The 72089-nt window shown below is 28.3% G+C and overlaps 1 protein-coding gene and 1 long non-coding RNA gene across 3 annotated transcripts; both read left to right on the top strand.

Moving 5' to 3' along the window:
• Positions 1-3386: 3386 nt before the first annotated feature.
• On the top strand, positions 3387-7502 carry LOC147816068 (uncharacterized). Of its 2 annotated transcripts, XR_015431652.1 has the most exons (4): positions 3387-3793; positions 4062-4267; positions 5684-6139; positions 6544-7502. It is a non-coding gene; the product is annotated as an uncharacterized LOC147816068 (long non-coding RNA). The 2 variants fall into 2 exon arrangements; XR_015431651.1 differs by lacking the exon at positions 5684-6139 and having other exon boundaries at positions 3389-3793.
• A 9220-nt stretch (positions 7503-16722) lies between these two features.
• Positions 16723-52490, top strand: LOC107445794 (uncharacterized). The gene is made up of 9 exons (XM_087156704.1): positions 16723-16921; positions 17610-17704; positions 20052-20099; positions 22558-22699; positions 26728-26780; positions 28946-28999; positions 39261-39321; positions 42651-42792; positions 47130-52490. The coding sequence occupies exons 1-8, from the start codon at positions 16723-16725 to the stop codon at positions 42653-42655; spliced, it is 657 nt and encodes a 218-aa protein (XP_087012830.1). The 3' UTR covers positions 42656-42792; positions 47130-52490.
• The last annotated feature ends 19599 nt before the right edge of the window (positions 52491-72089 follow it).

Raw genomic sequence — 72089 nt, 5'->3', positions numbered from 1 at the left:
TTTATTTTGCTTATTTTAAATTATATCATTTTTTTATGTGTTTTTCGATATTCAGGAGGTTCCTGCATGTATGAAAAAAAAATTTTGTTGGGAAAATGGGAAAAAACTGGAAAAATCCAGGAAAATCAGTTTATTTGCTCTTTTTCGACTTCTATTGTAACATTTTGGATATTCTATCATGCATGGGGTGTTTTCTGCGTGTGAAGTCCTGCAAAGAAAGCGCAATGGAATAATAAAAAAAAAGAATAAAAAAATGAAATGGCTTGAGATAGGTTCAAATTTCAAGACCCCCTAGCTCCCTTTAATATCAAGGAATAATTTTCAAACTCGGACAATAAATAGGGGTCTATGGTCCAAACAAGGCTGCTGAAGATAATTTTTATAGGCCAATTAGGGGGTTCAAACTCGGACCCTAAGGTCTATTGCATAGCTGATAGTGAGAGGTCTTTTGAAGCGAAATTGTGGCTGGCTTCTCGTGTTCGGGCGGTCTGGTGGTAAAGACACTGGATTAGTAACTCACGCCTGGAGCGAGGATGAGCAGGTTCGAATCCCAGATGCGTCAGTTTCTGAAAAAAAATTCTTTTTTTTTCTTTCACTTATTTTGCATTACATTATTTTTTAATGCTTTTTCCGTAATTTATAGGGTCCTACATATAGGAAATAATTTCTTTTATTCGTAAAATGGCGAATATAGGGTAAAATCTGGAAAAGTCCAGGAAAATTGGTTTATTTACATTGTTTTATATTATTTTTACAATATATTTGACAGTTTATCATGAGTTAGTGGTTCTATGTGCAAAATCGAGCCTCTTTCTGTGGAAAAGAACGCATAATGGAATAATAATAAATAAATAAAAAAAATGGTGGGGTGGGGTTGGAATTTTGAAGACGTCTAACTCACTTTAATATTAAGATATAATTTTTAAACTCGGACCCTAAATAGTGGTCCATGGTCCAAACATGACTGCTGGAGGATATTTTTATAGATGAATTAGGGGAGCACGGTCGGCCTCCTAAGATCTATTGCATAGCTGATCGTGAGAGGGCTTTTGAAGCGAAATTGTGGTAGGCTTCTCGTGTTCGGGCGGTCTGGTGGTAAAGATACCGAACTAGTAACTCACGCCTTAAGCGAGGAGTCACAGGTTCGAATCCCAGCTGTGACAATTTTTGAAAAATTTTACTTTCTTTTTTTCTTTCGCTGACATTGCATTATATTATATTTTTAATGCTTTTTTCCATATTTTTGAGAGTCTTACATGTAGGAAATAATTTTTTTTTTTCTGGAAATGGCGAATAATGGGTAAAAACTGGAAAAGTCCTGGAAAATTGGTTTATTTACATTGTTTTATATTATTTTCAAAATGGAATAATTAGAAATAAATCAAAATAAATAAAAAAATTCGACGGTTCGGGTTTGAATTTTGAAGCCGTCTAACTCCCTTTAATATTAAGTTATAATTTTTAAACTTGGAAACCAAGTAGTGGTCCATGGTCCAAACATGACTGCTGGAAGATATTATTATAGGTCAATTCGGGGGAGTCACGGTGGTCCCCCATAGGTCTATTGCGTGAGAGGGCTTTTGAAGCGGAACTGTGGCAGACTTCTGGTGTTCGGCCGGTCTAGAGGTCAACACTCCGAACTTGTAACTCACTGCTGGAGCGAGGGACGCAGGTTCGAATCACGGCTGTGTCAATTTTTCGAAAATTTTTCCTCATAACATCAAGGAAAAAAGTATGATGATTCGCCCTGATGTATTAAAACTCGACTATAATGATGGACGCAAGTTCAGACACTGGTGAAGCATTAAATTTTAAAATATTTAATTTTCAAAGAAATAACAACTTTACTACGTCTAATGTAAAAAAAAAAAATTAAGTCAGTGTTTATGGATAGATATTTAATCTTAAATATCGAATATGTATAACAGTAAGTTTATTGAAATGTTAAATTTTATCGAGAATCACAAAACTTTTTGGTGCAAATTTATGATTATTCCAAATAACACCAGTAAAAATTACGTACCATTATTTTTATGCAGAAGAACTGAATCAGACTCACAATACTGAATCCAATTTTAAACTATTGCGTCCGATTGTCGTTAACAATCACTTCTAGCGACACCCATGATGGGAGTATGGCAGCAGACTATCCCACATTTTATTTAGGACACGCTAACTTAAGGCAGAATTAAATGTTCAGAATTAAGTGTTCCGAATTAAGTGTTTATAATTAAGTGTTCAGAATTAAGTGTTCAGAATTCAGTGTTCAAACTTAAATGTTCAAAATTCAGTGTTCAGAATTCAGTGTTCAGAATTAAAAGAATTAAATGTTCTCCTGAAACGGAGACACCCACAATACACCGTAATACATTCGAACTAGTTTCTCACGATTGTTCTTTTTAGGGGAAAATAGATATTAAAAAAAAATGACTAAGCAACGTGTAGTTAGAAAGTGCCTTACAATGTGAAAAGAAATTTTATGAATATTATCTTTGTAAATTAGTGTTTTACTAGAAAAGAATCTGCATTTACATAGACGAAGTTTCAAATTAAATGAAACCTCATGGTTAAGGGACTGCAGGAGGGAAATTAAACTATAGTAATCAGCCTATAGATAAGAATGACTTTTCAACTCGAACGGAGGTTACAGAAGTTGTTTAAGGGCTCTGAACTGAGCCAGCTATACGATAGAAATAAAAGCGCAAGCTAATCTTAACTCTTAGATCATTATAAAATTAAAATGGAGTTGCAATCTGAGATGTTCATTTAAAGGGTTAAAACAATGCAGCACTAAGAGTGAGGACTAAAAAAAAATAAAAAGAATCTCTATTGTATCTATACTACAAATTGCGGGGGCACTACGTTCTATACTAAAATCTGCACGAGTGATACGAAAAGTCCCGAAACGACTAAACGAGTGTAGAGTCCGACGAGGGAACAAAACGGCTGTCTACCACTTCCACGTCAGACTTCATACTCGCATGGACGTGCCGGAACTTCTCGTTCCAAACCTACACACTTTAGTTAACAACTCAACTCACAAAAATACACCTTACAGCAAGGGGGATAAAAGCGAGTAGCAGAGATCCCCCCCCACATCATCATCAACAGTCAACAGTCACTTTAGTTATAAGGCAAAGTCGAGAACTTGTTGATCCGGATTCGATCATTAGAACAAAAATTATTTAGTGTAGTCCATTTTCTTTTTCTTTTTTTTCTTTTCTTTTCGGGCGTACTACAAAAGCATGGAACCGGCCATCTCCCCAGACGGCGTATTCGAGCGTTGTGATCACCTATTGAGGATGGATCTTTAGTGAAGCAAAACTCAAATAAAAACTTGTGCAATGTTTGCCTTGCTCGCGACCGTGTTTGAAGTGCTTCATGTTTGTAAACATTCCAATCACGTTTATTTTTACGGAGTGTCTATTGCACCGATTATCGGCGCAGTAAAATTCATTTTGCTATCTTACCGATCAAATTTTTAACCAATCATAGAGCGTATCTGTCCACGTGACTCTCCGATTTTTTTTTCAAAAATAATTTAGCTCTGTTTATCGTAGTCAAGGCAGCTACAATTTTTGTATCATCTTGATTTTCTTCATATGAAGAATAACAAATAGCCATTCATGAATTTGAAAAAGAAAAAAAGACGATCTTCTGGAAGAGAGAAGCGAAAACTTTACAAAATGCTTCAAAGAAATTTAAAAAATTTGATAAGGCTCCGCTGGAATTGAAATACACATGGTGGAAGAATTCATTAAAAAAAATGTACAGATAACAGTCGCCAATCCAAGTAAGTAAATTTTGTATTGTTTAATTAATTTTTAAAATGTGTTATTTAAAATGAATTATTTAAAATGTGTTAATTGATTAGCAACATCGTTCCTGATGTCACTATGTCAATAGTCACTATACACCTTGTAAAGAACAATTTAACACTCTTGTTTTATATGTTCTCTGACCTGCTATCTAATATTTTATATTGTGTCTGCAAGCCCTTATAGAGTTTAGTTTATACATTTTTTATACGTAGTTTGTTTAAAAAAAATTTTATTTTCCAGAACCTTTACTCAAAATTGTCCAGCTGCTGTCTCCAGATAAACAATTTTTGCAGATAAAGTCAATGAATGAGGATCATGACCATGTCCTCTCCGAATCTTTGTTCCGTTCTTCGCCTAAAGAAAGCCTGATACCTGTTGAGCACCAAGAGAAAGTTCTCAAATATGTGAATCTCCAAGTATCTATATTTCTGTTCCATTTCATATAGGTAAAAATTTTTCCTACATTTACTCTAATTATCTCCATTTTCTATCATAATATTGTTTGTATAGTTAAGAAATTATTTTGTTACTCAGAGTGATATACACTGACTTACGTGTGAATATTATAATATCTATTTGAACTTATTGTTGTTGCTCAAACTGTTGTTAATGGAGATTTCTGTATCGTGATCTGCGGCAGAGTAATCGCAAAGTCCAGGAAACTTCCGGGCAGTGACCCGCGAGAAACTAAAAGAAATGTCATAGAAAGGGACTGACTCGTAATGTATAACTTGTAGTTACCCCTAGGCAATTATCTACATATATTTTTTAAAAAATTTGCAAGTTTAAAATCTGTTTGGCACCTTGGCAATTGTAGTTGCTTCGCCAGATCACAATACGAAATATCCCCTGTTTTTTTACCTTGCCATAATGTCAAATGTATTTTAGTTATATATAAGAGCATAGTAAATTTTCATATGCAGTCCTTGCTTTAAATTTTATGTATCCATAAATTATGGTTAGAAGCAAAGACACATAGAAAATTCAAATTCTGAATTTGTTTTTGGCCAAGTAAAATAAGTTTTGAGGCAAATTTAATGTTTGTGTTCTAAAAATGAATTCAATGAAGTAAAGCAAGTACATTGACTTTAGTTATGCAAACTGTTATAACAATATAATTTTTTTAATAATTTAATGCATGACCCTTATAATAGTATTATATTAGTAAACAATTTGTTTCCGATTGAGGAAGAATATATTCGGAGTGTTATTATTATGAATAGTGATTTTGTGCTGACATTTAATATAATTCATATCTCTTTAAATATCTTTATTCACTTTAAATTATGACATAGTATTTTTTATGATAATGATCTTTTTTTTATAAGTTTTACTGTGTAAATATTTTTATTTAAATAGTATTGTAAAAGCTTAAAAATAGAAATAAATCCAAAAAGTTAATATAAAATGCATATAACAAAATTAAAAGGAGTTTAAATAACGCATCATCACCAACTCACTAATACATATACAGTGATACCTCGAGATACGAGTTTAATTCATTCCCTAACCTTGCTCGTATCTCAAAGCAATTTTGCCCATTGAAATGCCATTAATCCGTTCCGTCCCCAAAAATGCTATTGTATGTAAAATTGTTTTTGTTGTGTGTTTTTGAATAAGAAAAATGTATTTATAAATGACAAGTACTATATCAAAACATAATAAAAGAGAATGTAAAGCAGAAAAAACTGCTTTTATAAAGTGTACATGCATATTTGTATTTTGATTACTTAAATGCAACTTACACACAACTTAAATGCTACTATATGCTTAATTTTAGTCACTGCTTTTCTCTTCACTGGTCTTTGCTTTTTTAGCCAGATTTAAAAACTGTCCAAGGAGGCTTGTTTCTTCCTTTTCAGAATGCTGGAGAAATGAGTTAGGCAAGTCTCATTAAATAGCTCCGATGTACTACCAGTTTCAACTTTTTCAGGGTGTTTCTTTTCCACGAACTGTGAAATTCTCTTCCACATTCCCAAGAATTCTTTTATCTCATTTGTAGAGATAACCTCCTCCACCTCTGGTTCTTCCTCGAATCCAATTTCTTGCAGTACGCCCGAATGCTCACCCATCACCAGGTCCATGGATTTTCTCAGAGGCACAATCTCCTCCTCCGCTGGCACTTCGAGTTCGAATCCTTCAAAGCTACTTTGAAGGATTCGAATCGAGCTGTCGGCACCTTAGCCGACAGCACAATTTTCGGCTATAGACTTCGAGACTCGGTGGGTGAACGGGAGCATTGTCGAGGACGAGAAGGGCTTGCAAGGCCATTCCTCGTATCTCAAATAACTCGTATGTAAGGGCATTCGTATCTCAAGGTACCACTGTATTTGAATCTTTTTTATTGTTAAAGACACAATTTTTAACTCTAACATTATAAAATATAAATGCAACAATAATGTGAAAGGAACAAGTATATTAATCTTGCATTAAAACAATTTCAATTTGGTCAGATTTATTATTTTCCCTTCCTTAGCTTTTCTAACTGCACAATTTAGCAAATGAGATTACAATACACAATTTAGCAATTCTTTCTAAAATTAAAAAAAAATTTCCTTTTTGTTTTGTTTTGCATATTTAAAAAAAAATCACTCATTAAATGGCCCAAAAATTAATTCTATTATTTATGCCGGGTTCCCATCGTCCTTAAAAACTACTTTATTTTTATTTTAGCAACTTTTATCTAGCTTTTTTTTTTTCTTAAAATATTTTATATTTTTAGGTTTAACGACAAAAGTTGTTGGTTTGAAGAGGAAGAAAGGTAATAGGCCCACTCCTTTTACAAGAAAAGCAGTTTTGGAGGGAAAAAAATATGCTTATGAACTGCTTTGTAGATGAGACATTATCGAAGACCATAAATAAAGGCATTTTGAAGAAGCTGCTATAGAATGTGGTATAGAGAAGGTTTCTTCTTGTATGGAATCATGTGTTGAAATTAATGAAGTGAAGCTGTTCTTTACTTCTGATGGGTGGCTATTGGTTAAAAATGTGATTTTACAAAATCGAGAATGATGACATGGGAATGTTATTCATGCAAACAAGATTGCGGTATGGTGATACTATTTTGTGCGACTCTTATTCGCAGTGGTATCACTATTCCTGTGTCGGCCCTCTGCAGCCTCCAGAGCAAAAGTATTGTTCAAAATCTAAACTTTTTAGACTTTTTTTTTAGCTTATTTTAATTTTCTTCCTGTGAGATATATTTTGAATAGATATTTGTCATGTGTAAGCCAATTTTGAATAAATATTTGTCATGTGTAAGCCAACTTTATATTTTTTTTAATTCTGAAACAAACTTTATTTCTTAATTAGTAATTTTTATTGCTTTTTTTTAAAAAAAAAATATTTGTTTAACCATTGTCAAATTTCAAGTGAATGTCCACATAAAAACTCATCATTTACCTTTCATTATTAATTTCTGATGGACTTCAATGACATAAATTTTCCCACCAAGTTGTTAAATAATTAAGTTTCTAGGTATATGTGTTACCTATTTTGATAGAATAGTACTTTACTTTCAATAAATTTGCATTCAGTATGTTCCTTTTAACTGTAATTTATGTAGTATATGTTTCTTTCAACTTTGTGATTGCTTGCTTCTAATCCTAATTGTATAAATTTATATTTAGTTTTTTAAATCTGCTACATTTTTGTCCAATAAAAGTTTAGTTTCTTCCTGCATTTGTGTTTGATGAAATTTTGATAATATACAAGGTTTTGTATTTATAGAAATGTTTCGAGAATAAATTTTTAAAAAATCTACTCCTTTCTTTCCTACACTTAATCTTTAAATATTGATTATAAAATTCCTATTTATCAACTTCCTCTGTTTTATAAAGATTTTACTTTGAAAATTATCTTTTATATTTGATTCTTAATTTAAATAAGTGGAACTTAAAAAATTTTAACCTCCACAACATATGTATAATATCAAACATATATAGTACCAAACATGGTATTACTTTGATACAGGCACTGAAAAAATTAAATCGTATTTAATTAATTTTAAATCTTAAATGACAATACAAATAAATCTGAGTTACTTAAGATTCCAGCAGTTTATCTTCACACAATTTTATTTTTTAACTTATTTTTGTGTCTACTCCAGGTTAGTGAAAGGACATTTTATACTATGTCCCAGGTTCAAAAAACAAGTGCTTTAAATTTCTCAAGAAATACTTAAAGGATTATTTTGTAACTTTGAAGATGTTTAGTTTTTTGCGCATCAGACACAGATCTATAGCAATTCAGTTGAAATTTGAGACTTCTACCCGTAAGGCAGAAAAAATTCTAAGTTTATTTACAATAATTCTCTTAAGTGGTAAAGTGACAAATTTAGCTTTCAGTGGTCCAAAAGTAATCGTAACTTGTTTTGTCAATAGGCAGGGCTGATTACGCTCTGGAAAAATCCCGAATTTTTCGCTAACAGTGATCCTAAGATCGAAGGTTCAGACGTTTCAAAAAATCATTGATCACAGAAGTTTCTGGAAATCAAATTTTCAAAGGCGAAACTTAAAAACACAGTTTATTTTATTTGTTTGTAAGGGAGAGCCAGATACTTTATAAGCTTATATTCCTGATAAATATTTATTTTTATTAGTAAATGGTTATTATAATCATAAACTCAAGAAAAACATACAGTAAAACCTTTTTTTGTGCGTTGGATAGGGACCGCATAAAAGAAATCATACAAAAAAAATTATAAGTTATTACGTATAACACACAACTTTGTACGATATAGTACCTAAAAAAAAAAAAATTATGCGGTGCTTAGGGACCGCATAAAAAAAGTTGGACTTAAAAAAAATACATCAATGATTTATGAGAGAATGCTTTCAATTAAATTAGACCTAAAGAAATTTTAAAAATAATTAATTCTTCATTGTCCATGTACATGGAGAAGTTTTCAAATTATGCGTTAAATAGTTTGCTGCTACTCTCGTCGTAAGCAAAACGCGCATCTTCTGAAATGGTTAACAATAGCTTGAAGATAGGATTTCAATTGATTTGTTTCTTAGTACCATAAAATCGGTGATCAGTTTTATGACGACGGTTGACTGGTCAATTGCTTGTAAACCTCATGAAGTGTAACTTTAAACACCAAATTGTATCTCAAAAATTTCAGAGTGACCCTCGTATGTACGTAACTGACTCTGCCTTATCAAGAGATTGTTTAAAATAAATGAACAGAGCATCGCGAAGTCCAGATACATCGTTGTCAAGGAGAGACCACGTAATCAGAGTTCGTCCACAACATGTATATGTACATTGATAGGAAAAATTAAACTGGCGCTAACGCCGCTAAGATTCATATACCGCATAAAAATAAATCGCACAAAACCAAAATCGCATAAATAAGGACCGCACAGAAACAGGATTTACTGTATTTGTAAATTTTAATTACTTCTCCTGGTCATCATAGGTATGTATAAAATTTTAAATATATTCTAAGTAAGCTAAGAAATATTGAAAAAAAAGGAAAAATCTGAAATAGACTAAAATTAAGGAAAAAAAAACTTAACGCTTTTTTTTTTTTTTTTTGCATCCTGACTGAATTAGGAAGTAATATGACCCTTCATCCATTAGTTACATATGTAGTTTTAGTTTAACACAAAAGAGAAATTCTTGGAAATTGATCATGATCCGATCTAACTGTACAAACAAGTACGCTTTTAAAACATTGCCCCTGTCCCTGAAACTGATATGCCTTCAACCATCAAGATTAGAAGCAAAGCTATTTTAAACTGAAAATATTTTGCCATAGTAAAAACGAATTGACTATCCTTTAATGGCAGAAAGGGATGTTTGTCCTGAAATGTATCGTAACATACATTCCATTCGTTTTTCAGCCTGGAATGTACAATGCGCAACAAAAGGAAAAAAACAACGAACTGGACCACCCTGAATAACTTCTGATTTGATGATAAGATGTCTAGGACTTGCAAGTCTGTACTAAAATTAGGACATTTGAGGTCACCATGGTGACCTCAAATGTGCTAATTTTAGTACAGACGATATTTTAAGTGCCAGAATTAAATAGAAATTGCACTTTCTTCCAATAAGCATACCATTTTTGACGGATTTGGATTTCTAGACCCCAAAATATACGGGTAGCAGCAGTCCATGAAATATGGCGGTCAAGAAAGTGCTCCAAAGTTTGGACCTCTTAATGTTAATTTTACTTTACGCATTGTGTTACATCAAAATTTTTTAAGCGAATCGAAGAAAATTTTCACACACTTATAAAATTCATTTATCCAAAAATAATTTTTAGTAAACTTTCATTATTTTTTATTATTTTATTCAATTTTGGTAAAAAAAACTTCTGAAAAGTTATCAAGTTTTTTTGCATCAGTTTTTAAATAATATAATTTTACATGGCAAAATACAAAATTTGAGCGAAATCAGTCGAATAGTCTCTTAGAAATTGAATTTCAAAAGGGCTAGATATTTAAACTTCGATCTCTCAGGAACTATTCGATTGATTTCGCTCAAATTTTGTCTTGTAAAATTATAATTTTTAAAATGGGTGCAAAGAATTGTATACCTACTTTTAAAAAGTTTTTCAACCATTATTGAATAAAATAATGAAAGTTCACTAAAAATTAATTTTTTGCATAGAATTATCTAATTTGCTTTAAAAGTTCTCGAAATGTAGCGAAATACACAAAATAGTAAGATTTACATTAACTTCTCCTGGCTATAAATTGTTGCCGCTTCCACCTATATTTAGGGGGTTCGTAAATCTGTCTTTAGCCTTCCAAAAATGGTATATGTTTATTCAGAGAAAGTACTTTTTTTTTGTCTGACTTCTTCGTAACTTAAAATATCGTCGACTCTTATTAATTAGCATATTTGTGGTCACCCATCTCTTGAACCATTAAGATTGAGCCCTAAGCGTGAAGGTCTCTGATCATTAGATCAAAAGTTATTTAGAGTGCCCTTAAGGATAAATTGAGGTATTTTTCAAAGGTAAAAATGAAATTAATATTTAAATATGTCATTAGGTTGAAAAGGGTTCAAATGAATATCTCAAAATTTACCTCAAATATACCTCCAGAGGTATATGTAACAACCTGAGGTGTTTCATCTTACATTTGAGGAGAGGTAGATATTTACTACTTTAAGGTGTTTCTTTTTCAACCTTAGGTTATTACTTATCAACCTGAAATATAATTCTTTACACCTAGCTATGGAACTATTTGTTCAACAACCTTAGGTGCTTCATTTTAACACTTCAAGTTATTCTGGAGCTGCCTAAAGTGTATTTTTTGACAATTGTAAAGGTAATATTTCATTAACGTGAAGTGTTCGCTGCTCTACTCATTACAGATATATAACAAGAAAACTGACTAGAGCCTAAAATAGCTATTTTTAACGCAAGTAAGTAAGAATGTTGGGCCCAAGCATTATAAATGTGAATGCACACTTTAAATATTGCCAATGATTTCCCCATCATTTTAAATTTAAAAACATTAATCTGAAGACAAAATGTTGAGTGTAGATATTGATTCCTAAAACACGGTTTCAAAGTATCTGTCTTTGGATGGAGCTCCCACTCTGCATTTTTGCATTATAAAACCAAGTGAGAGGTTTTCTTGGACGATGGGTTGGATTTTGTCATTGGAATCCGTCATTCACTAAGAATTTTGGAATTAAATGACTAAGCAAAATTAATTACTTTTGATAGTTAAATAAGAGAAAAATTAAATTTTTTTGCCATTAAATCCTCGTTATTGGATACATAATTTATTGAAAAAAGTTATTTAATCTTCATTTAATTTATAAGTCAACCACCGAAAATAAATTACATAAAATATATTTGATCAATATGAAGTTAATAACATTAATAATTTATAAGGCAAAATGTTTTCTCTCGCAGTCCCAACAATTCTCTACAAAAATAAATAACTATTAATATTAATATATTATGTTCAAATGCTAGATGTATTATAAAAAGCTGTATCGCAAAACATATTTTCATATATTTTAATGGTATACCATTAATTCCTCTGTCACTTTATGTAGTGTATAATTATTATTATAAAAACAGTTGAATTTAAATTATAATTATGAAATATTATTATTAAAAAATATTTTTCAACCAGACAATTAAGTTTAATATAATTTATTTAAATAACCGTAATAGCTATCGCCCCTAAAACTGTCTCAAAAAATTTATAAATTAAAAGAAAAATGATAATTTCGAAAATTTTGGTACCCTTTGAAATAAATGATAAATAAAAAATAGATATACTTCACCAGAAAAAAAAGTAGGAAAAGACACTTTTATTTGTACTTTAGTAAAAACTTTATTTAAATTATTAATTAAAATATAAATGAGTCAAAAGAAACAATTAATATATTTAAATAAATCCAATATAATGTTAATAAATAATTTAGTTTTTAAAAATTTTATGAAAAATTTTATACGCTTTAAGGAAAAAAGAAATAATGTTCTTTTATTTTTAAATTTTTTGTTGTTGGTGAAACAATGACAACCCATCAAACAATGACAACCCATTACCAATTTCACATACACAGGTAGAAAAGCATAACTTATAGCTATTGTACCGATGAATTAGTTTCTGTAAAGTGGCGCTGTTGTCAACGTCGGCGCGATAGCTCTGAGGCTATCTTACCGATAGTCGGTGTAATAGACACTGCCTTATTTTTATTTATTTTGGTGGGCCTTAAAGAATTATTATCAATAAATTTTATCGAATATATTAATTTAAGGCAATATTTTTAAGTTTTATGTTATTATAAAGTATATCAACTGTTCCATTTTCTGCAATATTGATATTTTTCTTTCATTTTAGATAAGTCTCGAATAGTTGTAAAAAATTTACGTAAAGATATAAGTTATCAATTTATTTTATGTCGATTGAATTTTTCTCTTCTTCTTCTTCACAATATATTTATTTATTTTATTTTCTAATTGGTTTAGCTCTGTGAAGGTGCACTGTATTAAGTTTAAAATTTCTTCTATATAAATCTAAAATATGAAGTGCACATGAATTTAAATTAAAATAATCTTATTTTTTGACTAAATAGTATGGAAACTTAATTCTATTTCAACATAAAACATGTTATAATTATTTAAGAATATTCCTTTATGAGCTATAATATCTAGTTTTTGATAGATCTAACTCTTTAAAAAATAATTATAAAACTTTTAATCTATTTAAAAAATTTACTAGATATGATTTTTTTGTTACTAGTTTTATAAAAATAATTTTAAGGTTATTTTTAATTCATTCCTTCATTGATTCATTCCCTAAAGTATTATAAAGTTTTTTTTTTTTTTGGTCATTTCCTAGAAAAAGTTATACATAAAGTTTATAATAAATTTATTTTGTTACTTAAATATGTATTTCTTTCTTAAAAAATTAGATTACTGCCAAGAAATTAGAAGAGGTTTTTTCGGGAAAAGGTGAAATTACAGACTTACAATTAAAGTATAACAAGCAAGGAATTTTTCGTCAGTTTGCCTTCATTGGATATAAAACTGAAAAGGAATGCGAAGAAAATCTTTCATAATACTTTTTTTCATGCTTCTAAAATCCAGGTATTTATCCTATTATATTTATTTTCTTTCTTTTTTATTGTAGTGATTATCAAATTTAAAGTTTAACTCCCCATGATTTTAAAATAATGTGTTATATTAACTCAATTGAAAGCATAGTAAATTGTAATTATAAACAGATTTGGCAAGGTTTAGGACAGAAAGGATTAATCCACAGTTTAAACCATCCAGACCAAAACTGTCCAAAACCCTTTTGTTCAAATTATGTCACAAGTTTGTAAAAAATAATATGCAAATTAAACTAAGGTCTCTCTAGGTTTTTCTGAGAGGTACCTTTTTTGTAAAAATTTAAACGTAATTCGGAAAGATTGTATTACCAAATCAACATAAAAATATGGATTTATCGTTTCGTACGGGACTCAAAAATAAAATTTTAACAAGGAGTATTTTGTGAAACTATTGTTTTCCTCAAGATAAATTTGTTAAGGTACTGCTAAATGGTGGTAAATTTGGCCTGGACAGACCCCTGTAAAAAGTTAATTTTTGAACAAGTAACGAAATGAAGACAAGTTTTTGTTTTATTAAAAAAGTTTATTATTATTTCTAATATTGCTTTATGTATCCTTATGCTGAAACATAATTTATTTGTATCAAAAGCATATTTAATGGATAATGTATTCACTTTTATTATTCAATGAATTGTGCAGTTTCAAATGTTATTAATCTTTTCCTATTGCATATTATTTTCCTTTAATAATTTAAATTGTATGAAAAGTATCACACATTTATTAATAAATGTAAATATTATGTATACAACGGCCAGTGGCAGAATCGCAGCAGCACGGTGACATTGTCGCAGAAAGTTACAGAGTCAGAAAGATTTTTCTTTTGAAAATTGAAAAATATATGTATACTTTTCTTTTCTATAGAAATTTACACATAGTATTTTAATCATGCATTTGGATAATCACATTTTGGTGCTCTCAATTTTCGCGGATAGTATGGCACATCAATATAATGTTTTGGTTGTATTTGCGAAAATTATTGATATTGATTTTCATGTGATTTTTAAATATCCCGATATATTTTAAGCAATATGGAAAATTCGAATCGTGCATTTGAGTATATACTTTTTAGGGCAACAATTTTATAGAATTTTTGGCAGTTATTTCTATTGATTTCTCCATAGTTTCCAAATGCGATATTTTTTATACAATAATATTACAACCTAATCTCGAAACGAAGCACACATTTGAGGAGTTTGAATCGCGAGATTTCTTCGGCGATCTTTTTTCGGCAATTACTACTACACAGATTACATGATCTTTAATTACTTTTTTATTGTGATGATTATTTACAAATTGCAAAGAAAATAATTCGGGCGTTCCCCCTCCCTCAACAAAATCCGAGAATATCGCCCATAATATTAGAATAAAAAATTACTACATGTTCAATTAAAAAGGATTATATAGTTGTTGTTTTTTTTTGTAAACCAGCGCTTTTGTTATTTTAAATTAATAACATTTATGTTTATTATTAAAAGTATTTTGCAGAAAGATATTTATTCCTAGAGAGTTTTGTCACAGATAGCTCGAAAAAATTCTGCCTTAAGGGTACAATGGTTACATATATAAGATTTTTATCTCTTAACAATGTTCAAGGTTTTGGACAGTTTAAGGCAGTTTAGTACAGTTTATGTCCTGTCCAAAACCCCTACCTTGATTATAAACTTTTTTATGCACCAAAATGAATGAAAACCTGAATAGGCTTAGATCTGAATTCTAATTTGACAGAGTGAATAGTTACATTCGCCAAAATATATATTCTTCTTCTTGGGCACTACAGCCTATGACAGGCCAAGGCTGTCCCAATAAGTTTTTGCCATCTTGATCTATTAGAATATACATTACTAAAATTAATTAGACTATATTAATGAGTAAAATAAGTAGAGATTAGCCTGTATCCATGTTTATGATGTTCTGTATTTTGTATTTGAAAACAGGGGTGCTAAAAATTCTCAGGGCCTATTATTTTTTTTAGACTCAACTTTTTTTTATTTGATATATACTGGTAAAATCCAGTAAAGTTGGCAGCTATGTCTAATAGCTGCCAACTCTACTGAATTTTACCAGTTTCTCCTGGTCTGCTGGTTTAATAAAAATTCCTCTGGTTATTGTACATTTTAGAAAATTCCCTAAAACTGAGTAAGTTTCCTTTAAAAAATCCCCATTGAAATAGAATTTTTGAAGATTATTGCTTGTTTAAATATTTAAATAAGTGTCACTATTACACAATAAAGCAAGCCTCATTTATAAAATTCAGTTGAATGCCTATCTAAAATCTTTGATGAAATGAATGCCTATTACTATTCAAAATTATGAATAAACATAATACATAACATTTCAAGATCATTTAATGTAAAATCATGACTGAAAAATATTGCAGTTTTTCTATTTTGATAACTTCAAAAATCCTTAAAATTCAGTATATGTAAAATATTTAGTATATTTTGCAACAATTATCTTGAAATTTATATTATTTCGTAAAATCTACTGGATTTTTTCCTTTCCGTGTTGGCAGCTATGCTTAAAATGATAGTGTTTTTTTTTTTACAATAGTTTTTTTTTGCAAATTTTTCAAAATACTTTTAGAAAGCAAAGCTTATGTTGTTAATTGATTTTTCTTTAACAAGGGAATAAAAATTCATTTGACTTTACACAATTTTAGAATAAACTAGAATATGTGTTAAAAATAATGGAACTATTAAATAAACAAATTGACATAGTTATTTGTATTATACTTAACATTACAAAAAATATGTGTTAAAGTACCTGGTACTTGACTGTGTGTTAAAGTACCTGGTACTTAAAATCAATGAATACATTTTATATCAATGATTACATTTTACATCAATAAAGAAACATTGACATAAATAAAGTCCAACTTAGAAATGGTCAAATTTTGGCCATCAAGAGATTTATTAATACTTCGATATATTTCAGAAATATTTGTTCTCTATATTGGATCATTTATATATCGGATGGGTGATCACTTAGATCAGCCTCCAAACAGATTGAGGGTGGTCGATATTGGTCCTCGTTAAACCGTTTTACTGTCTCGGGATGGTGGGGTGAGAAAGCAAAGGATCATTCCCTTCCACAGAGGATCGAAACTAGGATGGTATGTCTTCGGACCATGCTCGAGGATATTTCCCAGTTCTTCTCCAATAGTTAGAACTCATTGGAGGACAGAGTAGAAATCTATTGTGTTTTCTGATAAAAGTTAGTTCTGCCTTGGTGCTAGTGATAGCTGTATATAGATTAGAAGGAGGCCAGGTGAGTTTCTAGACACTTTGGGCCTATATCTGGAATTATGGTCTGGGGAGCAATTTGCTATGACAACAGGAGCACTCTCACGCTTATTCCATGCACCTTGACTGCAAATTTGTACGTCCGTCTGGTGATTCTACCTGTTTTGTCACCATTCATGAGCGGCATTCAAGGTAGTATTTTCCAACAGGATAATGCTCATCCTCATACTGCTGTTGTAACCCAACATGCTCTTACAGAATGTTAACACGTTGCCTTGGCCTTCTAGATCACCAGATCTTGCACCAATCGGACACATATGGGACACGACATCCACAATTAACATTAACTATCTCTGTATTAAGTATTAACTGACTAAATGCAACAGGGATGGTGCACCATTCCACAAAATGACGTAGGGCATCTGCATGACACAATGCATGCTTGCATTCAAAATTCTGGTGGTTACACCAGTTATTAATATACCAGTATTTCACATTTGAAATGGTTTTTCTCTTAATTGCATTAATCTTGAAATTTTAATAAATTAAATATGTTACTGAAACAAAGGCATTGCCGAAATTTCATTACTCCACAATAAATTTTTCTTGGTGTTGGGATTTTCTTTTCCTGAATGTATTTTACTCAACATAAATTAAATACTTTTATCTTTGGTTAAATAACTAACCTTGATCTACATATGTTTTAAAAATTCTTTAATTGAAGAAAATTTTCTTTAATAAGTTCACACCTTGAATTAGTATATCTACATTTAGTAATCTTGATGTTATAATTTCAATGCTTATTGATGTTAGTCATGTGGAAAGTATTATGTTAGTTATGTGGTTTTTTAAAATTATTTTATTATTATTTAAGATTATTTATTAAAATTATTGTAAATTATTTTTTATCACAAATTTACAGTTGTAATTAATATTTTTTTCTTCACAGGTGGAGATTTGTTCAAATTTGGGGACACAAATAAGCCAAAGTCCTGGAAAAAATCTTTAGAATTCAAGAAATCAAAGGAAAAAGAGCAGACAAAAGTAAAAAATTAAAAAAAAATTATTAAACTTCTTTGCAATTGGTTGAAATTATTTATTTGAGGGCTGACCAGTAGCTTACTTTTTAAGTTAGTCCCTAAAAAAAAATCCACATTATCACTTAGAGATATGTCCCCTTTTCTCTAACTCTTCATGACATAAATTAAACTTTTTCTCAAATTTTATAGGTAAATGATTTAGATTTGCTAGCAGCATGGCTTGTTTGTTCAAAACTTTCTCAATTGACATAGGATTCAACAAAACTTGAATACCATTCTGATGATAAAATACATGTAACTCTAATAAATTAAACTTCCAGTTTTTTTTTTTAATACAATTCCAATGAACAAGCAATAAATTTGCTCTCCAAGTAATATCTCCAAACTTGGGGCATCTGAGGAGCCCTTAAATGTTTCTAGTTAAATTTTCTTTATATAGAACCAAACTTAGCTTATGTAGAACCAAACAAGTTAAGAAAGGAGTAGAATGGAATTAAGTTCTAAAGAAGGCCTTAGCTCCCAAAGAGCTTTGAATCAATAAAGGAAAAGAAAAACGATTTTCCTGCAGCATAATTCCTAATATTAAAAGCAAAACACACCAATTTTGCTCAGATTTGATGCTCTCTTCAAATATTAATATTTAAATTAATAAACAGTTGTGTTTTACCAGTCTCTGCCTACAATACTGTTAGCTTTGGTTAGACTTCATATGAATTGTCAAAGAAAATATGAAGCACTGTTATTCTATAAAATGCTTGAAGTTTTTTTGACAAAGTATGAAATTTGAGAATTATTATATACTTTCCCTAGGCATTCTATAAAATGACAAATGTAAGGTATACAAAAAGGTCCTGATAAGGCTGTTATATAAATGATGTGCATTCCTTAAAAATACAAATGTTATACTGAAGAATTAATTAGAGGGCCACTAAAAAAATTGAAATAAAAATATATAAACTAAAATTAAAGTTTTACGAAACAAAATTTATACCTTCCTTATAAAGGGAAATAAAATTTTCAAATCAAAAAACGAAATTTAAAAACAGTGTTTCAACATGGTAGGCTTGAAGGAAATTTTGAATTACATTACATTTACATATGAATTACATTTGAAACGAATTTAATACATTACCAGATTTTCACTTGGCATTCCACAAAATTCCCTAGGAAATGTTTGAAATATGATTCGTATCATGCATTGTCAGCTAGTTCTTGGCATTATATACAATGCCTAGGCATTCTTTGCTGGTAAATTATTAAATTTAAGTTACGGAAAGTAACATAACTGGACACCTTAAGAGTTTTATTTGGTACAAACAGTTCTCCTTCAGATTTGATTCCAACTATTATTATATTTATTGTTTTTTTTTTTTTAAGGAAACCATACCACTATTTAAAATTTTCCTATTTGTCTCTAACAATATTTTCAATAAAAAATTTACCATATTTCTATTCATTGATTTATTCTGTTTATATTAAAATGGTTTTAAACCATTCATTATTATATGCATTCTGTAGTAAAGCTGTAGGTTTTTTTTTTTATTATTGTTTATTATTTATTTTATTTTTTGTTTGGGTTATGTATGGATTTCAAAATCTTTAGTTTTTATTGTTTTATTTTTATATGAAACATTTAAATTATTATAATTTTCCCATTTTTCTCAAAAAAGTTTTATGTGGAAAAAAATTTACCACAATTAATTATTAAAATTGATTACAACTACATTAAAATGCTTCCATCTGCAACTAAATGGTTCAAGTGCCGCTCATTACACCATTACAATTTTCTGTAAGAACAATTTTGTAGATTAATGATTTTAGTATTCATTTAGTTTTTTTTAAGCATATATTGGATTTTTATTTATTTGATTTATTTATTTTTAGAAAACTTGCTAGAGTTTCTTCATTTTTCAGTTACTGAAATAATATTTTCAATTAAAAATTTTGCCATGTCTAAATATAAAAATACTACTTACTGTGTACATCAAAATGGTTTATATAGTTTATTACTCATCTTTGTACATTTGTTATTAATTTGTCATAAGGTTTCAAATCAACCTCATCAATTAATCTTTCCATTTTATTTGCAGGATGTGAATGTTAAGTCATTGAAAAAAAAAATGATTTTGTACCTGATGAAGTAAGACTGAGTTATATCCTAAATTACTTTTTCAATTCCTACTATTAGTTCACACTCTTTTGATATCTTGACACTGGATGTTAATACAGTTTTTTCAAGTATTAATTCATTAATTAAATAGGGATGAGGGAAAAACGAAATTTCTGATTGGTTAATTTGTCATAAGGTTTCAAATCAACCTCATCAATTAATCTTTACATTTTATTTGCAGGATGTGAATGTTCAGTCATTGAAAAAAAATGATTTTGTACCTGATGAAGTAAGACTGAGTTATATCCTAAATTACTTTTTCAATTCCTACTATTAGTTCACACTCTTTCGATATCTTGACACTGGATGTTAATACAGTTTTTTCAAGTATTAATTCATTAATTAAATAAGGATGAGGGAAAAACGAAATTTCTGATTGGTTAATTTGTCATAAGGTTTCAAATCAACCTCATCAATTAATCTTTACATTTTATTTGCAGGATGTGAATGTTAAGTCATTGAAAAAAAAATGATTTTGTACCTGATGAGGTAAGACTGAGTTATATCCTAAATTACTTTTTCAATTCCTACTATTAGTTCACACTCTTTCGATATCTTGACACTGGATGTTAATACAGTTTTTTCAAGTATTAATTCATTAATTAAATAGGGATGAGGGAAAAACGAAATTTCTGATTGGTTAATTTGTCATAAGGTTTCAAATCAACCTCATCATTTAATCTTTACATTTTATTTGCAGGATGTGAATGTTCAGTCATTGAAAAAAAATGATTTTGTACCTGATGAAGTAAGACTGAGTTATATCCTAAATTACTTTTTCAATTCCTACTATTAGTTCACACTCTTTCGATATCTTGACACTGGATGTTAATACAGTTTTTTCAAGTATTAATTCATTAATTAAATAGGGATGAGGGAAAAACGAAATTTCTGATTGGTTAATTTGTCATAAGGTTTCAAATCAACCTCATCAATTAATCTTTACATTTTATTTGCAGGATGTGAATGTTAAGTCATTGAAAAAAAAATGATTTTGTACCTGATGAGGTAAGACTGAGTTATATCCTAAATTACTTTTTCAATTCCTACTATTAGTTCACACTCTTTCGATATCTTGACACTGGATGTTAATACAGTTTTTTCAAGTATTAATTCATTAATTAAATAGGGATGAGGGAAAAACGAAATTTCTGATTGGTTAATTTGTCATAAGGTTTCAAATCAACCTCATCATTTAATCTTTACATTTTATTTGCAGGATGTGAATGTTCAGTCATTGAAAAAAAATGATTTTGTACCTGATGAAGTAAGACTGAGTTATATCCTAAATTACTTTTTCAATTCCTACTATTAGTTCACACTCTTTCGATATCTTGACACTGGATGTTAATACAGTTTTTTCAAGTATTAATTCATTAATTAAATAGGGATGAGGGAAAAACGAAATTTCTGATTGGTTAAGCGTCAGTCATCATTTTACATTTTAATATAAGCCATTCAGTTTTTCACATATTTTAAAAATAACATCAGTGATTATTTCTGATTTATAGCACTATTTGAACAAAAGAATAGTTTACTGTGCACACTTAAATATTTAATTATTTAATATTCTTTGTGTCCGATAAATTTAATAAAGAACATTAAGTGGTAGCACGTGTGTTCTACGTCACCCAATGTATACTTTTATGGTTATCTGATACCATGTACCTTTTTTTCCCAATTCCTTCTATTAGTTCACACTCTTCCCATATTTTGTTCGAATTTTCTATCCTTAACAAAATAGTTTTTATTGATCCATTTAAGTTCAAATACATTTTTTAAAACTTTATGTTAATACAGTTTTTTTTTCAAATATTATTTCATTAATTAAATTTAACTTATTAATTTTTGTTATGTGTGACAGAAAAAAATTCTAATTATTTAATAAAAAGTAACTAAAATAAATTTTTTCTTTGTTAGCCTAAGTAGGAAATATTTACATTTTTCTTTTTATATTACTTGTTTATTGTAATGTTTGCTATCATATATTGGGTATTTTTTGTGTAACTCAACCCAAAAAATAAAAAGCATAATTTATTTTTAAAAAGAGTATCTTTAATGTGAGAAAAATACGAAATCTTCATGAAAAAACATGTAAAAAAATTCTTTCATTAATAATTCATTTGATATGTTATATCATTTAGTATTTTATATTTTCTGACACGAAGATATGCATAACATACGCAGACACAGTTTGTGTAAATTTTGCTAGCATCACGGAAATTTTTTTAGTTTAACTCATTATAAAGAGAGAAAAAACTCTATATTTTCTCTATTTTACCCTGAATTTAGTATAATATAATGTTTTAAACATATCACTCTTTTTCTTAGATGGCAACATTAAATTTTGTAATTTGAGTCAAGCTTGCATCTTTCAATGATAAAATATGTTGAAACAATTCATTTTTAATGCTCTTTTTTTGTACAGTTATATTGTAAAGTGAGAAGTGCAAGAGTAGAAGAACTGAAAAGTGGTTCTTATAAAAATATTTATTAAATGTTAGCATCGAAATATTTCTGAGTCGTTTATAATAATTAACATCAGGGTTTAAACTAGTTACATGGGTCAAGAGTTAAAACTAGTTACATGGGTCAGTAAATTGATTGTGCTGAAATTATGATTTTGAGTTCCCTTTTTATTTTATCTATGTCTGCTGATACAGTTTTAAAATTATTATTTTTTTCAGCTTAAAAATGATCCCCAATTCAAGGAATATCTTGGAATTAATCAAGATAGAAAATCTAAACCTGTGTGGGGAGAAGACGTTGATTTAAATAGTTCTGATTCAGAGTCTAGTCAAGAAGACTCTGAAGAAGAAGACAATACTGGTAAGTATTATTTAAGTATCGATAATGCATACCTGCCAAGTTTCCTGTATCTTTTTTAACAAAGACTCCTGTGTTTTACGACTATCTCCTGTTTACCTGTATATTTGGTGCTTTTCATCTCCATGTAAAGCAAATGTGGGTTAGTTCCATCAAAATGTCTTCCACGATTGCAATTTTTTCCTAATACTTGATTTATACTTATTTCCTAATACATGATACTTATTTCCTAATACATGATGTATCAAAACTTTACTCTTAGCCCAAAAATTGTCACTAGAATGTCGCCAAAAAATCTCCCTTATTTTATTTCTCGAATGTTGGCAGGTATGTTATTAGATTTAAAATAAATAATTACTTAAAAATTTATTAAACAAAATAAATGTAACAAATACAAGACTTAGAATTAGGTTAATTATATGAAATATGCAAAATTACCTTCCTGTAAATTGAAATTTCATCATTGTTTTAATAAAACAATTCATTGTGGTCTATGATTTTAAAGAATTCAAAATAGCGGACCTTCGTTACTTTTTGAATCTAGAGCTTAATTTTCATAGATAAAGAGCATTTCCACATTGATATATGAGGCAGATTAGGCTGCCAAAACAACCGCTTTCCGACTTGCTAGAGAACACAAATATCCGAAAAAACTCTTAAGTCTTATGACTATGCAGATTTCATTTGCCTTCTGACCGTTATGAGCAGAGTTTATTTCTTGATCAGCATTGAACAGCCAACCCTTATTTAGGGTGTATGACTATCACTGTTCATCTCACAATACTGAACTAAACCCAGAAGACAAAGGAACTCTTGGACAAACTAATTTTCATGAATGACTTTTATTTTTTCATGCATTTGCAATGTTCATGGAACAGAGAATCTAGCCCGACCTATGATCCTTTTACCACTGAGAATATTTTACGCCAGTACTAATGAAAGGTTTGAGCGCTGGGACCGGCTGTTACTGAGAGTCAAACCTGGGTTCACCTCGTTCAGAGTTGGGTGTTTTTTCAAATAATTCCACTGTGACTGACATAACATTTTGATAAATTTTCTTCTTTTTGAACTTTTTTTCACTGATAAATATTTAATAATTGTGTAAAATTATGTGTAACGTTTTTCAATAGCCTAATATTATTATGCTTGTATGAAAAGGGGAAAAAAATGATATAATTATTTAGAATATAAAATGTGACTGGGGTACTTAAAAGGACATGGAGTAAAACATTATGTCTTTATTTTGAAATTCTCCTTTTAAGGACTTTTATATACTTATTTAAGGAGGTCAGAGCATTCACCTTTCAATAGGGTAAACCGAGTTCAAATCCCAGCGATAGCTGGTCAATACAAATTCTGCATCTAGTTTGCACCGACCACTGTGCTGACATAAAATATCCTCTGGGGTAGACAGCTGTTTGGCGCAGCATGTCCTTATTTGAACTTTGTGCCATTAAACCCTACATTCAATCAATCAATCAACTGGGGTAGACAGATCACGGGTTAGAATCCCCTTGCCGGGAGGCTAACTATGGGAAGTTGTCATGGTTTTCCTCACCATGTGACACAAACGCCTGTTTGTTCCATCAAAAAGTCCTCCACAAAGGCAAATATCTCCCAAAATTTGCTCCAGGAGTTTCCTTGTCTTCTGGATTGGGTTCAAAATTGCAAGGCCACGAAGTTGAACATTAGTAGTCGTAAACCCAAAAATTAGATCGGTCGTCGAATGACGGTTATAAAAAAAAACTTATTTTAAAAAACTTCAAATTAACAATAAACACATGAAATGACAAGTAGAAAGTGGCAAGTAGAAGAAAAGCTTCCCTGAATGATGTTACAATTTTTATGTGACTGATGTTACAAATACGAACTATATTCACATTTTAATATTTTTTTTATTATTATTATCACAAAATACTTCAAAACTACTATGTTTCATTTATATCTTATAAGTAGTTAATAAAAACTAATAAATTTGTTAATAGGGGATGCTATTAACTGTTTACTTTTTGTTATGCTGTCCTTTGTATCAAGCAATTTCCTTTCCTTCAAACTGTAAGCGCATTTTGTTAAATTTTGATTAACTAGAGTACTTAAATTTCCACTGGTACTCATTGCCTGAGGACAATACAAGTTTCTTCATCTCTCCAAGCAGAACAGGGTTGCCATTCTACTGGGAAAACCTGGTAGGTACAGGGAAATTAGAAATCACCTAAAATAACAAGGAATTTTGATTTTTTATTTTACAAACTGGGAAAATACAGGGAATTTTGTCTCTTATTTTTGTCTTTTAAACAGGGTTCCCACGGGTCTGAGAGAACAGGGAAAAATATTTCCTGTCAGGGAATTTTATTTTAACTCCAAAAATCAGGGAATAGTCAGGGGAAGTTGCAATTTTTTTTACAAAAACCTGGAATGCTTCTATATTATACCTGGAAAATAGCCAGTCTTAAATTTGTCAGTAACAGTAATCGGTTATTGATATTCTAGTTAAATAATTCTTACATCGATTACAATTATTTGTTGTAAAAATTTCACATTTTAGTCAAAATGAAATGTTCCCATCCTCATTTAATAATATTTTGTGTGATGAAAGTATAGTCTCAATTTTCATTGAAGTTTACCTGGTATACCTAGAAAAGTCAGGGAAATTTTTTTTTTGCAAATTGAGTGGGAACCCTGCTTAAAAAATGGTGACTACCCATCTATGGGATATTTAAGGATGATATTCCAACTATACTAAACTATTTTGTTTACTATAGCATTACTGTTTAGCTGTTCCTTTCTTTCCCTGTGTTTTTCCAGCAATTAAAACTAGTATAGTTAGCCTAATATAGCTCACACAAGAGTGCAGTAATTGTGTTTCCTCTCAATATATGTACAGGGAAATTTTTTTATAGCTTTGAGTGGCAACCCAGCAAAATTTATTGCCAAAAATAGCTTATTGTCCATTGAAATTTCTACCAGTTTTGACTTGCTCACTACTGTAAGCAGTATTTATGTCTCACCCTTATTCTCAATGCTATTGTACTGTCAGCCTTATTATCAATCAAAATTTCATCTACTTTTGCAATAGCTTAAGTGCTCTAATTGCTTTTGAATCTGATGCCAATTCAAGCTTGTTAACCAAATTTTTATGGAAAACTTTTGTTGTTCAGTTCATATATCAAAATTCCAACCACTTCAACTTGCTCAAAATTAATATATCTGTTAACCTGGAAATGCTCAGAATATTTAAAGTAATAATAACAACTTAATAATAACAATTAACGATTCTGAACAACAATTTACAGAGTTGCACTACACAGGAAAAACCTGGAAAGCACAGGGAATTTAAAAATCCCCTAAAATGCAGGGTATTTCGAGTTTTTATTTAGAAACTGGGAGTTTTGTTTATTATTTTTTGTCTTTTAAAAAAGGGTTACCACTCGGAGTGCAGTCTTTGGAATGTTTAAAGATGATATTCAGGTATACCTAACTAATTCATTTACTATAGCATCATTTAAGTATGTTCCTATTTTTCTCTACGTTTTTTCCAGCAATTGAAAAGAGTTCTTTGTCAGAAACTAGTTATTTTAGAATGATCATGTAAAGTCTTTAAAATAATTTTGCATTTTGTTAATGTATATAGTGCTTAAAAATATTTTTTGAGTGCTTAAAAAGTACTACTTTAATTGTGCTTGTTTTTTTTTTTTTTTTTGTTGTTCAAAGAGAGAGAGAGAGAGAGATTTGGCTACGCATGTATGTAACTGAACTCAACACTCTATGTAACTGAAATACAATCTTATACAAACCTGATCACAAAATAATTTGTTTTTAGAAAACGAATGTTTTAGAAAGAAGTATAACAGTTTAGAGACTTCTTATTTGTTTTAATAAGTTCCCCATACTTTTCAATAAGAAAAAAAAATGAAACTTAAGGTCATGTTATATGAACTTTTCTTTGCCTTAAATTTATAATTTGGTTTAATCTATAATTTATTATTTATAATTCATTTTATTGTTTTTTTCTTTTTTCATTTGCATTTTAGATCTTTCAAATGCAGATAAAAAACAAAGTCAAGCGGAACAACGAAGTATTTCTGTAAGTTTTTTTTTTCATTAATTTATTATTATTATTTTTATCACATGTCTATAAAACCTTTATCCAGTTTGAATTTGCACTGTAAGAAGTGCACTGTAATTTTAAATTACCTTGAATAAAAATTCCGTTTTTATGTCAACCCATTGATGACGCACCATTTCAATAAATATTTATTAACACTGTGACCTATATTTTTCACTAATTTTATTTTTATGCTATAGTTAAGAGTTCTAAAGACATTCATAAATTGGTAATAATTCAATTGGAGTAACCAATTAAACCATTCAAGATTTTTTTAAAACTTAAAGCGGTTATTGACAAATGAATCTTTTTAAAAATGTATAATTAGCCCTTTTGAGATTTATCATATGTTTTAATGATAGATTAAAGATGCAAGTCAGTAAATTATAAAAAAGAATGAAACAAATTGCATAAAAAAACTAATGATCAACTAAATGGTTAGTTCATTGATTGCCTATACGGGCCACATTATTTCTTAAATATAATTTTTTTGTGTTTTGATGAGTGTAATGTAAGCATATTTCAATAAAAACAATTCTATAAAACTATGCTTTTCCTAAAATGAGTTAAAGTGAGAGAGAGAGCAATTCATTCATTATAAGAAAAGCATACATAACTTGATCATAAAACATCAGAATGGTAATTTTAGTTGCTTTAATTTAAAAAACTTTCTATAATTTTTAAACAAATAATTTTTCAAATTAAATTTTTTGTTTTGTTAAAGTGGTTTGGTTTTATAGAAATAAATGGCATTTATTCTATAAATTATTAGTAAGAGTACAATATATTAAAAAAGAATGAATTTTGTAAAAGTTATATTTGTCGTCTTTAAAGCAAAGCATCTTGACCAACAGCATCATGGTCATCATTGTGTCCATCAATCTAAATGGGCCACCAGGTATAGTGTCCTGCACAAAAGCTTTTGGTAAGCCATTCTTCGAGGCTTTTAGTGCATAGATTGTTAGATAAAAAATGTGTTTCCTGTGTCCAGGGTAGCAGTAAAAATACTACTGGAAAACCTGGAATTCTTAGGGTTAATTCGTTATCTTTTCTCAAACTTCTTAGAGTACTAGCAGTTAATAATAATTATAATTTAACTTTAATCAATAAATTATGATGAAAGGAAACTTTTTTTTCTAACCAATCTTATAAAATTTATACAACAGTGCTGTCCTTTGTTTTACTTACCATCAGTATAGGAATTAATAATTTTGTTATTTTTACTTTTTATATTAAGCTGGCATTTTTTAAAATTGAATTTCTTAAAGCATAAAGTTAATAAACATTTATTATTATTTATAATAATATTAAGGGATAATTACAGCCAACTCAGAATCTCTCAAAACTCTCAAACTTCACGAATTGTCGTTACCCAACCCCATCTGCCGTTCGTTTACAATTGTTGTGCTGCTAAAGCCATCACGTTCTCGTCTTCGTTTGAATTTTCTTAATTAAATCCAACTATTTATTAGATGATAAATAACTATTTGAAAACAAAGATATGTGTAATAAAGTGTGCATTAATGTAGCTTAATAAAAATGTGGGTTTAATTTAATGTATTTTTATTATTGTTAAATTTCAATGGTACCCACTAAAACATTAATAGTTAACAAAATTTTCTAATTCTGAATATTTTTTAGTTCAATAAAAAAGGTGTTCGAATGAGTTTTGGATTCCTGATATTACTTATTAAAATGATGAGTTATAAATACAAAATAATTTGTTTTTTCATTTTCATTTAGCCTTGTTAATCTTAATTTTAAAGTATATTACAAATTCATTATTTTCATGCTAAGTGAAAGAAATGTAGAATAAATTTTTACATAGAATAGTTTTAGATTTTAAAAATGTCGAAAAGCTTAAGTTATTAATTTCTTTTCTATTCATTTATTCGAGCTTGAATTTAATGCAGGTAATTAGCTTCAGCTTAGTACCCTTTTAAAAAGCTTGTGATCCCAACAAAACTTTTAATTCATTCTTTCAAAAAAAGTTTTTTAAGTTGAAGGAATAAAAGAAGAAATTAATATATTTCAGTTTAAATTAACTTAATTTCAATTGCGTTATAAGAGTATGGAAATCAAGCAGTATATTCATTTAGCAAAACTTTCCACAGACTAATAAAATTTATTTAATCTATTTTTAGGTAGAAAGAAAAGAAGATCAAAAAGATTCTCTTAAATCAACAACAGACAAACAGGTTAATTATTTAATTTACAGTAAAAGTGTGTTATACGACTATTCCTAAAAAAAGACAGAATTTTCGTTATAGTGAGCTTGTCATTGCAATCAATTTGTGCATTTGACATTAATACAGCAAGTATAAAAGGAAATTTTATCTCCTTTGTTTTGAACAGCTTTTTAGATTGAAAAAAAAATTATGAAGTATTTGACTACATTTAGAGTATACTACAGAGTATTAGAATGAGGTGTGTAATAGTTTTTTAGGTCATTGATGACCATGATTCTGGATTTTTCACTAACCACGATCCAGAAGTTTCTGGTTGTCCTAGGTCCAGAAATTTCAAGAAATCATCGATCACATTTATGTATAAATATTCTTGTATATTTTATTTAAAAATATTAGAACTAAAATTTATGCTTGGAATCTCTTACATTTGTAAATATATTTTCTGGTAGAATAATAAATGTGAATAGAGATAAAAGTAAACTTATATATAATTATTCATTTAAATTATACTGCATATAATTTATTTAGAATTGCATGTTGCGAAAATATAAATGATTTAAATTTATAAAGACATTAATATTTTTAAAATACATCATTAATGATTTTACTCAAAAAATTTTCAGGATGTTTGAGTTGGGCTCACAATTACCTCTGAATTAATAAAAACTTTCTTCAATTTTGCTTATAAAACAGTAGAATATTTGTAATACAGAACATGAATAATACAGAAAAAATTCTCCAAGTATGCTAGAACAATTTATTTTTTACATTATTTCTGAAGAAACTGCTATTTCAAAAGCTGAGAAAACCAAAATAAATAAATTTGTTTGAGCAGATCCTTAAAATTTCTGAGTACTTCTCATTTAAAGATTAGAAACATGTATTTCCCTTAAAAAAAATAACTTTTCTCAATTTGAATTCGCAATTTGTGGCTCATTATAAGCATATAATATTTGTATCTTTTAATATAAGCTTTATGATGGCAACTTTCTTTTATTATGTTTGTGAAACTCCATTGCTTTGAAATGAAAGTGTTTGGGTTCAGAAGTAAAAAAAAATTAGACCGAATTAGCTATGCATATAGCTAGTACACTTTTAAGTTGTCATTTCTTATAATATACAAGAAACTGGAGCATTCAATTGTGTTTTCCCAATTCAACTGTGTTCAATTGTCTTTTTCTTTTCAATTTTTCAAGTTTTTTTTTTTTTGTCTTAAAATTAAAAAAAAAAAAAGATTTGTGTTCTTTTAATTTCTAGATGATTCTAAAAATACTTAGTGTCTGACTGATATATTTAATTTTTTTTTTAAAAAATTGGTTTATGCATTATTAATTTTTATATGACGTACTAATCATACTATTATCTAAAATTCGTATTCATCCTTACAATTAAAATGCTAGATTTCTTTAATAATGTTTAATTTTCCTTTTTATTATAAAAATTTCAAATTAAAATCAAACTTAAAAGCAAGCATAAATATATAGAAAGTTACTTGAGTCTATTACCAGGGGATAGAGCTGAAATGTCAAAAAAATTTTGACTCCTAAATTCCTTTAAAGTTTATTAGGGGTGCACAGCTTTTTTGAGTGTAGGGTGACATGCACAGCAGATTGACCAATGAAGGGCCGCATACCAAAGTATTTAGACAGACAAGTTGACAGCAATTGTATATAGTAATTGTTATATAAACATCATTGTTCTAGTCACTGAATTCTTTTTTCAGTTACCCTTGTCATATGTTTGTATAAAATTAAATACTTTTGAATGTTTAAAATTAGAAACTTCGAAACCGATTACTTGGGGAGAAAAACAGGATCAGAAAATAAGAATCAATTTATCAGAAAAAAATTTCAATAAATTTCAATGACAAAAAAGCTAAGGGAAAATTCATGTTTTTTATCATATTAAATAATACAAAAGTCCATTTAAACATGAATTTTAACATTAAAATATTTGTTCATAGAATTAAATTTGAAAAATAAATATTCCAGTTATTAAAATAAATATAAAATAAAGTTTAATACTTTGATTTAAAGTCAGTTTATAGTGTTAAAATTAAAACAAAACCCCTTCAGCTGAAAATAAAATTACGCATTTAGTAGGGAATATTCTTTAACTTAAAAATATTTTAATTTTAAATTAATTATAAGAGGCAGGGGTTGAGATAGGGAAGCAAAAAGAAAGAAAGAAAACATTAATTTTGAAGGAACTATTTTCCTTAATAATAATAATAATAAACTATTAAGATACTTATTTACAACTCTTTATGACCAATACTTTTTTAACATGACAATTTATTATTTACAATAAATACATTTATATGTTAACAATTAATTAAAATTTACATTACTTTATGAAACTTATCTTGATTAAATTTTTTTACTGTTAAAATTTTATGATGTACAAATCATTTCCCAGCATATGATACTGCCCGCGGGCTGCAGACTGTCTACCCCTAAAGTATATTATTATTTAGTGTATTATTGTTTATTATATAGTATATTATATTGTAGTATATAATTGTATATTTTTCTTTTTACAAAATCACTGTTATTCCTCTATGTACCAATATTATTTTCAAAGAATTAGTCCTAATGAAACTAAGATTTTATAATTTTTAATTTCCATATTATTATTTTGCGGAAAAATATAAGGAGTTGTTTACGGTAAAGCTTACCAACTTACCTTATCAATGCCAAAAGGTATATGTTAATTAATACTCAAAATCAAAAATTAATCTCATTTTTTTAAATTTAGTTCTTTGTTTGACAATGTTAATCTGTCTTTTTAGGCACAAATCAAAAAATTCTTCAATTCTCTCAAAATAGCTAGTCTTCATCTTCCACCGAAAAGAAAAGGTTTCAAAATTTAAACACATTTTATAGAAATCTTATCGTTTATTTTTAAATACTATCAACGTTTTTTCTTGTTTATTTTAGGTTTTGCATTTGTAGGCTTTAAAACAGAAAAAGATATGAAGCAAGCCCTGATTAAAAATAAAGGGTTTTTAAGTAAGCCTTCTAATTATAATAATTTTAATGATATTATGATGCATCATAGTTAGGTATGAACAAAACTAAGTTATAATTTTTGTAATGCATCATAGTTTTGTTTCTACTCAACTTAATTTTGTATATATATTCCAATCGTTTTAATGTCTAACATATATTTTTGTCGTTCAGAAAAGGATGAATATAAGTGTTTGTAAGCAATTGTGTAGTGTGACTGATGCACGTTAAACCTGTCCAGTCACAAAGTCTTCCATGTTCCCATAACAAATTATACCTATGGGGGTACTGAACGAGAAGTTTCCTTGTCTTCTGGATTGGTTCAAAGCTACGGAGTTGAACATTAGTAGTCTTAATTCCAAAATTGGGTCGGTTGTTCAACGACGATTTTAAAGTAAAATATTACTACATGTTATCTACTCATGTATGCAAACAATTCTATTATGAACCAAACCAATTAAAATAAGCTTTAAAGTTATAACTACTTTATTAAACTATTTTATTTATTTGTCCATCTGCTACTTCTAATAAAGGATGAAAATAGAAATAGCATTCCTCAAAATGAACGATTGGGATTTTATTAATCATTCATTACAATAACTCAGTTCAAATACTTCATCCGGGAGTTCCTTTGTCTTCTGAACTGGGTTCAAATTCACAAAGCTGCGTAGTTGAACATTAGTAACCGTAGTTAACTACCAAGAAATGTAGTTCATAATTGTAGTTAACTGCCAAGAAATGTAGTTTTTCTCACCACGACTCATAGCAAATACAATAAGGAAGTTGAAGGAAATTTTATTGTGGAGAAACTGGAACTAGTGAGAATGAATAAACTGGTTTGAGTTATCTTCTTAGAGAGTTGATTACCTGCCACCTTATGTATAGCAAATGTTGGTTTTACATTTCCTCTTACGTGTCTAAATTTTATTATAAATGTATTATTTTTGTACAAATTGTTTAGCCTGATTACTTTTGTAACTTTTAAGAGAACACCCTACCGCAGAAGAAAATTTGGTAGCAAATTCTCCTTCTTTACTAATTTAAAAGTTAAAAGAAACATAAAGTGAGTTCAGACAAACATAGAGTAAGTCATGAAGTTTCAATTGCTGAAAAAATTCTTCGAAATATTAAAATGCAAACCGACTATTAGAAGAGAACTTCTCCATTGCGTCATCCTAAGTTATCATCTCATCATTTATTTTAATTCAGATATTTTGAAAATTTCCTTTCAATATTTGAAACTTCCATGGCTTACTCTAGGTATGACGAAAAATTTCTTCCACGGTATAGCATCCTCTTAAAGTTAGCATGTAAACTAATGCTTTAATATTTTTATTAGATGGTCGTTGTGTACAGGTGTTAAAATACATTCAAAAATGTGAATCTGATGGAAAACCTGAGCAAAGTGAGAAGGTGAGAGAATTTACTCTTTCATACAAAAAAGTCTTATAATTCATTTTTTTAGTGTATTGTTTTTTATATTTTTTTGTGTTCTTTTAATATAAAAAAAAATGTTATAGAATTCTATTCTCATGATTAAATCAAGGTTGCCACTCTACTGGGAAAACCTGGAGAATACATGGAATTCAAAAATTACCTAAAATAACACAGAATTTTGAATTTTTCTTTAGAAACTGAGAATTTTGTTTCGTATTTTTGCCTTTTAAAAAATTGTAACCAAGCGAAGTGAAATCTATGATTTATTTAAGGATGGTATTTCAGCTATTTTAAAATAGTTCATTTACCATAGCATTATTTGTTTTGAGTATGTTCACCTGTTCGTTTTTTCATAAATAATAAAAAAAAATAACGTCACTAATAGCAATTAAATAACATCATAGCATTTTTTTGTTTCGTGTATGTTCTAAACTAAACACAGTGACGCGACAGCCCATGGAGGGCCAATGCTTACTGTGCCCATCTAATTTTTTTTGTCCATGGGCTCTGGGGTGCGGGAGCAGATGTACCGGTCAGGTGGTCAGCCAAACGCGCAACCCCCAGTGTTTAGTTCCCAAGCATGCTTGGTACTCATTTATTGACCCACTGAAGGGATAAAAGGCTGAGTCAACCTTGCCAGGCCCGAGGATCGAACTCAGAACCTGTGGCACTGGAGCTCGAGGCGCTACCACTCAGCCACCGGGTGTTTAGTGTTATTTTTATCTCTTAAGTTTTTTCAGCAATTATAAAAGTATTATAGTTAGCCCAATAGAGCTCATGCTACAAACAATATATTCAGAGAAAAAAAACAGTGATCGTTTTTTTTTCTCTGAATATATTGTTTGTAGTATGTATAGGAAAAACATGTGGAATTATTTTTTCCAGATTTGGCTCGCAACCTTGCTGATTAATTAGAGCTAAATGTGACAGGGTGTGTAATGTTTTTAAAAAGTGTTTAAAGACACTTATTTTGATTTAAATTTTTTAAAAGACCTTAAAGGTACTTTTTTTTAATTTGGGGTTTGTAAAAAGTGTTTAATTTTCTGTCTTTTAAAAAGATTTTTTCTTTGCTGTGTCGATTGTCGTTCTAAATTACATAAAGTGCATGATTTTGACTGCAATTTCTCTGCAATATTTATCAGACACTAGTTATTTTATCATGATTATGTAAAGTTTGTGAAAATGTTTTTGAATTTTATTGATTTTATGTTCGTAAATTAAGAACTTTAAATGATAGAAAGAAATAATTTTTATTACTGCACAGATCCTAATTATGATTTTTTTTATGGAAAGTGATTCAAAATATTTTTTGAGTGCTTAAAAAGTACCTAAAAAGTGCTTATTTTTTGTTGAAAAATCTGGCTGTTCACCCTGTTTGATATTTCAAAACCCAAAGAGTTGAATAAAACACTGTTATATTTACTAGTAATTTTATTTTACTATTTTTTTAACGCCTGATAAAGAACTAAATGAAGAACTTCTTTCAGAGGTAAATACTTTTAGATGGCTGTAGATTTTATTAAAACAGTGCTATTCAGAAAGTTATTATTTTATGATTATTGTTATTATTTTCCTTTCTTTACATTCTGTTTTGTCCTTACCAAACAAAAAATTATGTATTGTTAGTGGAAAGATATTTATTTTTAAACTAACAATTTGTGAAGTTTGATAGTTACAACTCATTAAAAATTTCGCTTTATCAGTAATGTGTGCTGCCTTTAAAATTTCTAATTCAAACTTATACTTCCTTTAAGTTTTGTCACATGTAATACATAAAGTTTGCAAGATTTAGTACAGAATTTAATAATGCATGATTTAAGCCGTCCTATCCAAAACTGTCTTAAACTGTCCAAAACTTTTTTATTCAAATTATGTCACAATTTTAAGAAAAATATTGGGGAAAATAAAAGCTTAATTTTTGAACTGGAAGCAAAGTGAAGAGAAGTTCTTGCTTTATTTAAAAAGTTTATTATTATTTCGAATATTGCATTATTTATCCTTATGCAAAAACATAATTCATCAGTATTAAAAGCATATTTAAAATATAATGTATTCACTTTTGTTGTTCAATGAATTGTAGAGCTTCAAAAGTTATAAATGTTTTCCTATTATGTTATATTATTTTCCTTTAATAAGTTAAAGCAAAGTGTTTAAAAAGTATAAAATATTTATTAATAAATGTAATTATTATGTGTACAATGGTTACACAAATAGAATTTTTAGCCTTTTACCAATGTTCAAGGTTTTGGACAGTAAAGCCCATATGTCCTGTCCAAAACTAGTTTTGGACGACCTAAACTCCAACCCTGTAGTAATAATGTAATTGAGTGATGTCTGCTGTCATTCCAATTTATTAAAATTAAAATAAATTTTTGCTGAGAGTAAAAATATGCATTGCTTAAATGTATGCATGCAAATTATGCATGATGTAAATTTTGCATTAGTAAAAATATGCATGATTTCTTGAGCAGTGAGATTTATGATTAATTATGTAGAATTGTTTTCATTTAAATGCTTAGCTCATTTAGAGTTACGTTACAATCAATCTCTTTAAATAAAATAAAAAAAGATATTTTTTTATTCATATCATAAATTAATCCATTTTATTTTAAATCTTTATAGAATTAAACATAGCTAATGCAATGTTGACATTGAAATGATATTTACTTCATGAAAACACTAAAACTATGTACTAAAAATTAAAATGAACTTAAAATAAGCAAAATTTTATTGAAAATAACAAACAGACAAACAATATATGCATTGTATTTAAAGCTGAAATTTGATTTTCACATTTATTCCTAAATCCCTTCAAAACAATTCATCAAAAAAAAAAGATGTTGACTGGGAATTTTTCAAAGTTCTTAGTGATGCATCAGTTACTGAACTTTTTGATATTACTATTACTTTTTTTCCTACAGCATCAGCAATTTGGTTTTCTTGGATTGTATTAGAATTAGATAGTATTAGAAGTAAGATAATTTTCATCGATATTTACATTATCATAAAAGTTAGAAAAATTTCATTTTGAAAAAAAAAAAATGTTTATCAGGCTTTTTCACTCAAAAAGCAGGTTTGTTGCATCAAAAAGTCCTGCACAAAGGCAAATTTCTCCCAATACTTTATTCAGGAGTTCCCTTGTTTTCAAAATTACAAGGCTACAAAGTTGAACCTTAGTAGTCGCAAACCAAAAAATGAGTCCGTTGTTCAACGACGGTTATAAAAAAAGTGAAATATAGTTTAAGTGATTATAAATAATGTTTCCAAAAATTCTTCTTAGGATTAAGATTTATATACATATTTTTTTACTTCCCTAAATGTAAGTGCTTCAATTACTTTCAATTTTGACTTACACGTATCAAAACTTTACTCGTAGCCCAAAAAATATTGCTAGTGAAATCTTTATTTTATTTCTCCAATGTTGGCAGGCTCACAAATAGAATCTCCCAAACTGGCTGTAAAATGTATAGACTTACCATCAAACTTGAAATTTTTATTACATGTCTTACTCACTGCTCATATCTTTTTTTTTTTTTTTTCGTCCGTTTTGTAAAATTCTATTTTAGACAGGAAGAATTTATATTCGAAATCTCTGCTATACTGTAACAAAAGTTGATATCGAACCATTTTGTAAAATATGGTAAGTGGGATATTGATTTATCCATTAAAGTTTATGTTCTGCACTATAAATAGCCCCCATGTATTCTGAATCATTACTGATCATAGGTCCAATTGCTGAGCTTCATATGCCAATTGATTTCAATACAAGAAAGTCTAAAGGTTTTGCTTTTGTGACATTTATGTTTGCCGAACATGCAGTGAAGACCTTCTCAGAGTTGGATGGTACAATATTTCATGTAATTTATACATTAGAAAGAATGTTTAGTAATATTTCTGTTTTTACATGCAGCTAAAGTAAAAATAGCCCTCTTCTTAAATATTTATTAAAATGAAAAGTAACAATTCTGTTACTGGTGTCAAGTTCATTATTCCTCCGAGCATCAATTGTAATCATTTTTGTTTTCTTTATGGAAGTACAAGTTATTTGTGCGTATAAATTGGAATAAAAAAGTTTGGTTAGCTTTGAATAGGGAATCTGTGCACCTGGAAAGTAATGGTTTTTGGTATTGAACAAAATTTGTCATGATTTTAAGTAATTTTCTTTAAAAAATCATGTTGAGTCACGGGTTTAGGTCGTCTAAAAATCAAGTTTTTAAAATGGAATTTACCCTCTTGCCCAATTTCACAGTAAAATTTAAAATGTTTTTATCCTGTTCTTTAAAAATTATGGTGTTCTTTCAAAAAATGAAAGAAAGAACATCATTTCTAGAGCGAATTATCTTTTATGCTCCTGTAATTTCAGATTTTTTTTATTTTATGAATTTGAAATTCTAGCTTAGGCTTTTTATATTACACCTAATTTTAAGAAGATATAAAACAGCTTTAAATAAGTACATATATCAGACAGTATTTAGTTATTTGCTTTTGTATTTTTTTCCAGCTGTTTTATTACTTCAACTCTTCTACTCTGTTTTTTAAGTTTAAAATCTATAAATATGAAGATGCAAAGTATAGCAGTTTTGGTTATCATTTCAATTAATGTTATTATAATGATTTTTTAAATTTATTGTTTTGTTTTTGTCAGAGAAAATAGTAACTTCGTTAAGTCAAGGAAAGTAGTAAAAAGTCATGAATTTGAAATTTTAAAATGTAGCAGATACTCTGTGTTTAGTACTTTTTATGTGTAGCTGAAGTAAAAATAGCCATCTTAAATATTTATTAAAATGAAAAGTAACTATTCTGTTACTGGTCAAGTTCATTGTTCCTCCGAGCATCAATTGTAATAATTTTTGGTTTGTTTATGGTAATGCAGTTTCTTATAAATTTGTACAAATAAATTGGAATGAAAAAGTTTGGTTAGCTTTGAAACCAATGAAATTTAAATCACAATGGTCACTCTGTTTAGGATTTATTTTCTGAATAATAGTTAGATATACCAGTTCTTGATGTAATGTAATGTTTAATTTTCTAGTTATTTTCTTATATTTGTCATAATTTGCTGCTTAATCTTTTTATTGTATTTGTTTACACTATATGTTTTAATTATGCATTCCTAAGTTATAAATGTATTAGTCAATATTCCTATTATTAGAGTTCACACTCTCCTTATATCTTCTTCAAAAATTCAATCGTTAATAAAATACTTTTTAATTCAACCACTCAAGTTCGAATACATTTTTACTTTTAGTGGATGATGTTAATACAATTTTTTCAAATATTAATTCATTCATTAAATAGGGATGAGCGAATAACCAAATGAATTTTTCTTATTTGGTTAAGCGTTAGTCACTGTTTTAAATTCAATTAATGATAACATTAGTTATAATTTCTAACTTTTAGCTCTATTTGAGCAAAAAAAAGTTTATTGCACACAATTGAGTATTTAATTATTTTATATTCTCTGTGTCAGATATATTCAATAAAAAACATTAAGTGGTAGCATTTTTTTCCCAAATATTAATTCATTAGTTAAATTTAATTCCTTAATTTTAGTTTTATATGGGAGAAATTTTTTTTTAATTATTTAGTAAAAAGTAACTAAAATAAATTTTTTCTTTGTTGAACTAAGTAGGAATTGATTTTAATATTTTTTTTTATATTACTTTCTTTTCAATAAAACCTATATATTTTTACAAATACAGCTTTGTTGTTTAATTTAGCCCACAACATATTATTATATAGTTGCTCACTATCGAAAACTGGTTTTGTATTCCTAATTCATTGTATTTTGTTTCATTATCTGATATGTCTTTTTAAATTTTCAGGGTCGACTCCTTCACTTAATACCCACTAGAGCGAAAAAAGAATTTGAATCCAATGAAAGTGGTTTGTAAATTATTTTAATTAATGTGTCTTTCCTCTTGTGACAATTAATGAAAATTCTGTAGAAGATAATAAAATTCTAAAAGCAACAATTCTCTGCATTAATTTTACAATCTCTTAAGCAAACCAAAATTGTTACATTTATTAGATTTTATTTCTAATGCTCCTGATGATTTTTAATTTTTTCTGTATTTAATAATATAAATACTTATGTGCATATTCTTGTGTTTTAAACTATTCTTATTTAAAAATTATTTTAAAACATTAATATTGAGCTGCTCCAGATATACATTGCATGTTTAGTAGTTGAATGGAATGATATGTGAAAGCTATGTAACAAATTCTATATAATCCAAAGTCTCATGTTTCTAGGTTTACAATATCTTATTCTGCATTTTAAAAATAAATTAGATAAATTCAAATTCTATATAGTCCAAAGCCCAGGGTTGCCACAGGTGACTAAAATGTGACTATTTTTGGCCTGAGGTGACTATGGCAACTTTCTTTGCCTGAAAAGGCAAGCAAGAAAGCAACTATTTTTAAGAAAAGGAAACTACTGGGAGACTTTTCTGTACTCTTAGCTATGTTTTTTAGCATAAATTGGGTTGACAACCTACAGCCCTGACACAATGAGTATTTTTTTCTCAAAAAAAATTTTTGAATTGCAAATTTGAATCATCACTTTTTAATGCGTTCAATTTGAGAGTCTATTTTAATTGTGAATCTATTCTGTTTCTGTTTAATTGTGAATCTACAAAATTCTGCATGTTCTAAAAAAAAAAAATTCATACGATCTTACGAAGGGAGAGAATTTTGAGTTTGAGTAATCACTTTTCACAATATATGTATGTATGCATATATATATATCTGCTGAATAAATTACAGATAATAGGTAAGAAAATTTAGAAAAAGTTTTTTTTTTTTTAATGAAAATGTTTTTTTTAATGAATTTTAGTAATTAAAAGTATTTTATTTTCTTCAAATATACTTATTTTTTTTTATACAAAAATTTAGTGCTAGAACACTAACGTTTATATAAATATTGTCATATTTGCCACCCACCCACTTCACCAAATGGATCATGGAATTATGACAATTTTGTCATTTAATAAAATTTTAGTTATACAGTAGAGAACCAATTATCCGGGATGCTCGGGACCATCGCTATCCCCGGTTTTCTGGATCGACAAACAAGTGTCGTTAATCGATGTTTCATCTAACCCGAATTACAAGGTAAAAAGTGTAACACATTTATTTTATAGTAAGAGAAAAAAGAATAGTACTCCTGAATTTTAAAAAAAAAAAATGGTAGAAAAATAACATCTAGAAGAATTAAAAAAAATTGCAAGTTTAGACAATAAAAATAAGTTCAAAAAATACAAAATTCTCATATTTATTTTTTTAAAATAATTACAATTCCTAAACTAACTAATATAAACAAAACCAATGATTAAATAACGCAATATATTTCATGCATAATTATAACTAACTAACTCCCTGGCATTACAGTCCATGTTGGACCATGGCCTCACTAACAGTTTTCCTCCAAAGTCGCCTGTTTATAGCTCTTTGTTTCCAGTTTCGGACTTTCAGAGTCTTAAGGTCTTTTTCCACCTCGTCAAACCATCTTTTGACCGGCCTTCCGATTTTCCTTTGACCCTGGCACTGCCCCTTGAATATCTTCTTAGTGCCTCTGTTTTCCTCCAGTCTCTCAAGGTGTCCTAGCCATTGAATTCTCTTTGCTTTCACAAAATTGATTATATCTTTTTCTTTAAATAGTCTTGCAATTTCAAAATTGCATTGCCTCCTCCACTGATCACCCTCTTTGACAGGTCCAAAAATAGTTCTAAGAATTTTTCTTTCCGAGGTAATCAGCATTTTTTCTTGTTTCTGGTTTGGAGTCCACGTCTCTGATCCATAGATAATGGTTGGTCTTATTATAGTTTTATAAACCTAAAGCTTTGTTTTTCTCGTTATTACTGAAAGTTGAAAAGCATGAAACTTTCAAAAAATGTCCACACTTTTGGCCACCACTGTATATTGTTCATACACATATTTAACAGATCATTAAGGGGTTAAATGTGATAAATTAGATTGCTGGTAAACTGTTTTAATGTTTGTCATAATATTTATTTCAATAATATTTTTTCACATTATTATAAATATTTGTTTCAATACCTTTCATCACTCAGATAAAACATAAAATATAGTCTAACATAGTCTAACTTTTACCTATCTGGGGTAGAGGAAGTTTTTCCAATTCTGACTTCAAAATTTCCTGTTTCCATAACCCTGGTTAATTCACTTAAACGTGCATTTTGATATTTTAATTTTTTTTTCTTTGAAATTTACCCTGACCTTAATTTTTTTGAAGAGTTTTTTTGAGGCAGAATCTTGCCATGAAATCCAGTGCAAATTCCACAGTTTTTTGGTAAGTGATAACTTTACAGCAAGTGCTAATTGCACACAATAAATTGCATGGGGGTACAGAGTACAAAACACTGTGTACCAGTGCTCAATGATACCACAATTCATGCCACATCAGTTGCTATTCTGTTCTAAATTTTTGTGATGTGCAGGGTATCTATCTGCTCACCTGGAAAGTCATGAGAAATCATGGAAAGTTATAAATTTCGGTATTGAACAAAATTTGTCATGAAATTTCAGGATTTTAACTATTTTTTTAAACAAATTATGGAAAGTCATGGATTTAGAAGCCGAAAAATCTAGTTTTTAAAATGGAATTTTCCATTTTAATTCCACATTTTATATTTTATTAAAATATAAAATGTTTTTATCATGTTCTTTTAAAATTATAGTGTTCTTTAAAAAAATGAAAGAAAAAACATCATTTCTGGAGCAAATTATCTTTTAAATTTCTGTGATTTCAGAATTTTTGTTTCTATTTTTTTTTTTTTTTTTTTTTTTTTTTTTTTTTTTTTCAAAATGAGGAGTATTTCTTTCCTTTCTGATGAACAAAAAAAGTATCTTGAAGTTAATTCTGCAGAAAAGAAGAAAAAAAATTATTTGCTTTTTGTATTTTTTTTTCAGCTATTTTATTGCTTGAACTCTTTCTTTACTCTATTTTTTAAATTTAAAATCTATAAATATGAAGATGCTGAGTATAACAGTTTTGATTATATCTATTATTTCAATTAATGTTATTATAATGCTTTTTTATATTTATTGTTGTGTTTTTGTCAGAGAAAATAGTAATAAATTCTTGGAATTAGTCATTAATTTGAAAATATTAAATGTAGCAAATACTGTATCATGTTAATATTTGTCAGTGTTAAATGCAAAATGATGTATGTATGCTCAAATAATTATAGGATAGAAGCAGGGGATGGTTTGAAATATTGAAGGGTCTGCAACACAGAATTGCTATGGCATTTACATCACGAATCTTCTTTTTGGAATGCTCTTATACCTTTTATAAGAAGATGACCAGCTTCACTTCAAACACTCAAAAGAGTAAGAAGCATTTTTTATTTTATTTTTGTAATGGCTGAAAATTTAACATTGTTATTGAATTTGAGGAGAAGAAAAACTATTAAAGCGCTGCCAACTCTTCTGCATTGTGTGGAAGTTTCCTGCCTTCTGCACTGAGATCAAAATCTTCTGTATTTTAAAATTGTACATTAAAATTTTGTACCATCTTTAAACTACGTAGGAATGCACATACATGAGTGGGAATTGTCTCTCTTGCCTCGCAAGTATTTTAAAAAAATTTGAAAAATGATTATAAGTTCGATATAAGGATCACTAACAAACATAGTTGTGGATAAATAGACTTCTTTGTAGCTAGTAATGGGATTAATAATTAAAACTTTAAAATGTATACCAAAAGTTGTAAATCCAGCAAATTAAAAAACAAAATCTAGCAGTACGCTTGACTTTTTGAAAAATAGGAGTTGGACGGTATACACTATATTACAAAATAAAATTCTAAGTGACATTTTATTGAAGTTGCGTAGAAAGTAATGTTAAGTCTATACATTGACATTAGAAAGTAAAGTTTATGCCTTACCTTTATTTCCTATCCTGCAGCTTCCAATTGACAAAATTTTTGTAAATACCTGACATAAGTTTTAACTATTCGGTTCACAGCCTTTATTCTCTTGGCATATTAATTTGCTATGATAAGATAAACTTTTAATGGTTCACTGTTAGTTGCCAAATACACTTGGAATTTCTTCAATTCTGTAAAAACTCTTAGGTTGTCAATTAGTGCCTTCTTCCTCTTTGATTTTCAAAATTTAAAGATCACTAATTATAAATTAAATTATTATTCAGTTAGGTAAGACTTAAATAAGTTCTTTCCCTGAAAAATCTCAATTTCACTGAAAGTGTAGCTTAGAACTGTTCTTACACTAAGTTCTTCAATTGAAAGAAGAGTTGAATTTCAACTCTTGAAATAGGCTATATATTTTGATGCAATAAACTTTTCAAAGTTTTTTTTTTGACGCTTAAACCTTTTTCTATTTCAATCCCTAATTTTACTTAATTTAAAAAGCCTTAACGCTTTTATATAAAATATTATTTAATAGTTTAAATACTAAGTTATTGTTAAACATGAGGATGTTATATGCACCATGTTATGTGCTTTAAATGTTCACTATTTGTGCAAAAATACCTTTCTATTTTTAAAAATAACCTAGAACAATTTTTGTTATTACATTTTAGGGCGTCAGATTATTGTTAACAATAAACTATAATTATCGAAACTAAAAATTATCGGAATAGCAGTCACATCTAATCACTTTATTACGAAATATGAATTATGTGATTTAGACTATGTAAAAGTTACTAATCATTACATGATTAAAACTATTAATTTGCCATGTGTAAGTAAACAGCATTTTGTTTCAAAAATATTTCATAAAATCATTAAAAAATGCTTTAGAATGTTTGCAAATTATTTTGAGGATAGATAAATATGTTTAAAGCACTTAATCTTTTTTTTTCTTTGTTAAAATAATTGTTCTATTTCAATTGTTGCGTTTTAACATTCATTTTTCCTTTTTCTTAAATTCATTTTCACAAGTAAAATATACCTTATCTAGTGTTTCATTATAGTGCAAATTAGTGAAGCTAAAAAATATTCCATTTTTAATATTTATTCTTAGATTTTATCCTTTGTGTTAATAGATTAAGCAGAGCATGTTTTTAATGGCTCATCCCGTCAAAATAAAGATTAACTGTATTCTGAATCATTTAGCATAAGGCTGTTTGCTCAAGATCAACTCATTATAGTCAAAATTTACCACAATCACACAATTTTCTCTGTGTCTTATCCCTTTATCTTATCCTGACTGTAAAAAAACCCTTTTTTATAGTATCTCATAGTTACCAACTCTATTGGATTTTTCCAGTTTTTCCTGGTCTACTGGTTTAATAAAAATTCTCCTGTTTTTTTTACCTTTTAGAAAATTCTATAAAATTGAGTAAGTTTCGTAAAAAATCCCAATTGAAATAGATATTTTGCACATATTCTTGCTTGCTTGAATATTAAAATAAGTATTATATATAATAAAGGTAGCCTCATATATTAAAATCAGTTTAAACTGTTTTTGACCTAAAATTTTTAGTTTATTTTTATTTAAAAACTCCCTTTTTAAATTAATTAAAAAATATTTTAACTACTTTTGATGAATTAAATGCCTCTTACTGTTCAAAATTGTATGTGAACATACATAGCATTCTAAGTTCCTCTAATGTCAATCCTAGCTAGACAATATTGCATTCTTTCTATTTTGATAACTATAAAAATCTCTAAAATTCCCTATGCGTAAAGTATTTAGTACATTATGCCACAATTATCATGAAATTTATATTTTGTAAAATCTATTGGATTTTTTCCTATCCATGTTGGCAACTATGGTATCTATATTAAAGCTTCCTAGTATTGTTGTAGTCTACTGAACAAAGTATTTGAAAATTTTGAGCGAATTTTAGTATCGGGGGCTAAATTTGCCCTTGTGGCCATTTTCCAAATTTCAGGATAATACATTCAATCATTCTTGAATTATGAGAGAGACAAACACTCAGACAGGCAGGTAAACTCTTCCTTTTATTATTATAGATAATACAAAGTATACCCCTTTTTAAAAGAACTCATACCTGCCAAGTCTCCTGTTACTCCTGTATTTTACGACTATATCCTGTTTACCTGTATATTCTCGAATTTCCCCACATTTATTGAAGATTTTTTTTTTAAAATGCTGGATAAAATATCCATTGATGGCAAAAATACTTCTCTTATTCATCAACAGAGGGTGCTAATGCCAGTACTGCAGTATGTTGAGTGTTAATTGCTTAACTTGAGCTGTGATGGCTCAAGGGATAGAGCGTTCACCTTCTAAGGTAATTAAGGGGTAGGGTAAGGTTCTGAGGTAAACCCAGCTTTCAATCCGAGCAATGACTGGTTGATACGTATTCCGCATCTGGCTGGCACCGACCACAGTTCTGACGTGAAATATCCTCAGTGGTAAACGGATCATGGATTAGATTCCCCTTCCCTGATGGGAGGTTCTCATGGTCTTCCTCTCCATCTAACTAAAATGTGGGTTAATTGCATCAAAAAGCCCTCCTTAAAGGCAAATTTCTCCCACTACTTGATTCACGTGTCCCCTTGTCTTCTGGATTAGGTACAAAATTATATGGCTACAAGGTTGAACATTACTAGTCGTTAACCCAAAATTGGATCAGTTAGTAAAATCTTTGTTATTTTATTTCTTCCATGTTGGCAGGTATGAGAACTGTCTTAAGGACCTTCCTAACATATAAGCCAAGGAGGGCGAACCAATGGCATGCGTGCCATTTATGGCATCCGAAACAATATTTTGGGCACCCCACCGATCACAAAGTTCACTATGAAGCATATTAAAAATTAAATTAAAATTCACAAAAAACAAACAGAAAAAAAAACAAAAACAATTATTAACAAAAGAATTAACAATTAATGCCAAAAAAAAACAATTAATAACTATAAAAAGCAATCTAACAATAAATGACTAGCAAAAAAAAATTAACAGTCCTGCTTAAGCTAACATCTTTCAACCTAATATGAGTTATTTGTCATCTAATCTGCAATAACAGAAGTCACACCATGGGTGCAAATCTTCCATCCCCAGGACGGATTTTCGTCTTTCAAAAATGTCCGCGGACGGAAGTAAGACGGAAACAAGACTGATTCGAAGACGGAAATCGGAATTTTTTTCTTTTCTGTCCTTAAAAATATTTTTTAGTTCTACGTTATTGGTCTACTTTCTTATGTTCTGTTGTTACTTTATCAAAAGACAGATGAATAAATATTTTTTGTACAGTATTTAAACTTGATGTATTATGGTAAAGCTTTCTTGGATAGTTTGCATATGTCGAGGGGGTATTGTGTATGTTAGGTATTTCAGTCAAAAAATTTTCAGTCTTGGCCTTTTTTCCAACTTGCACCCATGAGTCACACTGATGTTACTTTAAGTTGAATTACGCGTATAACTGAGACATTGCAAAATGTATTTTTTTCCATACTGAATAAAGAGTTTTGAGTTGATGACACTGTTTTGTATTATTATTTTCCCAATAATCACGAAGTTAAAATTATTTGACGGCACGTCTATGACCTCATTAAACAATTTTTTAGAAAAACTGGCACGTTGGTGTATAAAGGTTTGCCACCCCTGATATAAGCTATAAGCTTCCTAACACATTAGCTATTATATTGCTTAAATTCAAGCATGCATTACTTATTCCTTAACATGCAAATTTATTATTTAAACATATTTTTTATATGAAGTGTTTTCTTTTTAAAGGGTACAAAATTGAGCAGTGAAGAAGTAGATTTATGTCATCCCTCACCATTTTCCCCATTTTGGAGATGATTTCCTTTCTTGTGGATTATCAGTGCAGCATTTATTGGATAGTATCATCCAATTTTTAACTGGAGTGTTTTCACATTGTAATTTTGTCTTCAAGCAAGGAAAGTTCCAGACAATTTTATTTCCCATCTAAAGAAATCTATTTTTCACATCCAAACTAATTATCCAAATAATCCAAGTCAAATTTCTATGTTTAAATTCCCATTTAACTTTTATTTTATGTATAAATAGAAAACGAAATTTTATTAGAATTACTATCTGATTAGTTGAAGCTATTTTAAGATGAATTTTTTTTCTTTAAATAAATTTTAGCTTAAACTAGAAATTTGTGCATGTTAATATAAGTATCAATTTAAGTTCTTATCATTTCTTTAAATCATCTCAATATTTTTTTGTATGATGTTAGAAAAGATATAAATTCACCAATTATTACTATCATTCTCATTGTTTAGCAAATCTTTTAACATTGCTTGCCTTTATTTGTTAAAATTAACTGAAATGTATTTATTTTAGTGTTTGAGAAGTTATTGCTTAAATTAAAATTTAGTTAAATATGATAGTTTGTTACGTTTTTACTTCGAAAAATCTCATTTGTGTTTATGGAGAACAGTTGCTCTATGTAGTTATTAAATTGTTCTTTTTATTATACAGTTATTAATTGATGAATAACATCCCTGTGTTTTATTCAAATTCTTCTTTTTATATTTTATAAGCAGTATAGACAGGTAAATTGCAATTTATTTTGGAATATCTTTTTATGTGTTTTACTCTAATCATGTCTTTTCATAGAATCTCATTTTATTTTTTAAGAAAGATTGTATTTTAGTAGATTGAAGTGCAATTTTAGTAACTATTTTGATTTTGTTTATTCTCTGAATTCAACTTGTTTGTATATCTTTGTATTTACATATTTTTGTTAACCGTTTTTCGAATGTGTTATGTTTGCCGTTAGTATTTATTTTTAATCTTATTCAAATTTGTTATAGTAGACTAGTCAATTACTAGTCATGAAAAAGTTATTGAAGTTGTATGCGTTATAATTAGGGTTGCAAGTTTGTCAGGGAGTGAATTTTCATGCTTATTTCCATGATTTATTACTCTTTAATCCAGAAATTTTTTGAAGTGCTGTGATTTGTGCAAAAATTGTTTAAACAGAGAAGTTTTTTCACCTTATTCTAATTCAACTACACTAATTCTGACAAAAATTACTTCTACTCTGCAGCTTTAAAATTGATAATTTTTTATTGATGAAATGTTTAAGAAAATAAATCAATAGCGATTTCACATGAAAATAGTTCAGAGATAGTCCAAATCTTATTAAGTAAGGTGATCTTACTATCTTTTCAATTATAAATTAAAAAGAGCAACATGCCTTCCAAATAGTGCAATAAGCTCTAACTTTACCAGAAATCAGTTGAAATGACAATTAACTGAGTGGGGGGTAACACAGGCTATATGGCCAGGACTGTGAAATTTATAAAACTTTGCATTAAAAAACGTATAGAAATGTTAGCAAAAAAATATTTGATGAACAGAAAAGCGTATCAAGAATAATTTAACAATTTGCAATATTTCTATGAAATTCTGTTTATATAAATAAATTTAACATTACATAAAATTAAATTAAATCAAAAAAAAAATTCTGCTCTTTTACATGCTTGTACTCAGAAATTTCTAAATTTTATGTGAAATTTGACGACAAACTTGCAACCCTAGTTATGATCAATTTAAAAACACATATAATTCATTGTTAAATGATCAAAAGAAATTCTTTAAGAATTCGTAAATTAATTTTTCAGCAAACTGGTTTTTGTGTTTTGCGTGTCATGTTGTTCTATTTGTTTATTAAAAGTTTAAAAAACTCATTGTAAATTATTGACAAATATATTTCATTTATATGCAAAATACTGTAAAACCTTAATTATTCAACGCCTCATCTATTCAGTTATCCAACACCTCTTTCAACGCTTGTTAAATTGTATTAGTCTAGCTGATGTATTGTTTCTTTTTGATCATTAAACTCATTAATTACTACCATGATCATAATTCTGAAAAACTCCTAGGAAATGACCCAAAAAAATTGAGAATGACTTCTTTTTCATGATATTGTGTCATAAGATTATTTTATTAATGACAGAAAAAAAAAACACGGGTAAGACAGACATAAGATTATTCAAAGTTTCTAAACTTTAGAAGAGAGAAAATGCTATATTAAATATTGATTTTTTAAAATAATATTTCTACATTATTTTGCTATTTTACTCTAATATGATTTTATTCTCCTTAATCCATATCTGCTACCAACTCTCCTGGATTTTGGCCAGTTTCTCCTGGTCTACTGGTTTAATAAAAATTTTCCTAGTTTTTGTACATTTTTAGAAAATTGCCTAAAATTGAGTAAGTTTCCTAAAAGAAATCCCTATTGAAATACCATTTTTGCACTGATTACTGCTTGCTTGAATATTTAAATATGTATTACTGAAAAATTATGAAGCAAACCTCGTTTATAATAATCAATTTAAAACTTTTTTTTGTGTTAAAATGTACTGTTATTTTATTTATTTAACAGTACATTTTTAGTACTGTTAGGTACAGGCATTTAATTCATCAAAGATAATTAGATTTTTAATTATCTTTGATGAATTAAATGCCTACTACTATTCAAAATTATGTGTAAACATAATACATAGCATCTATCCTAGTTGGGCATTTCCATTGCAATCCTAGTTGGGCAATATTGCAGTGTTTCTATTTTGATGTTAAAATTCCCTATGTGTAAAATATTTAGTACATAAAGCAACAATTATCATGAAATGTATGTTATTTCATAAAATCTACTGGATTTTTTCCTATCCATGTTGGCAGCTCTGTTAATCATGATTTATTTAAAAAAAAAACTTTTGTTAAACTCATTTTGTAGATAAAGTAAAGAAGAAGAAAAACTTTAAACAAGTATCTAAATAATTTAAATATTTGCTTTTTGTGAAAAATAGTTTCACATGCTTTTTTATTATTTGAATTGATAGGTATTTTCAAATATTTTGTTTTTTTCCTACTCCCATGCCTGGTAAGGGATTCTATTATCATTGTTAATTGCTTTGAGTAATTTTACTCACACTTATAAAATTGATATAAAAAGGTCAAAAAAGGATTTCAATTTTCCAACACACACCCTTAGTCCCCCGGTGTAATGTATAATTAGGGTTCTACTCTAATATTATTTTTCATTGCATTTTGAAGTGTCTTCCCATTATATTTCAAAAGTTATTTTGTTTTTGCCAAAAATATGTGAAAATAATTTTATTTCTTGGTTGTTAAGTTTTATTAAAATAATGGCTGTTCCTAATCTGATTCTAATTCATTAGTGAAATTTTGGAGTTGAATAGTTTAAAAAAAGTAAAAATTGTTTTAAAAATTATTCTATTAAAACTATCATGATAATCAGAGTTTATAACATATCTAATTTTTAAAATTTTCCAATTAGTTAATATGTGTCTTTTAAAGGGATCCTTTAATAGGTAAAGAAAATTTACTTAAACTTTCCTTTTTATATATATTACATTAAAATGAATGAAAAAGTACCGTTATATATTAATTCCAATTAAAATCTGCTCAATTACTAGCCTTAATGCAATCGTAAGGCATTTTATTTAAATATTTGCAATGAATGTGTGGCAAAAAATTGTGTACTTAATTTTTAAAGATAATGATAAAGATTGTCAGAGTCTGTAGAAATTTTGCTAAAAACTTTTTATGTGTTTTACTCTTTTGCAAACATCTTTATCATGTACTTAATTTTTAACAAATTTTTTATAACAATTGTTTTTGACAGTTACATAAAAAAGTGCAGGTCTTAGTATTTATTTTTAATTGACAAAGTATATATTATTTTTATTTATTTTTGGTGCCATTGCATTAATTAAACTAAATACAAACACTATTTAACCATAAAACATTTTTTAAGGTTAATTATTTTGTGTGCAAAATGTATTCAATGTATTTAACCAACTATGAGGTATTTTTGGAGATAAATTTTATTATATAAGGTACGCTTAATGTTTAATAACATTTACTGCCAAGTTATTTTATTTCAGTTGTGTGATCATTTATTAAGATTGTGTGATCTTATGTTTTTTATTATTTTGCATATTTATTAATGCTTTTTATTTAAGTTCTGGCTTACTTATGCTATGATTTGTGTCTGAATAATAAGTAAAAGAAAAAGAATTATGCTCAATTTTTTTTAAATTTTAATTTAAATATATATTAATATTGAAGATAAAATATGACGGTCTCAAAATATTACTATGTTTAAAGCTTTATAAATCTTGTAGTTAATGTAACATATTTCTGAAAATAAGCTTGATAAAGCTTATTTTGTACATTAAAGGTTAATTTTCAAAAAAATCATACCCAATTAGAAGTTTACATTTTAACAGTTTTTTATTTGTTTTTAATTAGAGTTTCATACTAACATGTTTATTTGTACGTAGATTTCATGTTTGTAATGTTTTAACCAGTTATTTAAAAAAAAAATAATAATGTTTTATCATATTTGTTAATGTAAAACTGTAGTGTTGTTGTAGCAATACTTCACAAATAGGGATAAATCATAATTGGTTATTGTGAATTATTTCTATAAAGGTGCAGATGACTTACTTGACACAACAGAATTTAAGGAATATTAAAATACTTTTTAAATAATCGATTTTATGTATAAATATACCTGGTGATCTTGTATTTTGTGTGATGCATAAAAAAGTTCTACTTTCGATATTATTTTTGAGTTTTATAAAAATTTCAAAAAATGTCTTTATTTCATTTGATTCCAAAAAAAAACTTAAAATACAAGCCTGCTAACTCTTTTATTAAAAGTAATCATTCATTATATCATTTATTATTATAGTAATCATTTATTTTATGTTATATAATAGTTATCATTTATTAAAAATTATTATTTAGAAAATAATATATGACTAATAATAATGATTACTATATAATGATTATTATTTAGTAATCTTTATTATTATTAATGATAATATTTTTACAAAAGTAATATATTTCTCATAATATTTTTCAGTTTGTTTTAGTTTAACATTTCTGTTTATTTTCTCTTACTAAACTTTAATTAAATTACTTATTAAATGTTCAATATTGAATTTCTGAATGTTTAAAGGTACTGAAGCATAACACAAAGAATTTAATTTTACATGCCTGATTTTAGCAATGTACTGCCCGTTATGAATGTACGCATTTTCGAGGAGTACATTTAAATTAAATCTGCCTTATTTGCAATTTCAGTCTTGTGTATTTTTGTTGTACTCATTTTTGTTGATTTGTTTTGTCCTAAATTTGATTTATTAAGTAAGAAACTAAACTTATTATGGAATTATTATAGCTTTTGTAATTTTATTTTCCTGTGTTGTGTGTTTAAATCTTTTTTTTTTTTTTTTTTTTCAAATTTATTTCAACTTATGTAAATAAGGGAATGGGAAAAAAAAACTTAAATGTTGCTATTTGATTGAAATATATTTTTAACTTATATATAAAATTTATTAAAGAATTGTATCCAGAAATAATAATCTGACCTCATGAGCAATTTGCTTAATTGTATTAATTTAAATTAATGCTTTTTTCTTTCATTTTAAATAAAAATATATGATTTTGCTTTATTTTATAAAGATGAGGTTTTTTATTGATCTCTTTTTTTTATTGAAAGTGCTTCTTTAATATATTACAGGAAAATCTTTAATATATTGCAGGAAGTCTTGGTAAAAGTCATGTTTCAACTGACCTTTTTATTATGAAGTCTTTTTTAGGAAAATAATTTTTTGCAAAATGCAGTTAAACTTGTCATTGATAAAAATTAGTTATCTACAGTCAATTTGTAATATTTCAAGTCTAAAATGACCAAGAAAAACAAATTGGTCTTTCAGAAGGTTTGGGCTTTCAAACATTAATTTTTCATTTTTATTTATTTTTCTTCTCGGAGAATTGATTCTTCAAAGGCGAAAAAAAATTCTCAAACAAGAATTTATTTATTTTTTTTTTTGGTTTAAAATTACCCTTAATATTGTCTTCTTTTTTTTAAGTTACTATGGCTTTTTCAAAATATTTTTGGAAAATTAAGTTTATATATTGTTAAAAGTTTTTTGTTAATAATTTGAATTTATACAATTCATGAATAAAATATAATAGCTTATGTTCTAAAAAATAATCAAAATTTATTAAAATAGTTATAATTTATGAAACTAAATTTCAGTTGCATTTCATAAACTTAGGAAATCCTAAGTAATTATCAAATTGACTTATGAAGTTATTTATTATATTTAACATAACAGAAAATGTTACTGTTGATTTTTTTACAGGAAACTTTAACTAAATATTGAATTGCGAATAAAAAATTTTATTTTATTATTATATAATTTTATTTTATTATTATTTTATAAACATGTATTAAAATGAGTCCTTTTGAAGATGTTGCAGTTCGATAGTTTTACACAATGTCTTCATTTAGTAGTGTTTTTTTCTACTCTCAAAATCCGTTAAAACATCAAATAATAAATAAAAAAATCTTTTTTTTTCTGACGAAATATTACCATATATAGATAAAATATATTCTAGAATTCTAGAAAAGTCTTAAGAATTTCATTTTTGAAATTTCATGAACTCGTTGATAAAAAAAAGTTTGAAAAAACAATGGTTTACAAAATCATTTGCTTTAAAGATTACACCTTTACTGATCTCTAAACAAAAAAAAATTTTAAATATGTTTTGCATATTGGCTTATAAATTATTTTACATGAGCAGTTTATTAACAATGTAAAATATAAAAGCTGAATTAATCATATTTCTTATTGAAAATGCATATTAATTAAATCCTCAAGGATTTATGCATTATCAAGACTTCATGTATCTAACAGAGCAACCAGATTGTTAAATGAAATCATTGATATGAACAAAAGGTTCCATTTTAGTGCAAGTTTTTTTCCCCATCATTTCTATGGTGTTTCTAGTTTAAGAAGATGTAAAATTTATGAAAAGTTCCAATTATCTCTTTTGATGTTGTGTCGTAATATATGTCGCACGGTAATATAATACCTGGTCCAATATAAATATTTAGGAGAGATAAAGGGCCATGTTGCAATGCAAAATATTGACTTCGAATTTCATCATTTTAACGCTATTTAACACACTCATATATATACTTACGTAGTAACCTATAGGGCAACATTGTCTACCCCTAATGAGCCTATAATTATTACCTCTGGTAGGGTACACTATTACCCATAATTTTGAACCCAAGGGCGCGTATTTGGAGAAATTTACATTCGTGGAGGATTTTTTAATACAACTAACCCTCATTGGTGTGTCATGAAGAGGAGAAGTTCCCACAGTTAGCCTGACAAGTAGAGGGCCAATGATCCTTCTACCACTGAGGATATTTCACGTCAGCACTGTAGTCGGTGCGAGCCGGGTGCGGAATTTGTATTGACTAATCACAGTTGGGATTCGAACCAGGTTCACAATATTGGACGGCAAACGTGCACATTTTCCCCTGAAAATGTGCACGTGCATTATCAGAAAACGCGTTTATGTTTTGGAGATTACACGAATTTATGCTTAAAGAGCCGCGATGGCTCAGGGGATAGAGCGTTCGTCTTCCAATGAGGCGAACCGGATTCGAATCCCGCATCCGGCTTGTACCGACCACAATGCTGGCGTGAAATATCTTCAGTAATAGACGGATTATGGCAGAGATGCCAACTTGCTCCGGACAGCAAATATATATTTTAAAGTGGTAGTTTATCAATTGTGATTCTTGGTTTAATAAATTCAATTTAGTAGATTTTTATCCACCACTATTTCTAAACAATTCGTGGGCTTATATAATTCATATTTTCTGGTACATAGGTCATGCTATACATTTTAAAAAGCAAGCTTAATAGTCAAATATTTGCAAAATTTACTTTGTAGTTATTTACCGTTTTTTTTTTTAATTATTTTGGCATGTCCGGAGCAGTTGGCATCTCTGTCATGTGTTAGAGCCCCTTTGTCATCTGGCTAACAGTGGGAGGTTCTCGTGGTCTTCCTCTCCATATAACGCAAATGTTGGTTAGCTCCATCGAAAAGTCCATCACGAAGGCAAATTTCTCCCGATACTCGATCCAGGAGTTCCCTTGTCTTCTGGATTGGGCTAAAAATTATAAGGTTGTGGAGTTGAACATTAGAAGTCGTCAATCCATAAAATTGGGTTCACTGTTCAACGACGGTTATGAAATAAAATTTAAGCTTAAACAAAAAACTCCGGCTCTGAACCACCGCGAAATAAGGCCGTTGAGTTCTCCAAAGTCTTTAAACAACGTCACAAGCAGTAACTGATTAACCGACAATTTTAAATTGAACAATAGCTTCGTTTGTCCGTCGGTTATGCTATATCATTGTGTAAATAATACAGTGGGTGATCGGTTAACGAACAGATCGGTCAACGAACAAATCGGTTAACGAACACTTTCACGAAAGATTTTTGTGTTCGGATAACGAACACTTTCAAGAAAGATTTTTTGTGTTCGGACAACGAACACATATTCGGATAATGAACAAAACGAATTCTAATGAACACTTCTCGGCCTGAAGAGAAATTAATATTAAACATTTGTTAGGCTGAGGGCTAGGTGGCAAAGAGAAGACTCATCTCTCCCTCATTAGTCGGCGTACGACAGACGCGTGGGGGAAGTGAGGCAAGTCTTAAGGGGTCAAGTAGAGATTTTAAAAGAAATGTTCCCTGTTTCAATGTCATTGCTTTTCTTTTACATTACGCACGCGAACATATCATAAAAGATAGTGCATATATAGTTTTTTTAATTTATTTATTTTTTTGTATGATGTGACTTTAATTATTAATATTACTGAAGAGTTTTAAAGTTATTTACTGTTCATTATTTTAATTGAATAATAGTTTTTATTTATTTTTTTTTTTTTTTTTGTTGTATAATTATGTTCTATTGAAGAATAAAGAATCAAAAAATAGCTGAAATGATAAAATATGTTTAATATACATACTGTAACTGCCATATTTCTCTGAAATAAAGGAAGTTTGTGCGCAATGCTTACTGCAATCTCAGAAATGTAATATATTTTTCTTTGAACAAGCGATTTAAAAATAATGTGAATAACTATTAATACTGCTTTTGAATTTGAAACAGTTACTTAATATATATTATTTTAAATCGATTCGTTGAGTGACAATAGTTTTTTATTCTTGTATAATCATTTCCTATTGAAGAAAAAAGTAACATAAAAAAACTGAAATGATGGAAAAAATTAACTGTACATAGCAAAATTGCCAGATTTCTCTAAAATAAAGGAGGTTAGTGCGCAATGATGATCGCTCTCTTTGAATCGCAATATGTTCATTAATGAAACGATTTAACAATAATGTTAATTTAATTATTAATATTGCTTTAGAATTTTAACTAGTTATTTACTATTCATTATTTTAATTAATAAGTTGAGACAACATAGTAATTTTTTTTGTAAAATTATTTACTGCTTAAAAAAAGTAGCAAAATTTACCTAAAATGATAAAATAAATTTAATGTGCGTAACGTAACTGCCGTATTTCTCTAAAATATAGGTAATAAGTGCGCAATGCTGATCGCACTCTCAAAATCGTAACATATTTTTCGTTAATGAAGCTGTTTAACAATAATGCGAATTCAACTATTCATATATTGCTTAAGAATTTTAAACAATTATTTATTATATATATATATATATATATATATATATATATATATATATATATATATATATATATATATATATATATAAAGAGAGAGAGAGAAATAAAACAAAAATATCTAAATGACAAAATAAGTTGACAGAAAGTAATTATTAATTTGTAGGGAAATAAATGTGGCATTTGGTCTATCACGCACAAGCTCAATTAAATTTTCGGCAAATTCAGAAGTCTCGAAATCCATAGTTAGTTTTAAAAAATAGAGAGAATAAAATGTCGCTGAAGTTTAAACACAAATGGTTAGAAGCCTTTCAAACGGTATGGTATATATAGTTAGTTTCTAGAGTGTGTAGAAAGCTTCCCTGTCTACCAATCAGTGTTATTTTCTACAATGGGAATCCTAAATAGGGGGGGGGGGATGTTCACACCTGTAACACTTTAACATTAGCAAGTTATGCCTGAAGAGAAATGCAAACAAAACTACATGAAGTTCTTTGAAATACCGAAAGTGATCGAATGGGCTACACATGGACAGGAAACAGGTAATCAGGATCCTTACTAGTTAATTATACTATGCTAGCTAGATAGGGATATTTCTTGGTAACCATTTTAAAGCATGATTAGTCAATACTAGACATTCTATGTTCACAAAGGCACAGATTGTGGGAAAATTGCAATTTAGAGATAAAATTATACTAATGGCACTTAATCTTGTATAAATGATACTTATTCTTAACATCAAACAGAATTCGAAGTTATTGACTAATCATTATTTTAATTTATAAGTTGATTAAACATAGTAATTATACGCAATCATTTCCTATTTAAAATAAGTAACAAAAATTAACTGAAATGATAAAATTCACGCAACAATTACTGTAAAAATAGATAGCGAACAATTTTCAATCAATAAGAAAACTGATCATTTAAGAACTATTAAATTTATTTTTAAATAATAAGTAACGCTCAAATTAAAACCAAAACAGTCTTATTGCAATATATATATATATATATATATATATATATATATATATATATATATATATATATATATATATATATATATATATATATATATATATATATATATATATATATATATATATAATTGAAAATTAAAATGCTATTGATGCTCTTAAGCGTTGGGTTTTCGCAAAAATTTATGTATTTACTTTCTTAATTTTTTAAAATAATGTTTTTGTTTTAAATTGCGAGTTACTTATTATTTAAAAATAAATGTAATAGTTCTAAAATGATCAGTTTTCTTATTGATTGAAAATTGTTCGCTATCTATCTATCTACATATATATATATATCTATATATATATATATATATATATATATATATATATATATATATATATATATATATATATATATATATAAAATCTGAATTAACAGAGCGTAATTATTAAATTGTCTGGGGGAAATAAAGGCGGCCTGTGCGCAGTGGTCAATTAATTTTGTGGCGCTTACAACCAGGGTTCGTTGATTTAAATCATGATTAAAATCAACTGATTATATATATATATATATATATATATATATATATATATATATATATATATATATATATATATATATATATATATATATATTATATTGATTTTAAAAGTTAAAAAGCAGTGCTTTAAATTATTGATACTTTTATTATTTTATTTTCTTAGTTTTAAAATTTATTTTAAATAAATTACTGCATTAATTAATTTTAGTTCTTTACTTTCTTTCTTGGTGTGTGTTAAACACATTTGAAATTACATGTTTAAAAATCTTTTGATTCTTAACATTGAAAGTACAGATTAAAGAAAATATTTAATGATGTCTTAATATAGACTTGCATAGCTGTAGAAAGTAAATAAACATGATTTTTTTTCAAAAAGAAAATGTTAATTAAAATTCTACCTTTTGATTAAAAAAGCATGGAATTCAAATCTACATTATAGTTTATTGATGGAAATTTCCATATTTCTAAAGCTTGAGGTTATATTAAAAAGAAATTACCTTAATGTGCCAAAAATAGAAAGAAGGAAAAAAAGCTGAGTTCAGATATTTTTTTCCTGATATAGTGCCATTCTTCAATTTCAAAGTCTATTTGAAGCAGTAGGGTTATTAACTGGGTTTTTTTTTTCTCATAATATGTTTACGGTATCTTTGAAATTATCAGATTTTCTTTTGTGAAAAAGATTCCAATGTGTACATAGATTTTTTAAAAATGTTTTTTAGCTTACCTTATGTATTTTGATATAGGATTAAAAATGAATATTTTAACATGAAAATATATAGATTGAACACTTATTTTTTGATGAATGACAACATTTATAAACACAATCTGTTATATTTATTTTGCCGTTTTATAAATCATGAGAAAAAAAAGAGATCACAATTTTAAATTAAAATTATGGTGTGCTAATTGAAACTTTGTGTTACTAGTTAAAGTAGTATTCTTTAAATTATCTATTTTATCTTGTCTTTTAATTTCAATCACGCCTTTGTATCAAAATGGTCGCTATGCATTATAATGAAAAATCATTTTAGTAAGTTAGAGCTTCTAAAATATTGTTATAATATGGTTTTAATGTTAATTTACTTTTGATTAAACATTTATAAAGTTTTTGTAATCATAAATAAAAGCTCTTATAGTGTATTTGAATAAAAATGAAAAAAATCTGATTTAGATCAAAAAAATCCGATTTAAATCAAAATAATCCGATTTTTTTTATTTTTTTTAAAAAAAAAGTCAGAAAAATCACGAACCCTGCTTGCAACGGACTGTCCCGAGTATATTTTACATTCCTTTTATTTTTATACAAAACGTAATAATAGTAAAAAAGTTATCATATTTCAAAGATTACTATTCTTATAAAGAAAATAGAACAGGATAAAAAGAAAAAAAATATACCTTTAAATAAGAGATAAACTCATGTGTAAACATATCTTTTATTATTTTTAAGCTATTACGAGTATTAGTATCCGTTTATTAGTTCGTCTATAAATGCCTATTAATGCTTAAATAAGATAGCGAACAAATTTTAATCCATAAGAAAACTGATCATTTCGGGACTATTAAATTTATTTTTTAATAATAAATAATGCGGAGTTTAAAATCAAAACACTCCTATTACAAAATTAAAAAAATAAAAAAAGACATTTTTACGAAATCACAGCGCTTTATAGAAGCAATAGCATTTTAATTTTCTATGTTCCCTAAAAATCACTCCCTTTAATGACCCCGTCCCAGGAGTCTGTCGAGGCACACGTAGGCACAAGCCATTTTACATGCAGAAAGGTAGACCTCCTGGCCGGCTGTGGTCAATGGCACGCGGCATCTGGTTGATATCCATGTCTAATGAGGGAAAGCTTTCCTTCAACTTTGCGAGGTAGTTCTCTCCGTTACCCTTTTGCACACAAAATAAGATCACTGAAAGGAGAAATGTTTAAAGCATGCTTAGTATTGATAATTACTAAATGAAACTTGAATTAACAATAAATTTAAAGGTCATTCAATAATTATTATTATGACTAAAATCAATACACACTTGAATACTACTTCAATTTCAATATGAATATCAATATTTTCTGACAGCTGATAAGTTATGGGCGAGTGGATTTGCTGACATGACGAATAAATTATGCGAATTCTTAATTTATTCAAGCAGTGCAGACTATAAAATATAAAGGTGCCAATGATGCGCTACCGCCGTAAAAATACGTGAAATGTGAGAAACGGACTAAAAATTGTTTTTCATCTCTCCTAAATTATGTTGCTTACCTATTAAACTTCAAAGTTCTATTGAAAAAAAATTCCAATAGAATATTCATACAAATTAGTCGCCATTGGCAACCCTGAATGTGGTAATAACACACGTGTGGGGCTAGTGTGCGCCGAAACTTTGTCAATTGTGTACGCTAGTTGGTTCCTGTCCCTCTAAAATTTTCGTGTGTGCTTTTCTGAACCCCTTATATAAAAACTGAAAATCTGATAATATTATGGGTCCCAAAAAGCATGGAGTGTCAAGGACTGTGCTCACTATAAACACCAAGCGAGAAATGATAGCCAAAGTTGAGAGTGGACAGAAAATGGCTGATGTTGCAAGACAGTATGGCTTGAACAGGTCTACAGCTTACACAATATTAGCTAAGAAGGATATCATCAAGAAGACTCAAACAGCTGAAGGAGTACCAAAAATCACATGTGCGAAGCAAAGAAGTGCCGTCCCTGATAAAATGAAGAGGTTGCTTTTAGTTTGGATAAATGAACGGGAAATGAAATGAGATGTAACTAGTATGCCTAACATTCAAGAGAAGGCTGGAGAAATTTTTGAGAAATTGAAAGAACAACCTCCAGGTTCGTCATCCGAGGAGATTGAATTCAAGGCTGCCACTGGCTGGTTAAAAAAGTTTAAAAGAAGGTCTGGAATTAAGCATGTATTAATGCATGGTGAGTCTGCTAGTGCAGATAAAGAAGCTGCTGAGAAGTACTGTCTCAAATTTCAAGAATTCATTGAAACAGTCGTTCACAACAAATATTTAATTGTGATGAAACTGGTTTGTTTTGGAAGGGCATGCCGAACCGTACCTACATCACGAAAGATGAGAAAAGTGTTCCTGGGCATAAACCTATGAAAGACCGATTGACGTTACTTTTGGGAGCTAACGCTAGTGGTGATATGAAACTTAAACCACTTCTCATTTACCACTCTGAGAATCCCAAGAGCATTAAAAAAATTCCATAACTAAGAGCAAACTGCCAGTAATGTGGAGATCGAATCAGAGGGCATGGGTCACGCAGTATCTTTTCAAAAAATGACTATTTAAAGTTTGTGCCCCGAGCATCAAGGACTACCTTGATACCAATGATTTGCCGTTGAAAGCACTGCTGCTATTGGACAATGCACCTGGTCACCCAAAGGATCTTGAAGATAATTTTTTGCAGACTTTCCCTGGCTGACAGTTCAGTTTTTACCTCTGAATACAACTTCGCTGATTCAGTCGATGGATCAGGAGGTTATTGCGGCTTTCAAGAAGTTGTACTATCGCGCGCTATTTCGTCAGTGTTTTGAAGCAAGCCAATTCTCCTCAACAATGACTTTAAAAAAGTTTTGGAAAGAAAAATTTGACATTCTTGAAGCTATTCGTATCATTCAAAAGGCGTGGTCAGAAGTCACACAGCGCCAGTTGATTTTTGCTTGGCGGAAGCTGTGTCCATCCTACATTCAAAGAGACGGAGGTGATGAGGGAGACACTCCTGAAATTATGGATGAAATTTTGACAACTGCTAGAGATCTGGAATTGGAGGTGAACGAGGATGACATAGAAGAGCTCGTAATGGAACATGAAGATGAACTGACGACAGAAGAACTCCAAGAAATTTTGAATGAAGAATACCAAGAAACACAGCGAAATGTGTCTCCTTCTGAACAAGAGGAAGACGAAAGAGGACTAATGCCGACATCTGCCATTAAAGATCTTATGAAAAAAATGGGAGGATGTCTGAGCAATGGTCTTAGAATGGCACCCAAACCAAGCTAATGTCAGTAGGGTTGGGGATCTTTACAACGACAATGCTATGAATTACTTACGGAAAATTCTGAAAAAGAGAGAAAAGCAATCGATATTGGACATGTTCTTCAACATGTCAAGCAAAAAATGAAAATGACTGATTAATATGCAAGACTATATGCATGTATTATTTTTTTAAAAACTTACTAAGAAATTATACAGTTTTTAAAATTTAATTTTTAGGGTCCCCAGAACGAATTAATCGATTTCACATAGAAGTCTATGGTGAATCGATGATCGGTTAACGAGCAATTCGGATAGCGAACATAGTCTTGGAACGGATTATGTTCGTTAACCGATCACCCACTGTATTGTATTTATACATGTACAGTACCGAAATGTAAAAGTTATTGTAAGAATGGGCCTAATGTTTTTGATTACAAATTCCCCGTTAATAAGGAGTTAATACAAAAATGGAATCATTCAATTCTCTCGTATGCCTGTTAAGGAAGAGGGGTCCTTGTTTTCCAAAAGCGCCATCTATGGCCAAGAATTCTGTCACACCCGTTTATAGGGCGGACCCATTCATTCATACACGGATCGCAATTTTGACCTAAAGCAGAGAACGATCCATCTCCAGTTCTGTACCCTCAGAGGTATAATTTGTTATGAGAACATGGAGGATTTTGTGACCCGGCAGATTTAACGTGCATCAGTCACCATTTACTACACGGGGAGTCTTCGGCCGGCGGAGTTCGAACTCTCGGACATGGGCCCCCCCGACCAGGCTATCCTGGCCTAATGAAGAGTGCTTAAACCAAGTTTTTCCTGAAAATTGGCATCAGATGAAACCGGCAAAGAAAATATCCCCATTTTAAACATTTCAAAAAATGAACGATGAGATTTTAATTACCAACTATTTTAGGTGATAAAAAAATTGCTGATCAGAAAATTTGGAAACTTTCACACATTCTTCTTCGATTTAATGCTTACATTTAAAGAGTCGGAAATAGCTCAATTCTAAAAAAAAAATTCGACATGAAGTCTTTTCATCTTGCGATTTCAGACCCGCTGAAACGTATTAAGTCCTAACAATATGAATTAAACTCACATTTTTTAAAAGAGTTTCAGCGCCACTAAGTAAAAATCGCCTTTTTTCGTCATTTAAAGCTCTGGTCCCTGGAGTATTCAGTCATAAGATCTTCATATAAATTGATAAGATTTTCCGTTACACTCTTCTAATTTTTTTTATAGTTTTAATTAAGGAAATAAGAATTTCAATTAAGGAATTAGTACTTTTGCAAGGACCTGCGTTCGTGGAATAATCAAAAGAAATGCTAACTATTCGCTGTTTTAATAGAATAAATAATTACAATAATTTCGAGGATATAAAGCAGTTCAGAAAACTTCATTGTTAGTGTGTACACTTTTGTATGTAGAAAATTATCTTGGTCGAGATTGCTTAGCGTAATAGAGAACTTATATAGCTAGAATATTACGTTCGTGTAATAATGGAAATCTAAGATTAAAATTTAATAATGGTTATGACAAGGTCTTTTCCCAGCCCTTCAGCATTTGGAAAACTAGAATTCTGAAGTTGATTTTATTCAGTAAATTTTGTTCTATTGAATCTAGTCTCAAAATGCTACTAAACACTTTTTTTTTTCATTTTGAAAGTTTAAAAAATGCTCTTAAAAAACTTCATTAATCTAATTTTTAATTACAAAAACTGTTTAAATTTGGCATAAAGAGCTTTCAATGAATAAAAAGAATTACATAAAATAACGGAATTGAGTTTGATAACATACTAGTTCACAATGAGAAAATTTTTTAAACCGAAGCAGATCCGACACCGGTATTCCTTATATATATATTTTCAAGCTCTTTAATTACAAGTAAAAATATATTTTGAATTCTTAAAACAATTCAATAGTTACTGAAAAATCGGTACTTTATACTAAAATATAAAACACAAATACAAAATATTCAGTAATATTTCAAAAATTAGATTTTATAAATTACCTGTAATATCGGAAAATTAGGATTGATATTTCATAATGGTTTTAAAAAGATCTCTGCCCTCCACCTAAAGCAAGTAAGGGAACCATTTGAGCAGTTAATTTAATTCTTTACATTTTGTTCTATTGTCACGAAATTTCTCAAATTTTTTTTTTAATTGAATTTTAAGTAACTTTATTAGTCTAATCTTTAAATACAAAAACTTTTTAAATTTAGAAACTAGGTGTAAAAGAACTTTCAATGAATAAAAAGAATTATATAAAATAACGGAACTTAGTTTGTTAACCTATCAATGCACAATTCCTTAACCTTTGACGCAGATGAGCCAGTTTCCGTTTTATATGTTTTTAACACTTTAATTGCAAGTAAAAATATGTTTCGGTATAATAAATCATAAAATCAGTTTACTAAAAAATCTGAAATATATAATCCCAAAAGTAATTTTAATTTTTTTTTATTTTTAATCAAAAATTTAATAATTGATTTTGTTAATTAAGGAAACTTCAATGATGAATAACTATTTCTTAGATGTGATTAATTTCTAATAAGTGTAAATTTAGAAGTGAGCCGCTTTACAAGAATTTTACCCTTACAGCAACAAAAAGAAGAAGGGAAAAAACACATTAAAATTATCTATTTCATTACCATAAATAATCAAAATGCTAAATATCTATGTATATATTTCTCTTACTCGGCGACAAAAAAAGCCTCTTTACAACTCCCCGAATGGCAACGCTAGAAAATCGACCAATGATTGCCGCTAAAAATGTCACATGCCACATCTAGCTGAGGTGGTTCTACATATAGCGCTTTTAAAAACGGAAACTGAAATAACCTTAAGCTAGGCAGAAGTGAGTAGTCTTTGTCGATAGATCTCTATTTTAGTATTTTGTCCATAGATATAAAGGCAGAAAGATCAATCACTCGACCAAACGGACGTCACGGTGAACGTTGACATCAATGGTCTAGTAACTAGTTTGTACTCTATATCCACGCCCTCTAGTGAACTGCGGTGCTTGTTTATTGCAGCTGTACATAATTTGTTCTTTTTTTTATTTGATTTTTATAAGTTGTAATCATTAATAATAATTGATAACATTCAGTCTATTTGCCAGAAAAATCTGAAATTCGCAAATTTTATGACACATTTTTTTTCCAGATTCTTTTAAAGATTTATAATTCGTAAATTTTAAAATTAAGAAAAAAAAACTAATATGTTTTTAAAATTTAATTCTTTATATCATTCTGAAATTCAAATATTTGAAATAAAATAAAACACACAATTTATGTACTTACAAAAAATAAATAAATAAATAAAATAAAGAACATTTTAGTAAACATTCCAAGCTAGCCTGTTAGCGTACAATTAGTTTGCTAGTAAAGCGTTTTCTTGGTTTTCATTTGTGTGTAATGGAAATTCTAATTATTTTCATTCAAAAAGTTTTTCAAAGTACGATTTTACTTCTCTATTTCAATAACAAGTTATTTTGATATCTGGGTCGTGTTAAAAGTTAAAAATATAAGAAAAGTATTTCACAACATCCACTAAGATGACAAATTGTCTGTCAAGGATGATAAAAAAATTAATGGTTAAAAAAATAATTCATTGCGATAATGAACATACAGCTGTAATGTTATTATTGTTCAGTTATCTAAAAGACTTTTTCGTGGTTTTCCTTTGCATTTAACGCAACATTTGATTTGTCTAAATTTTAATTTAATTTTAAATAATATATAGGATACTACAAAAGCTTTTATTAACATGATTTTACTCTGATATTTAAATTGTAAGTTACTTTGATATCTGGGTCGTGCTAAAAGTTAAAAATATAAGAAAAGTATTTCAGAACATCCACTAAGATGACAATTTGTCTGTCAAGGATGATAAGAAAATTAATGGTTAAAAAAATAATTCATTGCGATAATGAACATACAGCTGTAACGTTATTATTGTTCAGTTATCTAAAAGATTTTTTCGTGGTTTTCCTTGCATTTAAAGCAACATTTGATTTGTCTGAATTTTAATTTAATTTTAAATAATATATAGGTTACTACAAAAGCTTTTATAAACATGATTTCACTCTGATATTTAAATTGCAAGTTACTTTGATATCTGGGTCGTGTTAAAAGTTAAAAATATAAGAAAAGTATTTCACAACATCCACTAAGATGACAATTTGTCTGTCAAGGATGATAAGAAAATTAATGGTTAAAAAAATAATTCATTGCGATAATGAACATACAACTGTAATGTTCAGTTATCTAAAAGATTTTTTCGTGGTTTTCCTTTGCATTTAACGCAACATTTGATTTGTCTAAATTTTAATTTAATTTTAAATACAATATAGGTTACTACAAAAGCTTTTATAAACATGATTTTACTCTGATATTTAAATTGCAAGGTACTTTGATTTCTGGGTCGTGTTAAAAGTAAAAAGTGTTTCACAACATCAACTAATATGACAATTAGTCTCTCAAGGATGATAAAAAAAATTAATTGTTGAAAAAATAATTCATTGCGATAATGAACATTTAGCTAGAATCCTATTACCGTTCAGCAATCTAAAAGACTTTTTTGCGGTTTTTCCTTGCATGTAACGCAAAATTTGATTATTTCTATTTAGTCTTAATTGAAATAAGTTATTTTCATAACTTTAATGATTATGATTGTACTCCAAGTACTTATGAGTAATTTTGATTTCTGGGTTGAATTAAAAATAATAAGGACGTTTCCATATATTCACAAAGATGTTAAGCCATCTATCAAGGATGGGAAGAAAAAAATTATTGATTATTTAAAAATAACTTCTTTTAGATAATGAACATTTAGCTGGAATACCTATTACCGATAAAAACAATCTGAAAAACGCATTTGTAGTTTTCTTTAGCATGTAACGCAAAATTTGATAATTTAATTTTATTTAAAATAGGTTATTTTTATAACTTTCATAAGTATATAATTGTAATTCGATACTTAAATTGTGGCTTATTTTGTTTTACTGGTTGAGTTAAAAAGAAGAGCTTTTCGTTTATATTCAGCAAGTTGATACCTTATCTATTTCATAATTTTATAACCGTCGTCGAACAGCCGACCTAATTATGTGCTTACTCCTACTCATGTTTAACTCCGTAAATTCAATTTTAAATCATATCCAAAAGACAGGGAGAGTTCTTTATAAAGTATTGAGAGAAATTTGCCTCCATATTGGACTTCTTGATGGAACTAGCCCGCATTTACGTTACATTTTGAGGAAAACATCCCACGGTTAGCCTGACTTCAAGGAGACTCCTGATCTTCTGAACCACAACGGCTAGGCCTGATTAATAATAAAAAATGGCTGCTTATAAAAAAATAATTTCATTGAGATAAAGATGAACATTTAGTTGAAATCCTATTACCACCAAGCAATCTGAAAAACGTTTTCTAGGTTTTCCTTTGCGTGTAACGCAAAATTTTATTACTTTAATTTCAACTTAATCTTGGTTAAAATAAATTATTTTTATAACTTTTATAAACATTGTCTTACGCCGATATTTAAATTGCACGTTACTTTGAATTTTGGAATGAGTTAAAAATTACAAAAAATATGAAGAGCATCTCGCTATATTCACCGAAATAATTGACTGTCTGTCAAAGACGCTAAAAAAATTATTTATTATAGAAAAAAAATTCATTACGATTACTGAGCATTTCGCTGGAACTCCTTAAGCGTCAAGCAATCTGAAAGATATTTTCGTGGTTTCCCTTTACGTGTAACGCAAAATATTATTGTTTTCTTAAAAAAAATATTCATAAAAGCAGCAATGTTTAAATATTTACATAAATTATGAATTATTTTATCTATATTCCTTGTAAATCAAAACAAAATGAAAAGCATTTGATTGTGGGCAATTAATTAGCAAGGTACATAGTCTTACGCGGACATTAAGTAATTAATTGGGAGATTTTGATACTGATATATATATATATATATATATATATATATATTATAATAATTTGAATAATTATTTGTGCAAAGGCATTAATAAAGATCGGAAATTAATAGATAATACAATCGAGTTCATAATAAATACTACGAATAATTATTTTCATGAAAAAGATTTTTATTTTTAATTCTCATCGGAAAATTTAACAAATTTACGGTTGCATGGCTTTAAAAAAATGTGTCATTGATGTGCATTTTTAATTATTACGATTTTAAAACAATAATAGTAAACTTATAAAATTCAAAGGATTTTAGTTTCGAACTCCTTCTGTTAAATCATATTTTTAAATATAAAAAAATGCTAATATAAGCATCTATACTTCAGTTATAATAGAACCAGATGCTTCAAACTAATAACTATGGTTGGATAAGTAAATATCCTTCCTTCGGTTCTAATTAATCTAAGTTCTGAAAACCAAAACTAAACAAAATCGAAACTATAGTATATAATTGCTCGTAATCTGAATGATCTCTGCTTTTAAAGCTTCAATAAACAAACAAATAAATTATGAGTAATGAATAGACATCTTTAAGCAATATACAAAATAATATACTGGTTTACGGAAATGAAAAAGTTTTAGAATTTAAATTAAATTGCTTTTTAATGATCAACACTGATTACTCGCAATGCAAAGGTACGGCGGGGATGTCAGAAAATAATCACTACGACGATGCGAACGCCACTTTTTGTGCGTAAAACCGGTCTGTCAAAAGCGTGTTGCTTTTCTAACCCCCCCTCCCGGGAAAGTTAAATGTCCTTATCCCCTATATTAGTCCCTGATTTTGTGGAAAGCGCTTTTTTCTTACGAATTTATTTGACGATTTTTGATTTATATCACGAATTTATTTGTTTTATTATTGTTATTAGTTATTCATCGAAAAATGAGTCTCAGTCGTGCTGTTACGCTTTAAGATTTTATACTATAGCATATTTCTAATAGGTTTAACGAATTGCATGTCATTTATTTGAATTCAAATTTATTTTAATGACTTAGTATTTACTAAAAAGATGAATTTTTTTTTTTTTAAATTTTGTTATATGGATTTGAATGATTGTTTTGAATTATTAGAATTTTGTGCATTTGCAATGTACCTAAGTTAGTAGCGAGCGAAACGAGATTGGTTTGCGAAGCAAACCATACAAGAATGCGTAGCAATTTTCAGGGGTTGGCGAGCAGGGGGAGCAGCCCACTACTATTTATTATTTGTTTTGACTTTTATACTTTTTAATGAAAAATAAAAGAGTTAAGAACTAACATTAACTTTATTGGAAGTGTGTACACTTTAGTTAGTAAATTGCTTATCATAATGAAGAATTTATATTACTAAAATATTACGTTCTAGTAATAATGGAAAATTGAAATTTAATAAAGGTTTCGACAAAGTCTCTTCCCAACCCTTCATCATTTTGAAAATTAGAATTCTGAAGAAACTAAGTGAACCATTTGAACAGTTGATTTCATTTAGTAAATTTTGTTCCATTTAACCTTTTCATAAAATTTAAAGCTTTTGATTTTGAAAGTTTTAAAAATGCTTTAAAATTTAAGAAACTTTATTAGTCTAATCTTTAAATACAAAAACTTTTTAAATTTGTTAACTTGGTTCAAAAGAGCTGTCAATGAATAAAAAGAATTAGATGAAATAACGGAATTTAGTTTGTTGACCAACTAATACACAGTGAAAAACATTCTTTAACTTTTGATCTCTTTTATATATTTTTCAATTTCTCTCATTACAAGTAAAAATATATTTTGGTATTTTTAATTCTAAAAATAGATTAATAGTTACGAAAAAATCTTAGATTATCGGTAATTGATACTAAAACAAAAAATTTTGTCATATTTTAAAAATTTGATTTCGTGCATTACATAAATTTAAATGATGAATAGCTGTCTCTTAGATCTAATTAACTGCAAATGAAAATAAATTTATAAATGAAAGCGAGCCGCGGTTTAAAAATTTCATCTTTACAGGAGCAAAAAGTGCTGTGTCATTCTGTATTTTATAATAAAAAATTAAAATGCTTAATATATTTTCATTCGTTTTGAACTTAATACAATTAAAAGGTATGAAATATATATAACATAATTTTTTGACACAGTTTTCCACTGTTGTCGGCGCACTTATATTGGCTGGAAAATCACGCGGTAGGATCTAGTTTTCCTCACTCATTTCTATATTGTTATCAGCATAAAAAGTCAAAGTTTTTCTATAAATATGTCTGTATTCCAAATTCAAAAGGTATTTTTCTCTACTGCTATTATTACGCTTTTGATTCAAATTCAAGAGTTTAAAACTATGAGAATCATTTTCTTTTATTATTATAACGAAATTCTGGACTACATTTTAAAGTAAAGTTTATTAATAAAGTGTATTCTTATTAAGAGTTTTATAATTATTTTTCTGCAAACATTTATATATTGTTATAAATACCGTTAGAGGATTCTTTAAATTATTTAGAACTTAACCATCAGCTTCATGCACAATGTGATGCAAGCGAAAATGGTACTTAACATATCTGCCCGTTTGGTAAGCAAAAATATTAAATAATGATCGTGAACTCAAATTCGTTTGAGCAATAAAATGTTTGAACGATGTAAATGTTAGTTTAAAAAATGATTACTTGGAGAAATTACTTCTGTTCACCTATAGATATAAATATTTATAATACTAATAGATAATATTTGGACATGGAAATGGAGGCACAAGCTTAAGCAAACGGAATTACTTTTAGTACATATGTAAATGAATAATTTTAACTTTAGAATAAGAACTGTTTTCTGTCAATAAATAACAATTATTGCGAAGCAACCATAGGGGTTGGTGAGCGGCAGCGAAAGGAGGATTGGCCCCCTTCTATTTAATAGAAATTGTGCTTCAAGGAACATAATCTGGATCTCAAGAGTATGAAGGAAAACAAATGTATATCAGATAGAAGCACTTGTTAGTAGGGAGAATTTTACTGTCGATGTTACTTGTTTGAATTCGATTTTTCACTAAGAAAAGTTCTTTAAAAAGTGTACATGTTGACGGGCTTGAAAATTCTTCTAAATACTTGTCTAGTGCCTCAACATTTAACTAAATTTGGTTCTGAGGAAATCTAAATTTGCTTTGATAACTATCCGTAAAGTATTTCGAGACTAGTTCAAGTAACATCGTAATATTTCCCTAATGCAAATTTCAAATAAAATCTCACGATAAATTTGTGAATATCATTAATATCTGTAAAGTGGTAATTTAAAACTGAACAACTTATTAGTTCGGAAAAAAAGAAATTCTTATAAATACGAAAAATAAAACTAACCAATTTGTCGATCAAATATTTTTATTAAAACATTTTGCAATTACATATATTTCAAACTGCAGCTAGGCATTGCACGTTACTCTCATTTACAAATTAGTTTTAAACAATATCTTCCTTATTTTACATGGAGCTCTAACAACATTTACAATGGAGTTTTTTTAGCAACATTTCACATTAAACTTGCGCTTTATTTACACATCAAACGAAACATTAACATGGATTTCTTAAAGTGTACAATAAGCCATCATATATACCATATATCTGATATTTAATTACACAATGCAAGAGTCATGAATATTTATAATCTATTGAAAATTCTCCTTGTAAAAATATGTATCAGAGCA

The sequence above is a fragment of the Parasteatoda tepidariorum genome, chromosome 2 (assembly GCF_982258835.1).
Source record: "Parasteatoda tepidariorum strain Cologne lab strain chromosome 2, Ptep-v5.0, whole genome shotgun sequence".
In the NCBI taxonomy this organism is placed as follows: Eukaryota; Metazoa; Arthropoda; class Arachnida; order Araneae; family Theridiidae; genus Parasteatoda; species Parasteatoda tepidariorum.
This window is presented reverse-complemented; position numbering and strand designations above follow the sequence as displayed.

Coding starts and splice junctions, on each gene's coding strand:
- LOC107445794 (XM_087156704.1), top strand. CDS start 16,723: ATGGTCTGGGGAGCAATTTGCTATGACAACAGGAGCACTCTCACGCTT. Junction 16,922..17,609: donor CCAACATGCTCTTACAGAAT/GTTAACACGTTG, acceptor TTTTCTTCACAG/GTGGAGATTTGTTCAAATTT. Junction 22,700..26,727: donor TGAAGAAGAAGACAATACTG/GTAAGTATTATT, acceptor TTTGCATTTTAG/ATCTTTCAAATGCAGATAAA.